This window comes from Gymnoscopelus braueri (genome assembly GCF_963280865.1).
Source record: "Gymnoscopelus braueri genome assembly, chromosome: 15".
In the NCBI taxonomy this organism is placed as follows: Eukaryota; Metazoa; Chordata; class Actinopteri; order Myctophiformes; family Myctophidae; genus Gymnoscopelus; species Gymnoscopelus braueri.
Genome location: NC_137620.1, coordinates 24,964,091 through 25,036,179, shown reverse-complemented (window position 1 = coordinate 25,036,179; position 72,089 = coordinate 24,964,091). Strand labels below are relative to the sequence as shown.

The following is a 72,089-nucleotide window of genomic DNA, read 5'->3' as shown; positions in this document are numbered from 1 at the left end:
TTGACATTGTACAATACTTTCTCAGGCTTATTGCATTCATTGGATTGATCGTCTTGTGAGTTCATTGTTACATCCTCTGGAGCATGTGGGCTAGTAGGCAATGTAAACTGTTCTGATCTCTCTCTGGATGTCTTCTTCCAGAACGATTCCTCTTCCAATGGCATATATTGAATGTCCTTGTCTTCTTTTTCTGCTATTGGAATGCCCTGAACATTCGAATCCGGCAAAGTGGGGCATGTTGGTTTTAAGGCCGTGCCACTCCTATCAATACTACTGCTATCCACTGATGTAGCAAAAAGTGTGATTCTCTCTTTTGATGACATCACCATATCACTTGACCAGTCCTGTTCTGAATGGTGTGTAAGTATCGATGGATTCCCAAGAATTGGGGATTTCTTTGGACAAGATGGCACAATACTTGCCATACTTGGAAGTATTTCTACTTTACGCTGTGGAAGTGATGGAAAGCCAGGGCTGAGAGCAATGGCTGGGCAAGACGGTACCAGAGAAACCATTTCCTTAATTACATCCTTTTCTATAGAATCATAATAGACCTGAATTGTGCTGCATTCTCTAAACAGTTCTATCCTGTCCATTGGCTTCTCCCAGAGCACAGTATCAGTCTCTACAGTTGACCAGCCCTTTGCACTAGTATCAACAATAACTGAACATCTTGAGGGGAAACCAATAATAACAGACTTTCTTGGGCAAGTTGGCAGCAGATGTGCCATGTCTGGCTCTTTCTCTAGCATGACATCCACAGCTTGTGGTTGTGGAGCAGAAGGAAAGCCAGGAATGGCGGCTTGTCGAGGGCATGATGGCTGCATACTGAGCATTGTTTTTCTGTCTCTCAAAGACATTTCCGGGACAGTGTAATCTCGGTAAGCATGTCCCTGTCTTCTACTCAATAGGTTCTCCTTAAATGACTCCCAGGCAACATTCCAGTCTTTGTGTCCAGACATGAGATGTCTTGCAGGCAGACCTGGAACTTTAGTGTGCTCTGGGAGAGTAGGTAATATTTTTTGCATGCTTGGGGTAACTTCTACTGTAACTGTTTTTGGCTGCCAGTGCCAAAGTGACTTAGAGGGAATTCCGTGAATACAAGATTTCTTGGGACATGGCGGCAACATTGATACCATAATTTTAGACATTGCTTTGTTATTATTGTGTGACATTTGGCCATGTATAATGGTATGCATTTTTGCTTTACCTGATGTCCTCTCCCAGAATGGCCTTTTATTCATATGCCAAATGTCTGACTCGATGGGACATCTGGAAGGTACACCAGGAACTTTAGAATGCTTCGGACAAGTAGGCAGAAGACTGACCATACTTGGTGTATCAGCCACCACTACCTGATGTGGTGCAGATGGAAAACCTGGTAAACGTGACTTGTTTGGGCAGGATGGCAATATGGATACCATATTTCTGACCTTTTCACTATCAAAGTAGAGGGAGTCAACATCTTCTATATGTAACATAGCTTCAGTTCTCTGTCTAGTGAATAACAGTGACTTTCTATCCAATGGCCATTCGGCTGCTTTGGTATGTTCTATAAGTGGCATTCCCGGCACTGTAGATATCCTTGTACAAGTAGGCAGTAAATTCACCATACTGGGGACATTAGCCAATAACTGCCTTGGAGCAGAAGGAAAGCCTGGTATAATGGCCGTCTCTGGGCAAATGGGTGACATTGCAACCATACTTTCAGCAATGTTCTTATCAAGAATGAAAGGAACATTAATAATGTGTACTTCCTTTTTCTTCAATGGTCTATGCCACAATGAACCTTTTCCTACAACCCATTCATCGTCAGTCGTCACACAGACTCTTTTGCAGGGCAAACCAGGCATGCTACTATGTCTCGGGCATGAGGGCATAAAATTGACCATAGAAGGTTCTTGTCTGGGAGCAGAAGGAAAGCCAGGACTTATGGCTTTTGGGGGGCAAGATGGCAACATATCTACCATGCCTTTCAGGAATTGTTGGTCTTTTGAAACCCACTGCACTATACAAGCTTGTCTTTTCATCAACGGTCTTTCCTTAACTGATGTGTTCAGAGCCTGCCAATATTTGTCCTCAAAATTAACTAGATGTATAGATGGTATGCCAGAAACCTGTGCTTGTTTAGGGCATGTTGGCACAAGCCTTGTCATACTTGGTGCAAGTTTCCGGGGTGCTGAGGGGAAACCTGGAATAACAGTCTTTTCAGGACATGAAGGTAACATAGCTACTGAATTTAACATTTCTCCTTTGTTGTAGCCCTGAGAAATGACTGGAAAAATATTTTTAAACAAGTTGTAACTTTTTCTCAAGGGTTTCTCCTTCAATAAAATCTGCCTTGTCACATCCAGATCTCTACCTTGAGAATTAACTGGCTCTCTCGAAGGCAGACCTGAAACTCTGCTTTGTATTGGGCAAGTAGGAAGAATGTTAACAATGCTAGGATCATGTCTTGGTGCAGATGGAAAACCGGCCATACTGGCCTTTCTGGGGCAAGATGGCATCATGGTTGCCATGACTTTCAGCATTAGAGGGTCCTTGAGGGCAATTTCCTGATAATGACCAATGTGTAAATAAAGCCCTTCTCTATTCTTCAATGGTCTGTGCCAGAGGGGTCTTCTGCCTACATTCCAGTCCTCTTCTCTATGTGTAAAATACATTTGAGAAGGTAAACCTAAAGCTCTGGCTACTCTGGGGCATGTAGGCATAATGTTAACCATGCTAGGATCTTTCCTTGGTGCAGAGGGGAAACCTGGCATACGAGCTTGTCTTGGGCAAGATGGCATCATTGTTACCATGACTTTCAGCATTTCAGGATCCTTATAAGTGATTTCCTGAGAATTAGCAATCCATGTACCAAGTCCTTCTCTCTCCCTCAATGGCTTCTGCCACAGAAGACTTCTATCCACACTCCAGCCTTCTTCTCCAAGTAAAACAGACAATTTAGAAGGTAACCCTGAAATACTGGCTACTCTGGGGCATGTAGGCAGAATCTTGTCCATTTTGGGTTCTTTTTTAGGTGCAGAGGGGAAACCAGGGATTGTTGCATTATTTGGGCAAGATGGGCTCATGGCTGCCATGTTCAGCAATTCTTTTTCGCTACCCTGGCTGAAAGGAACTGTGTGAATCAACACAAACATTTTCCTTAGTGGCTTCTCCCATAATGGTTGTTCATTAACAATCCATAGTTCATCTCTTAATGGTTCTTTAGAAGGTAACCCAGAGACTCTGGTTTGTCCAGGGAATGTAGGCATAATGTTAACCATGCTAGGATCTTTCCTTGGTGCGGAGGGGAAACCTGGCATACTAGCTTGTCTTGGGCAAGATGGCATCATTTTTACCATAGCTTTCAACATTGCAGGATCCTTATAAGTGGTTTCCTGAGAATTAGCAATCCATGTACCAAGTCCTTCTCTCTCCCTCAATGGCTTCTGCCACAGAAGACTTCTATCCACACTCCAGCCTTCTTCTCCAAGTAAAACAGACAATTTAGAAGGTAACCCTGAAATGCTGGCTACTCTGGGGCATGTAGGCAGTAGGTTAGCCATAATGGGCTCTTTTCTAGGTGCAGAGGGAAAGCCAGGGATGGTGGCCTTCCTTGGACAAGATGGTAGCATATCTACCATATCCTTTTGATGTTGTTTATCCTCATGTGACCTTTCCTGAACCAGACAAGTATGTGTTCTCAATGGTCTGTCAACAGGTAATCTGCTCAATGTGTGCCAGTTGTCATGGTTTGTGTTCAATATTTGTCTAGATGGCATGCCCGTAATAATAGTCTGTTTGGGGCATGTAGGGAGAAGGCTGAACATACTTGGTGTACGTGCAACCTTCTGTGACAATGCAGAAGGAAACCCCCACATGCTGGAGCTTCTAGGACATGTTGGCAACATGGTCACCATGACATTCCTCATTTCAGCGCCACTCACAGTATGCTCCTGAACAAAAGACATTTGTGAAATGCATCCCTCTCTTATCTGCAATGGTTTCCTCCAGAGAGAACGTCTGTCCACAGCCCAGGTCTGAGATCTAATCACTGCTCCCCCAGAGGGTAAACCTGGAATCCTGGCAACTCTGGGACAGGTTGGTAGAAGGTTAGCCATATTTGGTACTTTCCTTGGGGCAGAAGGGAATCCAGGAATACTGGCAGATCTGGGGCAGGATGGTGTCATGTCCACCATCTTTGCAATCACTGCACTGTCTTCATAATGTGCACTAGTATAATCCAGAAGCCAGACCAATGCCAGTCTATTACCGACAGATTTCTCCAACAGTACTCTCTTGTCAACAGACAAAGCTACAATCTGTGACTGCTCTAGAGATGGCAAACGACAAACCACAAATGATGGCAAACCACAAATGATGGAACGCAATGGGCATGTTGGTACTAGTTTAGTCATACATGGGGCTCTCTCTTTTGCGTCAAGTTTAGGCTCTAAGGTAGATGTTATGCCAGACACAGAGCTTTCCTGCATACAAAATGGGACAACTTCCAGAGCAGTTTTATGTTCATACTTTTCTTCTATACTAACAACAGAGCTTGGCGTTAAAACCGGCTGCTTTTCTCTCTGCCCAGCTCTTGCCCAGAGTGCTTTGTCATCTTCACGTGAAACCACAGCTTCAGTTTCCTCTATCGCCACAAAATCTTTAGAAGCCAAATCAGGTACACTGGAAGTAACTGCTGTGCATGAGAGTGTATTCACAGTAGATTGTATCACATGTGTCTCCAGTCTGTCCATGTTAGACTCTGAGGATGCTGAGGGGAGCCTGAGATCAGCGGTTACTCTTGGAATACTTGGCACAGAGGCAGCCAGACTTTCCATCTGTGTTTTGCTGACAACTGCTTTTTTAACAGTAGGGATGATTTCTTGGCCTTCTTGTTTTGGCTTCTCGCACAGTGGGCTTTTATCATCCACAAACCGTTCTCCAGATTGACCTTCAGAGGTCTTGCTCATCGATGCAGAACTGACCCCTCTGGAATGAGCCGGTGTCAAGCTAGCCAACCTCTCATTTCTGAAGGGACAAGGGACACCAAAGAATGGATTTCAGACCAAAAAGGCTCAGTTTCTCCAAAATCATGAGTTTTGTGAGCAAGACTACAGACAATTCATTTTGCTTTTAATATTAAAAATAACTTATTTACTTAATATAACTCATGTGATCACACCAATAGGAACCTCTCTTTCTATAATCTGATCAAAACTAATCAGTGGTGTGTGCAATGACCAATCACCACACTTACCCCACATCCATAGGTGCAGCTTCATACCCTCCTTTGACTGGGGAAACATCTTTCTTATCCACTCCAATTCTCTGCAGTTGTTTTGTGCCCTTTTCAAGGATTTGAGCAATTTTGGGCGAGTGTGCCAAGATGGGTTTAACTGGTCTGGAAGTTGGCGTGGTGTTGGTGGGAGAGACAACCATTGTACTTTGTTGTGTAGTGACAACAATCATACCGTGAACAGGCTCTGATTGGGCTATAGGAGTCCCTAACTTAATGGACATCTTGGTCAAGTGACTCTTCGATTTGACCAAAGGCTGATGGGCTGAAGTAGACACGGTCTCAGGAAAACCAGGCCTTTGCTCGGGTGCAGGGGGCAGTGGACGGGATGTTGGTGGGACTTTAGGGAGAGCCCTTGTCGGCTTTGTCTCTGCCGGATGCCTCTTGGATTTTGGCATCTCAAAATACTGGGGCCCCGGGGCTGAAGGTGCTCTGGGACTAAAGGACAGAAGAGAGGTCATGCTCTCAGGGCTGACGGTCAAACAAATGAAGGTCACAATTACGAGATCAATGGAGGAAATCGAATCTATGCAACACTAAGCAGTCAAATCCAGGTCATGACCCCCAACTCTCAGCCAAAATGTATCATAGAGCTCCATACAGTGACTCCCATGCATATGAGTAGTGTGGAAAGGAGCTTACGTCATTTCAAGGGCCAAATAACACTACTTGTAGCTAAGCTCACGCCAGACAAAACTGTCAATCAAACAAGCATGTAGTCAAGTGCCACATAATGGGGAAAATTCACTGTTCTTGGCCAAGCAGCAGCAATCTTCCAACATTGCAACAGCATAACAATTTCACACATGTCACCACTTAACCACAGGAAACAAGTCATGGCTATTTTTCAAGCAGCCATGCAAGCGAACCTTTAAGTGAGTCCAAGTCACATACCGCCAATATAACCTATAGAGTCTGTGAGCAAAACTTCAGAGATGTGTCTAACCTCCAATTAAATAAATGTAAAGGAGATTCAGTGATATTCACCTTAAAACGCCATAAAAATAGGAGTTCTGATATCACTCAATGAACCTCATATAATCTACAGTATCTTGTATAGAATTAAATTATACTACTTACACCAATATCAAATATGTTGAAAATAACAAGAAATAACAGACACATTTTTACAGAGGTCTTTAATCATCATGTGGCATGTTTGTATTATGAATTTAAAGTCAGTCTACTACAGTATGATTACATGGTTACAATAGTGGTTTAGCGGTGGTTTAACAACACTGTGTTAATGTTCAATGGAGATGATGCAGTTAAGGTCACATAACCACTCCAAGCATGAAAGACATCCGCCATCAACAATAGCATTCCCTTTTTTCTTTTGTATTCACTTACCTTGCAGATGATCTTATGCTCCTCTTCTCATAAGGCCTCTGACTGCTGACCATTCCAGTGGGTCCGGGTTCAGTGGCTGGACAGTGCAATATTTAGAGATCAAATATAATAATTATAATATTTGAAACATCATTGATATAATACCTTAGTTACAAAATAAATGACATGAATCAACACAAAGTACAACATTATAGCAAATACAATCAAATGTGACCATAAATACAAAGGGAAAGGATGAAACACAAATATGCTTACTTGTCGTTGATGGGTAATCCTCCTCTGTCAGTGTGCTTAGCAGCCTCTGATATTCTGGGGAAAGAGAAAAAATAATATTTGTTTAAATCCATTGTACACAGAAGAGTGGAACATTTTGACCTGCAACAGTCTGTCACGGTTCAACTGCTTTAATGAAAGCTACCAGCTGGGGGTGCCATGTGCTAGGGTCATTGTCAGTACAAAGCATCAGTCATTTCCATTCCCTGAATCTAATCAAGAAGGAACAGACGGGACGTTGTTCCTTTTTGATGTTGTACCTGCATCTTGGTCAGAGAGGGAAGATATGGCCGATGCTCTGGGAGGAACTGGAGGGAGAACAGGGGGAATTTGAGCCTGGGCAGGGGCCACAGAACAGGGGCTGAGAGGAGCAGGTGATGTGGTCTCTGGAGAGGTGACCCGGGGTCTCCAAGAGGGGACATGTCCGAGGGACCTCTTGTGTGTCTGGTCCAAAGACATGCCCATAGGAGGACCGACTGAGGCAGGCAGGGGAAAACATGGAAGGGCGATGGTAAGGATAGGATAGGAAGGCGGGAAAGAAGAAACAAAGGTAAGACCGTGAGGGAACGGAGAGGGGATAATTCAAAGAGTGAAAACTTTAAAGTATAACTTTAAAACAAATTCAGCAGACATTGTTTTCCATGCTTTTGGCAGACGCCAAGCTCAGTTTGTACCTGACTGCATGGCAGGTGGCAGAGAGGGAAGTTCAACGCAGGGAGCAGGGCCAGCATCAGCGATAGACAGAGACGAAGAGACAGAACAAGAGGCCCCCTGCCTCTTGTTCTGTCTCTTCTGTCTCTTCGTCTCTCTGGTGCTGGATGAAGCGGGGAGGGGAGGACACGGGATGGTGGCTGAAGAAGCAGGGCAACGGGAGGGGGAGGAGGAGCGATGGGCATTGAGGGGGGGCATACATTCAGCGTCTGGGGCAGAATCAGAGCTAGACCAAGATATTACGGAGTCAGACAAGAGGGCGATACAAGGGGTCTCGGAGGATTTAGATACAAGGGAGGGAGGGTGCTCAGCGGATTCAGCGGGCGATGAGGCCATGCTTGGGTCGGACTCAGACAAAGCAGCATTACATGGCGTCTCTATGCCCGGCTCTGTCCGCAGGGCCACAGGCTGCCCAGGGTCAGGGGGACAGGGACGCAAAAACTTGGGGGAGAGTTCTGGCTGGGCTAGAGGGGCCTGACATTTAGGAGGCCTCCATTCGCTTTGCCAGGGAGCTAGGAAAGAGAGAGTAGACAGAACAGAATGGAGGGATACAGGGAAATAAAGAGAGTGAAGCATAAGAACATACAGTAGTAGCCATGGAAGCAGACAGGTCAGAAAATAAAGGTATGGAGAGCATTGGAGGGAAGGGACACATGCACACAGATTATCCAGTGGTTTCATAGGTTATTAAGTTAAGGGAAAGTAGTCAAGTTAAAGGGAAGAAAGAGAGAGAACAACCCAAAAAAACAAAGCTAGATTAAATTATTATTGAAATTAATTTTAGAAACTGAAATATATGAGCAGATATTTAATTTGTATCATTATTTTGTGCACAAATTAACATAATGCAAATGTTATGTAATGGCAATGTCATGATCTGACAGCTGAAAAAACTGAAAAATGCCCTGCTACACAGTAAAATCCGGAGTGTTCATTTAAAGCTGGAAGTGTACAAAGTGATTTCTAGGGGTCCATTTCTTATATACTGTATATATTTTAGGCATTTAGCGGGTGTGAAAAAGTCAAAAGTCAAGTAAATCAATCAAAGTTAATAGGAAATAAGGAATGCTAGGGGATGAGGTGAAGTCTGAAGAGGTGTTTTGACTGCAGCTTTAAATGAGGGGTGCGTTTTTACATTTTCAGAGATAAATCAACGCCATGCACCCTAGCATCCCTATTCTGGGCATGTCATATAGGGAATAGCATCTTCCACCACTGTGGCTCTGCACGGGTACCTGTGTCCGGGGCAGACGGCAGGCTAGTGGGCCTGGTGAGGCCCTGGGAAGTGGGGTGAGCTGTGGGTCGGCTGGGAATGGGGGGAGGCTGAGAGGTGGGAGGTGGGGCGGTCAGAAGGGACTTTGAGGAGGAGGCTGAGGTGGAGGTGGAGGTGGAGGTGGAGGTGGAGGTGGAGGAAGAGGAGGAGGCGTGAGAACTCCAGGCGCTCGATCGAGCTGCAGCGTAAGTGGCTTGGAGAGAGGAGGATGGACAAAGAGGAAGGAAATAATCAAATGAAAAATGAATAAAATTAATTTAAAAAGGAGGAGAGGAGAGAGGGGAGAAAGGTGAAGACAGCGTGCATCTTTAAAGGAGTAGCTCACCCCAAATATTACTTATTTTCTATCAATTACACACCCCAGCCTTGAATTCATGGAGATTTCTTTTGTTTTTGTCTCATTCCTAAGCCAATAATTTGATGACCGGCGGCGGAGTCTCCAGTAGGAGACTCAAATGCATGTCAATTGAGTCTCCGCCGGTCATTTAATCATTGGCTTAGGAATGCGACAAAAACAAAAAAATCTTGAATCATGAATTGAAGGCTTCATGGGGTGTGTAATTGATAGAAAATAAGTACTTTTTGGGGTGAACTATACTTTTAACCAGGGGATTAGCCAATAGGAAACCAACAACAATTAACAGCCATTTTTTAATATACTGAAGCAAGGCAGTTCTGCTTCGGTATACCCGTAAATAATCGGAATAGTTGAAGCTCTGAGCGTCAGCTATTCATATGTTTTGTTTTGTTTTCCCCCTGGAGACATGCACAGACTGTCTAACAAATAAAAAAAGATCTAGTACCTGATTCTGGGATGTCAGAGATAGGGGGAGGGTGGAGAGGTGGGACAGGAGGAGCAGCAGCAGGGGGAGAGCATAAGGCAAAGGTGGTGAGCTCAGGGAAGGAGCCAGAGAGGGCCGTGGGAGCGAGAGCGGTGAAGGAGGGAGGAGCAGGGGGTCCCTGGCCCTCGATGGGAGAGGAGTCGCCGCTGTGGAAGCTATGCGGTCTCCGAGGGAGAGCGGCGGCCACTAAGGAGACCATACGGGACAGAAAAGGGACACACAGTGGTCGGAGAAGGTGACGTATATAAAGCACAAGAGCAATGCTCAGGGACAGCAAGTCAGCATCACAGCTTTGAGCTTACCATCCCAATTTAACCCATTTAGACCTGAGGCAGATTTTACAAATGTCTTCTAAATCAGAACAGTTTTCTGAAAAAACGTATGTTGCTATATCGGTGGTGCTCAAACTTTTTCATGTCAAGGACCCCCACAATTATATGTATTTGACCACGGACCCCCATCTCAAAATATTTTGTTCCAGGAATCCCCAGAAGCAAAGATTTTAGTTAAAAATGTTCCCTATAAAAAATAGAATATCTGTCCTGTTTTAATTGTTCTTTCTTTCTATCTCTATTTTTCTTCCCTTTCATGAAAACATGCAAATGCTGGGAACTTTCAAAATTTCTTTCACACTTTTTTTTTACACCTGTAAACCTGTGATGTGACAATAAAGTAGTTATTGAAGTTGAAATAGTATATTCCACTGTTTCTCAATAACGGGTCCGGGGACCACCAGGGGTCCAAATGGACCCTTACAGGTCAGTTTCGTTCCATTTGTACACTCTCTCAGAGTTAAACTAACACTGAGGATTTTACAGTGTAGATTGGGGTCCACTCCCAGAGGTTAAAATAATTATAATAATGGAATAAAATGGGAGTTTGTTGCCTATAGTGCATATCAAACTGGGGGTCATTGAAATCAAAAAGATTGAGAACGACTGTTAACCTGACCTCACTTCCCCTACACGGGTACATTCTTTACACTTTCAGAGTTAAATAATTTTACTGTGTAGGCAAGTTAACAACAGCCCTGACAGGATGTAGATGGAGCGGAGCCAAGTGCCATAAATATGCCACTGCACACTGTGCACAGAATGAGCACATTCACTGGCAGGCTGGACCTGTGCTATGGAAACGAGGCGATTGCTCTCCAAAACTTGGTAATAAATGTCGAACAGATAGGAGCGGAGAATGTGATTATGCTGGGCCATTCCGTTCATTCCTCTGCACTCTGCCATGGGCTTACTTATTAAAACAGCAGAGGGTGGTCTAGGACCTATGAAAGATGCATGCAGTATTACATAACTCCAAATCATCTGCCTTCGGAGCCGAGCCTGTCCAACAACCTCTTTGGAGAGGAGAACCCACCACTATTCTTAGCGTTTTTCAGCTGTTTAATGTTTTCCACTACCAACAGAGGCATATACCATTGATTCCAGAGGCACAAGAACATTTCTGACAAGCACACTTTTTCAATTCCTCCTGGTATTTGTCTGAAAGTGACGTTATCCAGTAGCCTGGTAAAACCTGGTCGCGGAATTCGATTTCATTTTCATTTCAGCAGACATCGGTTTCTGCGATCGGGGTGGTTTACGAGGCTAGTTATCCAGATCCCATCGTCCGGAAGGGAAGCTCAAACTGAGTCCGGCCAGCTGGTTATCAATACTGTAGGCTCTACTGGTTTGGATTTAACTTGATGTTATAGGTGAAGGTGGCGGGCAGTAATCTTTCATCTCAAAACTACATTGATCAGGTGCTCATTTTTAACTTTCAAATTAAATTGCCTTTCACGAGAATCAACCGAGTACGCAGTATGCAGTTGGTACGGAAGAAAATTGGGGAAAAGCAGTAAGTAAAGTTGTCTGGATGCCGGGGGCTTTAAGAGTTATGTATGTGTAGTGCCTGAACACATCACATACTATTTCAATTAAGACTATAAAGCCATCTGGATCATTCACAGCAATTTCCTGCATGTTATTTTAACACTGACAATGTGTAAAGCCATTTTCACACTGTAAGTGTTAAATTAACACTCAGGATTTTGCTGTTCCCAATTCCTGATAATGACTGGGCTATATACAAATCTATGCATAGTACAAAGGATTGTGTACAAATACAGACATAACCACATCAAATCCCATGAGACCGAAACGGAACAGCAATTGTCTCTCAGCCAATACCTGAGCCTGCACCAGGCTGGAAGATTTTAGGCAAGGCGGGTGGGTGAGCGCGGGTAAAGGCTGGCAATGAGTAGGCATAGACAGAGGGCCGTGCCTGTTGGCTGCCATCGGTGAGCCTGGTACGGGGGAGAGATGGGACCGGGGCAGAGGGGTTTAGGGGTAATGGGGGTACGGGTAGTGGTGGGCGGGACAGCACAGGGATGACGGTGCCACCAGAGCTACTCCTATCCATCTCTGATTGACAGGTTGAGAGGAGGGGATGGAGTGATATGGAAGAGAAGAGAAGAGGAAGGAAGGCGTAGAGAAAAGCCATCAAAGAAATGACATAATGAGTTACAGAGACAAATGGAGAAAGACAAAGCAGAGGAAGGGTAAGTGGGAAATAATGAAGATATGTAAATGTGCAGGGATAGTACTCAGATACTCATCCAGAACTATTAAAACTAGGAATCTTATTCAGTAGCTTCATACCAGGACTGAAAGTGAGTGAAAGACAACTAATCTCTTTCATTCCGTATTAACCGCATGAATCCTCGAGTCCCTATTCTGGGCATGTTATAATAGGTGGAAATAGACAAACATCTGGCAAAAATAGATTTGGCTAAAATATGCAAACATTCACATGAAAATAGCTCACAATGCATCGCAAATGCGAAGCATTGATGTTACCTACTGTATAGCATTAAATAAAGTTTGATAATTTTTGAAAATGAGACAAATAAAAAAGGTCACATTGACGCCACTTATTAACTTTTCATATTTCATATACCTGCCACCCTTCAAATAGTGATTAGACTAACACCAATGCTGATTGTTTTGCTTCATTTAGCTGTAAGGAGAGTATCTGATGTACAACATGAGGATGTATGGAGGTTTAAACAACTGGTTTGAAACCTTGAGGATCAATATTCATCAGGACTGACCTAATATCTCTCATCAAACTATAATTATTTTCAGTGTTATAAAGAACTGAAAAGCTTTCACTGACAAGAATGACAGTAGTAAGGCAATGTATAGTTTGACAGAAAACATTTTAGGCACGTGAATATCATGCCATGATTTAATGCTAAAGATGGAATGCTAGTAGGGGTGTGCCGATATATCGTCCCGCGATATATCGCGATACGTTTTCGTGACGATATGTATCGTTTTAAGAAAAAAAAATATCGTTTTAAAAAAAAAAAAAAAAATTGCAAACAGCCCCGAGGTGAAAAGGGTGACAACATGTTTTTTTTTTTTCGGGTCAGGTGTCACACTAATGCCCTATTTGGATTCAAAACGGCTATTGTAGCTGGAAAGCTACAAGTTCGCATATCTGAATAATGCAAAAACAGAATTATTTGTTTGCATTTGATTTTTTTCTCCCCCATATATTTTTCATAATAAAAAAAAGTGCGTATCGTATCGTATCGAAATCGTATCGAAGTTGTGAGCCAAATATCGTATCGTATCGTTTGGTGAAATTAGTGTATCGGCACACCCCTAAATGCTACAGTATGTGATTTGGACCAATCAGGACTCAGATTAGGGGAGAGTAACAGGAAACAGGAAGTTACCTGTGGCGCCAGAGTCAAACACAGGCCGCCAAGCCAGGTCCTGTACTCTCGTGGTATGAGGGCCAGGGCCTTCCAGAGGACAGGCAGCAAGGGGGCAAGAGACAGGAAGAAGAAATCAGAGAAAACATATTTAAAATAGCAGAAAAGGAAAGAGGAGCCGGCAGTTTAGATAGCACAGTTCAAAGCAACATAAGGCTAAGGAGGTGAAAGGTGACTCCCATGCCTGGCTGGCACCCCAGCTGAGACTGGAGAAGGGCTGCAAAACCCCTCACCATGTGGCTGCGTTGTGCAATCATTACCAGAATCAAACCCTCGATTTAGACCGTCACATGTGCAGTATGACGCCAGACACATCCAATGGCGGCTTTGTATACAAGTGTTTTTGTGTGTTACCATCACTTTCTCTGCATGTGTTCTTGCACTTAATCCATAGGCAGGCTAAGTGATAATACCTCAGCGTCTGGGCCACGTGCCCTTAGCTGACCAGGAATCAAATCTCACTACTGTCACTAGAGCCTATACAGTGATCTATACTTAGTTGGGTGCCAGTGTAGCACCCCAGAAATAGTAGATTTACAGCCTCACGTGTCACATATGTCACTGTCTCTCTTCCAGCTTATGTAAATATGAAGATTACTTTATTGTCAATGTACACAAGGCAATGTTTTCGTATATCCCTCCTAGTTAGACATACACACAGCTCCCCCATAAATATGTAATTCATCAGAGAGGTCAGAGTGCAGGGATGCATGCAGTGCAGTGCCCCCTCGAGCAGTTTGGGGGTTCAGTGGGTTTGTTTTTGTGTTTGTGGTAATAATTACTAAGGACGCTGAGTGTCTGTGTGAAACATGAGGTGCTGGCATGAGCAGTTAAGATCTTCACCGGTAACAGGAATAGCGTGTCCAACTCCGACGTGGGCCTTCCTGTCCTCGCCACCTTCCTCGTCGCTGTCGTTGAAATCGTCCAGGTTTCCGATGTCACTTTGCTTCAAGCTCATAAGACTGGCTAAGCTCTGCATGTCCTCATCTCTATGGCAGACAAAGAAAGGAGCAGATATTGTAAACACGCCCCTTAAATGTGGTCAGAGATACCAAGTTTTTTAGTTAGAAAAGCTTCAACAGATATCATTTCACACATTTTTGGGCGGTGAAACCGCCCCTATAAGTGAGGTTTGGATATTTGTACAACAAATCCTGCGCTGTGATTGGCCAAAAAGTACCCCGCCTAACCCTGCACCGTGATTGGCCAATCACAGTCTATTCAGGACTGTGATTGGCCAGTGTCACATGACACATGTGCATAGCCCTATATAAGAAACCATAACTTACTTAACTTTTTTTTTTGTTATGGTTTCTTCCATCATAAAGAGTGTTTCAATAAATGTATTTATTATTTGTACATGATTGGTTGACTCCATTCAGTATTGTGATTAGCTAGCAAGACACCGCCCACTTCACACAGGGTGTGATTTTTATTATCTTCAGGCATTTCTGCTTTATCATTTTGCGTGGAAGTGGAAGGAGACAGTAAAGAGAAGAAATGACACAGGTCCTGAGCTAGATTCGAACCCCTGATTGTGTAGTTCACGGGCTAACTGGTACAACCAATCCAGAAATGACCCATTAAGATCAATACAAATTTCAGAACACAATCACAGTAGCCTAACAATTACAAATTTTTGCTGCGTTATATTTTGAGTTGTTTGAATGTGGTGGAGTGGTGACTTACGTGGCTTTGCCTTCTTTCAGGAACACACAGGACAGGGTCAGTTTCAACGTGGCCTCTACTACTTTCACTGACAGGGGTTTGAGCTTCAGTGTAAGGTCATATTGGGCTGGTGTGGCGTTGGCAAACTTCTTCATATTAACGTCAACGGACGCCAACACCTTCCTACGGCCCTTACACTCCTGGTGAACAGAGAACAGTGGTTATCACATATCTACTGATTAAACAGCCTTGATGACCAAAGAGGTCAATGTTTTTTTGGGGGGTTGCTGAGGACTCACATTTTCAATGACAAAAGTCCAATCTTTGTCTTCAAACTCTTCTGCAGTAGGGTCCTGTTGAAAAGAAAACAAAGGAAAAAGAAAAAGTAAGTGTTTGAGTATACGTATATATGTATAAGTATGATCCATACTTCCGGTTCAGATTAAACCAAATTTATCCGAGCCACAGTTGGGTCGGGGGTGGAGATTGTACCTTGAAAAGTGTGACGGTGATGTCCACGCTCTCTGGCACCGACCACACCACCATGCCTCTGTAGGGGTTCTTGATACCTGGCTGCCAGCCATGGAGCTGGACAAAATGAGAAAATAATGAGGGGATTAATACAGAGAAAAAAAGAGAAAAAAATATTGTGGGTTTGAACTATGGTTTAAACTCTGAGTTAGATTAACACATTGAATGCCAAAAACGGTCCGGACCGTTTTTGAGGGTCCAAACGAGAAGTGCCGAAAACGGTCCGGACCGTTTTTGACCCAATTCTATTTTTATACATGTGGGCCACGTGGGGCGCTAAAACGAAACTTTGACATCACCCAAGGAGTTTCTGAGAAGAAGAGGCTGGATCTGGCTCCATGTCAAAAATCCTTCCGGTCGGCGTTTTCAATGTTATCTCCTTGACTAAAAGCTTAATATCTCCATTTCTTTTTAATGTGGTGGAAACGAGCCGTTTTCGATCGGCGATCACGCTGCAATGGAGGGTCGCGTTGGAAATATTATTGTTCCAGGCGTTAGTCGGGACCCTCCGCCGTCTCGCACGCACGCTTTGTTTACATGCACTTCCGCGTCTGGGCTTCTCACAGCACGAAACGTATAACGCAAGTGGATGGAAGAAATGCAGGCACTCAACGTATAATATTTTAATAAACCTCTGGCACCCAATGTGTTAAAGGAGAAGTTCACCCAAAAAATGACTTATTTCCTATCAATTGCACACCCCATGAAGCCTTGAATTCATGGATTTATTTTTGTTTTTGTGGCATTCCTAAGCCAATAATTTGCTGACCGGGTGTGTATCCGGTAGGAGACACAAATGATCTACTTTGCGTCTCCTACCGGATACATTAGCCGGTAGGAGACGGGAATCAAATTATTGGCTTAGGAATGCCACAAAAACAAAAATAAATCCATGGATTCAAGGCTTCATGGGGTGTGCAATTGATAGAAAATAAGTAATTTTTGGGTGAACTACTCCTTTAACACTTGTTTCTGTGTAGCTGTGAGGGGCAAATTTAGACATATGTACTGTAGGTCACTTTGTGTAATTAACTACCTGGTCCAATAGAAAACTAGCAATGGATCAATTGAATCACCGGCTTAAGAGTCCCTGGGCTTTCCCCACTGCAAAGCTTTCGTATGAATCTACAGTTTGCAAACAATCAGTGAAATAAATCTACTGCAATTTCCTACAGTATCTGTCTTCTTAAACTCTATTTTAAGGATTATCGTCTTTCATCTTGAGCTTTTAATGCAATATTCCTCTCTGTTGCAGTCTTCTCATCCCTGCAGCAGTACCTTGGTGCAGTGTCGTCTGTTCCTCCTGATCCAAACCACTCTCAGTTTGTCTGGTTGCCTGGAATTAGAAGAGAGCACATATTGTAAGGAGTGAGCAGTTAACAGGAAACCACAAATGCTTGTGAATTCATCTTGTCATGTCATATGTAGTTTGCAATCACCTGCAGCATCAGATTGCTTTTTTCACACTTTAAAAGTGTGATAGAGTGGGTTGCCTGGTGGCCAGTTAATGAACAGACCATATTGTCGCTGTCGAGCAGAAACCTTGTATTTCAATATTTCATCGTTTCAGCTTTTTTCATAAATTAATACCTTATTTTATTCTTCGTCATCTGACATTGACGTGGAACAATAGCCAAATAAGCTCACAACCAGTTGCAACTGTGACCTTGTAGATCTGATATTTTCACTATTTTGGAAATGTCATTTTCTTTTGAAGATTTTCACCAAGAATGAACAGCTTTTTAAGTATGTAGGTTTATAAATATTGAACCAATGAAAAGTATAAACAAGAGCTTGTGACTAAATAATAACCTTTTCCATTTCCTGACAAGTAACGGTTTTGGATCTACAGTACAATACACGGTTTCCACCCGACAATATGCTCTTTGTGAGTCGGGAGAACCCAAGTTTGAATCCAACTCCTGTCATGTCTCGCATTTCTCTCCTCTTTCTGCCCTTGGTGTCCTGTCTACCGTCTCCTGTCTTAACAGACCAAATTATCATGACATTACTACAATAAAAAGAAATGCATCAGCATCGCATCGCATTGGAGCAGTATTATTCATTAACCTAATTTCTGGAAGAACAGGACACTTTATTGTTACCAACAATTAGTAATATATTATTTTGTTATAAATATCCACAGGTTGAAAAACTAGACATAGCTAATGTTCTGGACATGTTATTTTATATTGTGAAAACATCTAACCGGAAAAACCTGTTTGTTTACAAGCATTCAAACAGCATGGTCTATAGAAAGCATAAAACTAAAATAGAAGTGTGATACATAGAGACGATCACACCCGGGCATTCATCGTTGCTTGAGGTTGGTTACTGAGGGCAACGATTAATGCCTGGCTGACAATTTGTTTATTACATACGTCATAGTCTAAAGTCAAGTCCAGAGTTGAGTCTCAAGTCAATACACAAGACTTTAATGTAAAAGAAACTAGTAAATCATGTGGATGTCAGGATCCAAATAGAAACTGCATGGCTCCAAATCAGTGGCGTACCCACTGTAGAGGCAGGGCAGGCGGTCGCCTGCCCAGCTAAGATCTCGCCTCCCCTAGAAAACCCAAATAACCCGAAAATGTGTCATTGCGTGCTTAATGTCCTCAAAGTCAGGAAAAAAACTGAGCAGATTGGACCTTCCGTTCCAGAGATAATGGCCAAAACATCTTGAAAACTGCCACTTTCGCCGGTTTTCGAGCGCCGATTTTCGAGGGAAAAAAAAAATCTCGCCTGCCCTAAATGTAATTCCTGGGGACGCTACTGGCTCCAATGTGGCTCTCGGACTTCATGTGACCAGCCTGTGACATCAGCCATCTACTGACGTCAGTCGTCTATGACGTATCTGTGACATATGACTTAAAATGTAAAACTAGTGAAAAGTGTGGAAGTAATTCTGCGACAACGGCAATGATCCGTTCAAATGATTTGTTCACGTTCACCGTTCAGTAGCAAAATTGTCTAGTGAAAGACAACTCAACCGCACCGCTGTCTGTCTGTCGCGGGAACAGCCCGCCCTCCCGTCCTGTGTACGGGGGGCATGAACAAAAGCGTGAACGTAACACTTTCAGGAAGTGAACTTGTTCATTCCTGTTCACGGCAATGAACTAGTTATTTTGAACAAATTGATCATGAACGACCCATCACTACTTGTGACTTCCAATTCATTCATGTGTCTTGAGCAGTGGCGTAACTGAGGGGCAGCAAGTGATGCGGTGCGGGGGAGCCACCAGCAGGGGGGGCCCCGCCTGCGCTGATACAAATATTTTTACAGCAAAAAAAAAGAAAAAAGTTGATTAATATTGTGCGCGCATGTACGTGGGCCTCACGTGAAACTCCCGCGGGGAGGCCCCGCGATTCTGCGTTACGCCACTGGTCTTGAGAGTCCCCACCTCTGATGCTACAAGATCCTGCTTTGAATATTAGGGGATTCTAGGTAACTTTAAGCCTAAATTTAAAAATATTTATATATTTTTTAAAATATTTTTTTCCCCTCTATCAGCCACTATATAATGATGCTGGGGTGTTTTCCTGCATTGAAACACAGACTCTTTCTGAAATCTGTATTTTCCCTACTATTTATGTTTTGACATCCGGGTATCCGGCTCTGTCTGGGACGTAAATGAACATCCAATCTGCACGCATGTTCGTGTCTGTGCGCGTCCGTGTCCGTGTGAACTGTCCTATCAGCGTCCTCACTCAATGTTTTGTGATTGACAGCGAAGGTTGGCCAATCAGGGGGCGAGTTCGAGTGAAACCGAATGGAACCGAGTCCAGCCTGAGTGCACCCGACCAAAAACGAGCGGCAGCCATCTTTTCTGTGCGCTATTTTCTTTTAAAACTTAAAAAAGCTCTCAAACTTCTATTTTGAGGCACGGAATTTACTTATAAGATATCGTTCGAATAGAATTTAGTTGTTTAACTTCATATATGTGGTCAATTAATCATGACAGAGCCTATTTTTGCGTGTCACGACGAGGGAGTTGCTGATACAAGCTGCAGAATAAACAAGGCCCAAAAAACATCTGCTTGCTCTCAAAACAGCAGAGGGGCTGTGAGCAGGATGTTAGTCCTCAGCCAGGAGAAAATGAACATCTTATGACTCCGTAGCGACAAGGACATGCCTGAAGAAGATAAACATCTCTGTGTGTGTGTGTGTGTGTGTGTGTGTGTGTGTGTGTGTGTGTGCGTGCGTGCGTGCGTGCGTGCGTGCGTGCGTGCGTGCGTGCGTGCGTGCGTGCGTGCGTGCGTGCGTGCGTGCGTGCGTGCGTGCGTGCGTGCGTGCGTGCGTGCGTGCGTGCGTAGGTGAGAGATCGAGAAAAAATAAAACTTGATAGACAGGAATGCCAACAAATCTGATTTGTTCCCGGTAAGGTTTGAATATAACAGAGGTAAACATTCTGTCCACTCCTGTCCACTTCAGTTGGAAGTGGACTGGGAGTTTCGGACATAAATTGAGATTAAATCAGTGTCAGGAAATGTCTGACCAAAATACGTGTGCAGACTGTGGATGTCGGTCATCTAAAAAATCTTGTGTGTACAGAAACATGTTGGTGGAGATCTTGTATGTCCAAAACTGTTACTTTTCAAGTTAAAGTTACCTGTGTTCCAATGGATCCAATGTAGTTCTTTAGTCACAAGCTCTTGTTAAGACTTGGTTAGTATTTATAAAACCCACAGACAGGCTCCATGTTCAACCTAGAGTCCTTATTATGGGCATATACCGTAGGTGAATATTCGCGATACAGCGCGTTGTGAGCTTGTAGATCGCCTATTTTTGCTACTTTTAACACATATGACAAAGTATGAAATATATTATATACATAATATGAAATATGGAGTTGTTTCTTCTTTCGGTTAGAGTGACAAATATAGACTGAGAGAGAGAGAGGTAAGTGAGAGAGAGAACTGACAGACAATGAAGTTGAGAGAGAGTCGTATGTGTGTCACTGTTAACCCATTAAAACCAGGAAAGCACCTGTAATTTTAGATTTTTACGTTGGCTATTCAAAAATAGCAGATATACAAGCTCACTTTGTGCCGCGCTGCAAGCTTGTAGATCTGCTATTTTTGAAAAATCTTGAAATTTCGTGCAAATCTTTGAATATATATATATTTTAAAGCGAACCTTTTGAACTCAAATCTTTGCTTCTGGGGGTCCCTGGTACAAAATATTTTGAGATGCAGGTCCGCGGCCAAATACATAATATAATTTTGGGGGTGACACGAAAAGTTTGAGAACCACTGATATAGCAACATAGGTTTTTCAGAAAACTCTAGGATTTAGAAGACATTTGTATAATCGGCCACAGGTCTTAATGGGTTAACACATAATGAGCAGGTTTGTTTTCTTTTCTACTGGTGTGTTCACTTCACTCCCCTCAGGGTAGAGTCAATGGAGGGCGTGGTCTAGGCACCCACAGCGACACTCATACTTTCATAAAACACGTCTGTCTGTACCTGTACGTCACACTGGACATGGGACTTCCTGTCCCATATCTCACTTTCTATCTCAATTTAACTCTCTCAGAGTTGTTGAACTAACACCGATGATTTTGCTGTGTGTTTTACTGATCACATAAAAGCCAACAACATCATACTCATGAAATAAAATCCGACATAAAACAAGGCAATACAAAGAGAAATAGAAATGGAATAGATGGGAAGACTAAACAATGGCAGAAATAATAGGCTACTGTACATCACAAAAAAGCAAGTCTATTACAGTTCAACAAGCGATTTAAAAGGTGATATTGACCTTGCTGGCCTAAGCTCTTCTTGAGACAGCTCTTTCCGCAGACTTAATCTTTTCTATTCACTTCATTCATCACTGCCACTATTTGAGTCACTTTTTTTAGTTGCAAGATTGAGATCACCATGCCCTTCAGATGAGTCCATGACAGCAATGCATGCAGTGACTTTCAACAAGAGTACATTAGATGTGAACTCAAACACAAGCTGCAAAACCAAAACCAAAATACAACTAGAAAAAGTGCTCCTCGGAGCCAGGTCAGGTAGGATATTGTGGGCCAGCAATTTTCGGAATTCGCCAATCAGGATGGAATATGAAAAATCGGACGGATCCGTCTTGATCACTTGACAATAGATAAAATGTATGCCGATTTCAGTGATGTTTGGACAAAATTTGTTGAAGTAATATAAAAAAATTGTTTTGCATTAAATAGGCCTCCTGGTGGCGCTATAATAGGGCAATGTTAAAAGGGTGGCATTTGTTCTTCAACGTAGTGCAAATGTGCCTGCAAAGTTTCACCGCAATAGGACGCTGCATTCATGATTTGCGTCATTTTGTTCAAAACGGGCCACTCCTGCAAACTTTAGATGTCAATCTTAGCCAATCAGGATGGAATATAAAAAGCAAACAGATCACAGACATGACTATAGAGATCATGTGTACCGATTTGCGTGAAATTTGGATCATATCTGAAGGAGTAATACCCAAAATGTGTTTTACAGAAGTCGGCCTCCTCGTAGCGCTATAAAAGGCAGATGTGAAAAATGCAGGGCAATGCTTTTTCCTTGGTCTCTAGGGAGCGCGCATACAAAGTTTTACACAGATAGGTGCAGTTATAGGTAAAACGAATCGGTCTGTTATAGCACCACCATGATGACTATGATGTGTGTGTGTGTGTGTGTGTGTGTGTGTGTGTGTGTGTGTGTGTGTGTGTGCGTGTGCGTGTGCGTGTGCGTGTGCGTGTGCGTGTGCGTGTGCGTGTGTGTGTGTGTGTGTGTGTGTGTGTGTGTGTGTGTCTGATCTCACAAACCATTGGACCAATCAGCGCGAAATGTATTGTGCTCACTGCCAGTAGACCAAATCCCTGAATATTTTTCACATAATTATCTCCGCCAGGGGTGGTGTGTTTTAGCCCCTGTGATTCTGTCTGTCTGTGAGTCTGTCTGTCTGTGAGTCTGTCTGTCTGTGAGTCTGTCTGTCTGTGAGCAGCTAATCTCGGCCACCAATGGATTGATCTGCGTGAAACTTTACATGCACACTCCAATAGGCCAAGAAATAACCCCCACACCAAACATTTTCAATTAAGGAAATTAAATCAGCCTCATGGTGGTGCTATAACAGGCCACTACACAGTGTTTTTATTTTTATCTTTTATTTTTTATTTAATTGTATTGATAGTTCACAAACTGAACTTGGGACTCGCTGTCAGGCATCAGCGCCTATGGTATGCACCTTCTCAGCTATCAGCTGAGCCCTGGATAGGCAACCTGGCCTGGCAGAGATATGTGCACAGAGGAGCACACTTTTTTAGTGTATTATACTTTTTGTTTTAAGCTTTTTAAACTTTGAATTCAATGGAGAAGTCAACGGAGAGGAAAACACCTCCATATTTGGAAGTCAATATGACGTCACAGTATGACAAATGTTACCAAATGGACCAACGGGTCTGGGTTATTCTCAGGATTTTACAGACAGTGCATACTGAGGGTAGGGTGTAGACACTCACTCGGGGACTTCTCATGTTGCATTCATGACACTTATAGCAACTGTGGGGATTGTGGAGAAAGGCCAGCGTGAGAGAGAGGGACAACACAGAAATAGAGAATGGCAGAGTCACTGAACTATCAGCCAACCAGTCACTAGAAGCTTAACGGCAACCCTACACCTGTTGCTCTACTTGTCATGAAGAGGTTACCGTGTTGTTATGAAGTCAGAAGTCAATTAAGGGTGGCCAAGGTTATCTACAGTCGTACTCCATTAGGCGGCCTGTGAGTTGACCATAAATGATTATAGGTCACATACTGTATTGATATTATCTGCTACTGTAGTAGGACTTAAGGCCCGTTCATAGTCCCTAGATGGGTCTAAAACGTGCGTCAGGGGGTGAGGGATTCCGTCCGTTCTTTACAGACGCATGCATAGTCGCTGACGTTAAATCCGTAGGAATTATAACGTTGGGCGTCGTACACCTATTAATCCACTAGATGGCAGCTGCGAGGTTTTAAATGTTGTGAAAAGTGTTGCCATGTCCGCTTATTATAAGCGACTTTGGGCTTATTTTTCTGTAAAGTTGCTTGTAAACAAACATTGGTGGTTGCGGTTTTATTTGGGCTTGTTTCTAAAGTGGTTGCTTATTTGGGCCAATTATTATTTAAACCAGTGATTCTCAAATAGATATTGTAGATCTGCTATTTTCATGTGATGTGGCCTAGTCGATTATTTTGGGCTTGTTTTCATAGACCTGGTTGCTTATTTCTCTCACAAAACCTGGCAACAGCGCTAAAATGGACGCCAAAACAACGCAATAAAAGACACAAACTAGTCCACAAACTAGACAAAAAACAATGGTTGTCTACAAAACGTGAGTTTCGACCCATACTGCACTGTGCTATATTATTTGTGTGTGTGTGTGTTTAGGGAATGGCTGGCTGGGTTCATTTTGTCACAGTAATTAAGTACATTTACTCAAGTACTTCCACCACCAACGTGGGTCTTTTTGTGGAGAAAGAGTGCCCAAGGAAAACTTTTTTTCCCTGATATACTGCCAACGGTTTCCACTGGTACTACAGCCAACGTACAAACGAACGTACGTCGGCCTGACGGTGAATGTTGATCGCACGGACGGAAATCCTGGAGCCGTAAGTGACGGAGGGGGAGACAAAAACGACAACGCAAGGAGCGCTGGCGCTGGTTACGTATCCTTACGTCCGACTATGAATGATACTTTAGTCTTTACTGTGAATTAAGTAATAACAGATGGCATATATACAGTATATGGTGCCAATGCCAATAAGCTGGTCAAATACATGGAGACTCATGAAGGTCACATGACCCAAAACAATTATAAACCAGGACTACACTGGTTTGAATTAACATGCATTAGCTTCAGGAAATTGTGCATGGAATACACCACACCCACACACGCGCACATGCACGCACGCACGCACGCACGCAAGCACACACGCACACACGCACACACGCACACACACACACACACACACTCTCTCTCTCTCTCTCTCTCTGTCTCTCTATTAGGCTTAATCAGTTATCTTTTGACAAGGGGTAACAGTCAAGATGATCCACATTTCACACATTCCTCTACAGAGGAAACATAAACAACAAGCGTTTATCCCCTCTATTAGCAGATCCGACATGCAGTCTGCACTGAAGGGAGAACTAGGCCATAAGCTAGCTCTGACATAACTGACATGACAATGTGGGCCTCAGCTCTGCAACCCCGGAAATTAAAGGTGTCAGGTTTGATGGGGTAGAATTGAGATATTATGGAGACTGACCCGTAACTGTATGTAAACAGGTCTAAATCCCGCAACAGCTGAGGCAAGTCCATCCACAGCCAACACACACCCTGTCAAAGTGTTCTCGAGGCACTGAACTTGCTGCTCTCTTGCATCAGCATAAGAGCATAGCTAATTCGCTCAAATAGATGTTAAAAATGGATTTGCATCCGGCCAACGTGTTCAGACATCAGTGTGTGACTACGTATAGGACAGAAATGTACTGTCATTATGAGAGCTACACAATGCATATAGCCCATACTTCCTTCACACAGGTTGGGTTCTGCCCCTGATGTGGTTTGTGGTTTTTGTTGCATCACATGATCATCCTGTAAAGAGATTTCAACATGTAGAGGCCTAGCTCTTCTGACACACGTTGATCCAGATCAAGACAATGTTTGTTACTCTGCGAGAAACACAACCTGTTACTGGTAGATATTTAAGCCATCAACAAGCAAATATTTCACCTATCATGTAATTTAAGGTGTGGCAGTTACGTAATTCGAACCCAATTTCAATCCAATTTAACCTACTTCTGCACTACACTGAACCCAAACAACTGCGTAGTGCGTACATTGTCTAGATCAGTGATTCTCAGCCAGTGGGATCACATACCAAAGAACCGGTCACCAGATGTTCTGGAAGAGTCACAGATAAAGGACTATTTAATATGCTGGATCTTGATTTGACTGGCCCAAAACACAATAAATACATAATTATAATTATGTTTTGTCAAGTAAACTGTGATTCCAAGGGCGTTAATATCAACACACAGAACGAAAACCTGTTGCTACTGGCCTGTGTGTAATGCAGCTAAAGGCTACATAAACACACTGACAGCTAGGCAGGCCAGCTCTACAAGCCAGGTCTGGGAGATTGGAGGCACATGCTGAATGCGCTGTGAGCAACTCTAATGGAATTAATGGAACTCCTCTAGTGCCAAGACTGACCGAGTACAGCCAGACTGAGCCAGTAGTGAAAAGGGCCTACCTAGCTACGCTGGCACTTAGGGCAAGGCAAGGCATGTTTATTTGCATAACACATTTCAACAACAAGGCAATGTGTTTTACACAAAACATTAAAAGCATTATAAGACAAAGTGCTAAAGAAACACATTATACACAGTAAACATCTAAATACAGTTTTAAAAAAAGTATTACAGACTTAGGAGAATAGAAAATAAGTTACAGGGCAGTTCAAGAAATGAATTTAAACAAACTTTAGGCTCTATGCAGAGCAGCCATATTGGCAAGAAATTGAACTCCTTCCCTACTTCCTTAACAGGTGTTACCAATGATACTAATGAAGGCTCTGTTCCATTTTAGTGTAGCACAGCACTTGGTTCTCAAACTTTTTGATTTCAAGGACCCCCATAATAGGGCATAGCAGTGGGGGCCATTTTCTGGTTCCACTTCAAAATACTCAATGCATTTTTCCCATTGACATTTCCAAAAATATTTATATCAATTTATTTAAGCCTAGAATCAAGCCATCCAGGGTCCTGGTGAATCATGACCATAAAACGTTTGATTCTGTGAAAAAAACTTTTTTGAAAACGGCAAAACAAAGGGTATTTATTAAATATAGTATATCATATAATCAAATATAAAAAATTTAAAAATCACAGAAAAAAAAGTTTTATGGTCATGATTCACCAGGACCCTGGATGGCTTGATTCTAGGCTTAAATGAATTGATATAAATATTTTTGGAAATGTCAATGGGAAAAATGCATTGAGTATTTTGAAGTGGAACCAGAAAATGGCCGCCACTGCTTTGCCCTATAGCTCTGAGAGTGTACAAATGTCCATTTGGTTCCATTTGTACACTCTCAGAGTTACACATCCGTAAGGGGCCATTTGGAACCCCCTCAAGGAACCATGAGGGTCCCTGGACCACACTTTGAGACCCACTGGCGTAGCAGAGTGTTTCCAGTGAGCCAACATGCACAATATCAGCACCCTGACTCTGTTTGACCAGAATGGAACAGAGCCTTCATTAGCATCATTGGTAACACCTGTGAAGGAAGTGGCCCAATTTCTCTCCATTATGGCTGTGCATAGAGCCTAAAAACAGAACTCTGCTTCTCTCCACATTTGGTTTTCACTCTGTGCGTCTGTGGATAGCAGAAGCAGAAGCTTTGGCCCTAAACCATTCAATGCTTTATACACCAACAGCAGTATTTTGAAATCAATTAATTGACATACAGGGGGCCGGTGTAAATAGTTAAGAGCTGGAGTGATATGATCGGACTTTCTTGTTATTAGTGAGGACACAAGTAGCAGTATTCTGAATCAACTGCAGCAGTCTGATTGATTTTTTAGGGAGACCTGCAAAGACACCTTTACTGTGCTGAATGAAGATAAATGCACGGACACGTTTTTTTTCCAAATCCTGCTACATTCTTAAATCCTTGATGTATTTTTAAGATGATAGTACTTTGTAAATTGTCTAATGTGGCAGGTCTGTTTCAGGTCTGAGTGTATGACTACACCAAGATCTCTGGCTTGGGTTGTGGTTTTTAACATTACCGATTGAGCAACGACTTTTAATCGTTCTTCGTTGGCTCCTACTTCAGTTTTGTCTTTGTTTATTTGAAGAATATTCTGGCACATTCAGTGATAGATTTTTTTTCAATGCATTTACTCAGTGCTTGTATTGGACCATAGTCCCAAAGCAGGGGAATGACACACTGCAAACAGTCTGGCCGGCCGGGAGTCAAACCGGGGACACGCTGAAAAGGGCATTTTGCTCCCATGCGGTATATACATGCACCTTAACATGTGGTATGCACCTTAACCATTCGGTTATACTGTAGGGTCGCCCTAGTCCCCTGGTGATATTATAGTTATGTACATCTGGGGTATCCTCTGCATAATTATGGTAACCTACTGTAAACATATTTCGTTGTTTTCCTTAATCTGAGCCAGCCTGAAGCTGATCTTGATGTAACACTGTACTGTATGTATATAGTTGCTGTAGGGTGAAAACCTTCATGTACAAAACTGACTTTTCAGAAATGGAAAAAATAACCTGTGTTCCAATGGATCCAATGTTATTATTTAGTCACAAGCTCTTGTTAATACATTTCATTGGTTAAATATTTATAAAACCCACCTTTGAGCTTGTAGATCGGCACTTTTTGTATTTAATTAAAAAAACAAAACATAATATTTTGTAATTTTACAGATAAAAGGTTTGCCTGACAAAACGATATGAATATATCTAATGCACGAAAATTCTGAGCCAAGATCCAGTCACCAATGTTATTATGGCCAATATGGAGGAGATCCAGGAGAAAAATAAGAGTCTTGAATAGTAAATAATATGCGTCAGCAGAGTCACATGGAGTTGAAGTTGGTGCTTCACTGAATCCCAGTGCAACAAGGCAGCGGTGGAATTCAGCCTGACACCATACTTACTTCCACACAGACAATCAATTACTTTATCAAATTAACTCAGAGGTCAGCCGGAAAAGAAACACTTGGGAAAAAGAAATGGCTGAAAGCTCAAGAAGACCAAAGGACAGGCACCACCTTACTTAACTGACCTTATGCCACACCATGTGTGCCAAGATTCATAGGGCTCTGACAGGGGGCCCTGTAAATATAGCTAGCCTAGTCAATATGGCTTGTTGTGGTCACAGAGCCCAAATTCCAAGGAACCCCTGTATACAAAGCGTGGAGAATGGACCGAAGAAAGCACAAGGGTTCTTTCAATAAGCAAGCAGCCATGCCAGAGTGGGATAACATTCCTGGAGAGATGGTCTGGCTAGAATATACTACAGTAGCCTCCGTCTCAACCGATTTTGCACTGGGAGTGGGACCCCAACTTGTTCACCTAATCAGGATGCAAAATAATCCGAAACACAATATTCCCCCAATTAAAGTTGTTCTTTGTCCACGACCCTGTCGTAACATGCCGAAGCCTGCTTTTGGGTGTCAACAGCTGTCTCAGCACTGCAGCAGCTGATTGAAAACATGACAGATGATGGATGACATCTAGATGAGATTATGTGGTAGAAGCAGGCCTATATCAAACTACAACCTTCACCCATAAACTTTGGATTGGTGCCACAATTATGTGATGCTCATCAATGAACATGTTTAATAAGGACACTGATGAATAGCTGAATTTGTGCCACGCTATGAGCTTGCGGATCTGATATTTTCGAAAAATCGTGAACATTTGTGCAAATCTTTGAGTATTCATTTTTTAAAGAGAACATTTTTAACTCCAATCTTTGCTTCTGGGGGTTCCTGGAACAAAAATATTTTCAGATTGGGATCCGCAGCCAAATACATATAATTTTGGGGGTCCTTGACATGAAAAAGTTTGAGCATCACTGATATAGGCATTTTCAAAAAACTGTTACCTTACTTGTTACTTTATGATAGTGTGTGACCCAACTGAGCAACCATGCAGCCAAGTCAAAATGTTGTCTGAAACATACAGGGAATGTCTCCCTTGTGTCAGCAAAACTGACATCATCACTGTGTGTGTGTACACCTGTTCATGTAGACTAGAGCCCCTCCTCCCTCCCCCCCAATCCTCTCCTCAGACACTGCGATCATTTCACTTTGACACCTTCTTTAACTGCGCCCAGCGGCCCAGTGTTATGCTAACTGTCAGTCTACTGCACACTTAATAACATATCATGATGATAAGAACACAGCATTGCAGACGCGGAAGTAATATTAGTTTTTTTGGGGCGTGAGCTCCCTCTATGTAACGAGTCCATAGCCTATTTAACAGTGTAACCTGGTGTGGCAAGGAATTTCGGCAACAAAATGTAAGATAGCTGACTTCAGACACATTGTAAAGACAACTATGACGCTACAGCGCCAGAATGATAAGATAAAACTGCCGAATAGGAACGTGGGTAAAGTAAACCATGTGTTCACGTGTTCCCTTCAATTTAATCATGTGCAGAGATTGGCGCTTAGTGCGTCAATGTGAATGTGAAAGTGGTTATTCTTATTTAACACTTTATCAGACCACTTCCCAAAAGAGAACAGCAGCAGAATAGCGTTGCCACACATGAAAACACACTTCTTAAATAGCAGCACAATGTATGTAGTGTTATTGTACATTCATGTGTTAATAAGGACTCGCCATTTCTTATGTATGTATGTGTATTGATCTATCACCAGTTCTTGGTAGGATGTAAGTGTTATTGTACATTAATGTGTTAATAAGGACTCGCCATTTCTTATGTATGTATGTGTATTGATCTATCACCAGTTCTTGGTAGGATGTAAGTGTTATTGTACATTAATGTGTTATAAACTACATTATTATAAGGACTCACCATTTCTTAGAGCATTCTATCATCAGTTCTTGGTAGGATGCGGCGAACTGGAACTTGGAGGCTCTCTTCCCGACCCGCTGGAGTCTCTTCCAAACCGAAGTCATGATGTTCCAGTGTGTCAAATAATATCGAATAAAAAGACATTGATAAACCGGTTAAAATAAAGTTTAAAATATATATATGTCTCCAAAATTGTGTACCCTCTGCCCCTCTCTCTCCTGGGCTTGCAGGTTAGTTAGTTGGTTGGTTGGTTGGTTGGTTGTGCACACAGAGATCCTAGTGGCTCGTCTCAGTTCCTCGGTTCACATGTTCTCACACACAGCACGGCAGCAGTGTTGCCAGATTCTGCGAGAGAAAGAAGCAACCAGGTCAATTTCAATTCATAGGAGCTTGAGAAAGCAAAGCATACGTTTACATTGCCAAAGCAAGTGTCAAAATATAATAGAATACAGTTTAAGAAAATGGGGGAAGTATGTAAAGTTGGAGGGGGTACAATAGGCTACAGCATTGTGTTAATGTTAAACAGCTCACATTGTGTCATTATAGAGGTATGAAGCTTCTTTTTTTTAACAAATAGCAGCAATCTTTTCCAGTCACTTTGACATAATTGGCATCATTTTTTCTAAAAAAAAACATTTAAAATAGTATACCAAAAAAGCCTCAGATTTAAAATGCGTTTAAAGGTAGCCTATAGTATAGAACCAATGAAAAAATTTCAAAAGAAGCGACTATATGGGCCAGAGCACACACGCAGCTATTTTCAAATAAATCTTGAAAAAACGTGACAAATTTGTAATATTTTTGAAACATTTTAAATAGGTACACACATCACTAAAACATTTTTTTTTAAATCTCTACCAACAGTCCTAAAGGAGTGTAAATCCTTCAAAACCGCTCAAACTGTGGACAAATACATATTAATTTAGGGGCTCCTTGACATGAAAATGTTTGAGAACCACTGGTTTAAAAACATTAGGAAACAAGCCCAAGACAAGGAACTACACTTACTACCAAAGCATGCCCCAAAAAACCGCAACCCGCAACTAACCAATATTTACAAGCAACTTTACAGAAAAATAAACCCATAGTCGCTTATAATAAGCGGACATGGCAACACTGCAGAGCAGGCGACAGAAAGATCACAAATAAACGCACGCTGCTGAGGTCCTATTATTCCCATTGCCCGGAGGGACGACGATGTTGAGGGTCTGTCCCTCAGGGCTATGGGATCTAGACTACTGAAAGTCTGTAAATAAATATATATTCATGAGCGCCTAAAAACAACAACAACAATACTGAAAATAATAATGATAAATTTTTATTATTATTATTATTATTACTATTTATATCATTATCATTATCATTATCATTATCATTATCATTATCATTATCATTATCGTTATCGTTATCGTTATCATTATCATTATCATTAATATTATTAGTGTTGTGTGATGCTTCACTGAACTGGCTCTGGAAGTAGCTAATATAATTAGTAGACAAGATAGCTTGTACAGCAATCTGCTGTAGTAGTTGTCGTTTGTGTTTTTCACCATGCCTGCATTTGACTGCTGCAGATGGCTGTTGGCTACTGCTATGCAGTGGTGAAAAGTAACTAAGTACATTTACTCAATTACAGTAACATTTTGAGGTATTTCTTTTTACTTTTCTGGACTATTTCAAATTTTCAGTACTTTTTCTTCTACTCCACTACATCTCAGAGGCAAATATTAAACTTTTACTCCACTACTAGTTATTTTGTAGACTTTGATTATTATAACAAAACATACATTAATATACATTTTGGCCTTTTGAAACTAGCCAATCTACAAGCTTTTGTGAGCGATTGTCATTTTGTGTGCATGGGGATCTCATTTTAAACAAGCTTAGCGCTTTATGAGTATTCCAGTTTAGTAGTAGACCTTTGTGTAGCCTACTGTTGTTCTCATGTCTTACTAAATAAAGTACATCAATCAATCAATTGTGAGCTTAGCCGATCTACAAGCTCACAATGCCTCGCGATATGAGGCATTGTGAGCTTGTAGATCTGCTATTTTCAAAAGATTTTTATACATTTGAAAACCTGTGAAATGGGACATTCTGCATGAATACTTTCTACTTTTGGTACTTTAAGTACATTTTGATGCCAATACTTTTGTACTTTAAGTACATTTTTGAATTCAGGACTTTTACTATTTCTACATTGCAGTATTGAATATAAAAAAATACTTTCTACATTGCAGTATTGAATATAAAAAAATACTTTTACATAAGCAATAAATGTGAGTACTTTTTCCACCACTCTGCTATGGAGAGGATGTGGGCCTAGCAATTAGCAACGCCCATACAAATACTCTTTAAATGGAGGCCAAACAGTTATTATGAACATTGCCATTAAATTATTATGAGACACCTTCAACAGGTGAATACAAAATAAAAATTACCGGCGAGTTACTGAGAGAGTTTTACCCGAGTAATGTTTATCTTTGAACAACTTGCACAAACCCCTTCATTTCAAGCCAGCTAAATGTGTGTCCCTCAGTCACAGGGATTTTTTCCAGTTTAGCCCCCCCTGTCTATTTATAATCAGTGGCCAACATGCAGCAGCTGGGAATACAACCACTGAGCTCTAACAACGGAAATAAACTGTTATTCACCACTACATGTGAGGCTAATAATGTGACTGAATTTGATATTATTAGGCCACCACTTAGGCCTATACTGCATTCATTTTGTTCAAGTAGCAGAGCAAAACTGGGCCAATGCACTTTGGTTTCTAATTATGTTGTACTGTTGTGGGTACTGTGCTGTGGTGGAAGAAGTACTCACATTTTGTACTTACTGTAAGTAAAAGTACCAATACCACAAAGTAGAAATACTCTGTTATGTGTAAAAGTCCAGGATTCAAAATTTACGTGAGTAAAAGTACAAAAGTATTCGCATTAAAATACACTTAAGTACTGAAAGTATTATTTCAAGTATTAAGTATTATGCAGAGTTTCCCATTTCACAGGTTTCCAAATGTATGAAAATAGCAGATCTCCAAGCTTACAACGTGTCGCTTTGCGATGCGTTGTGAGCTTGTAGATCGTCTATTTTCAAATAGCCTATGCATTGGGCTGAAGTGGTTAATGCATGTTTTGTAATAATAATCAAAAGTACAATATTTGCCTCTGAGATGTTGTTGTGGAGTAGAAGTAAAAGTATTGAAAATTGGAAGTAAAAATTCCTCAAAAGTGCACTTAAGTACAATACTTGAGTAAATGTACTTAGTTACTTTACACCACTACTGTGTTGCCTCAGGTCAAAGTAGAGCAATGGGCAAGTCTCCAGGCATAATGTCCTCATTCACAACATTCATCCCAGGAAATCAATCAGTCAATCTAATTTTATACAGAGCAGATTTCATACCACAAAGAAATCCAGTGTTTCACGAACAAATGTGTTCTGTGGTATAACAAATGTGGCCAAGTTCACCATATGGACACAAAGTGACAGAACATTGTAAATGTAAGTGCAGCTAAAAGATGCAAACCTCTGAAAAAGTGTGTTTTTATTTTCTCATTGTTAAATCTGAACATGCATCAGTGTTTTGTGAGATCAGCTGGGAGGTTGTTCCAGATAGACAGGGCGTATAGAATCTAAACACTGCCTCCTTATCGGGGAAAATACCAACTTGAGATGACCTATAAGACCTCACATTGGCTCATATGGAACAAATACATTAGATAAATGAGTAGGCACCAGGTCGTTACAAGATTTAAAACCCAGGAAGGAAAGAGGCCCGTTTCCATAGGTGAACATTTACTCGGCATGTGGATCTTGTTAAAACAAAAAGGCAAAGCACAAATGAATGATTTATATTGGTTTATGATTTGCTGTAAGGTTTGTATGTTCTTTAGGACTTGCTTGGCCATAACTTAATAAGTTGGTCGATAAACAGTCCACTCCTAATTCATAAATCTGTCAGGGAGTGTATTGTACTATACTGTATGTACTCCAGTCGAGTTCCCCAAACGTTGCTGAGTGATGTGTCCAGCTCCCAGCCCATTACTTAGGGTCCTCCAGTTTTCTGATATTATTTGCTCAGCCATATACGCTGGGAAACAGCTGGATTTGGGTGGGTAAAAATAAAGGAAGACATAAGAAAGAATGGAGCGATGTCAGTACACAGGAGAATGGCAGCCTTTTTTTAGCTGGTCTTTTGCCAAAGCTCCATTATGGTGAGGTTATGTTTATCTGAGAAACTATTCTGGGAATTGTATTTCCTGGTCCCACTGTAACCACTGGCATAACTTAAATTGGAAATGGATGTCTGTTGTATCAAGATCACTTTATAGAACAGTAATACTGTAGCCCTTCTCAATGTCTATATGTGGCCTTTTCTTTTTTTTTACGCTTGTGGAAGAACAACCTTATTAAATAAGACATTTTACATGAATTTCTATAAACAAGGGGAAACTAGAATGATACTGAGTTTGAATTAGAGTTTATCATCATAGAAGCAGGTCATCAGTAAGTAGATTGAAAACCATGCCTGACAAACACCAACTAAGATTTTGATGTAAAAAATAGAATCATGTGGATCTTGGGATCCATGGGATGGCAAGGCAACAATGTGGATCTGACTTCATGTGGCCAGCCTGTGATGTCAGTCATCTATCATGTCGTCTATGACGTATTTATGCCGTTTATGACTCCAAAATTGGGCAAGATTTCAGAACCCCATTAAAAATGTAAAGTTAAATATTTCAAAAAGTATAAAACATTATTTGACATGCTGGTCCAGCATGTATCACAGCGGTCCAGCGGTTTGAAAGATTAGATCTGGACATACGCACGCGCGCACACACACACACACACACACACACACACACACACACACACACACACACACACACACACACACACACACACACACAGACACACACACACACAGACACACAGACACACACACACACACACACACACACACACACACACACACACACACACACACACACACACACACACACACACACACACACACTCACGGCTAGCATCTAACAGAGCCACGGCATAACAAGATGGGGCCTAACAACGGTGGTGGATCTCTGACATCATGTTGATGATATCGTATTGATGACATCAGTTTTGCCCAAATATGGAGGGACGGTGTATCTGAAATGTAAGAATTTAAAAAAATTGAAAATGATTCCAGTATTGATTTCCTTGGTCTACTGTACACAAGAAATTTGGCGCTGATCCAGAGGTTTGCGAGATTAGCGATGGACACGCACATACTGTAACACACAGACAGCTTTGTTCTTACGACATAATTGGGGGGATCGACACTCTTATCCCAATGAAGTCAGCGATATGCACTAGAAAAGTAATGGATGTTCTTGCCATTTGATGTAGCTGCTGCTCCATCCTCTCCTCTTTGACTAACCTATTACAACTAATTTAAAACGTATCCTAAAATATGTATTGAAACAATATATTTCAGCCCATTTGGGTTTCATTTGCGTCAAACTATATTTTTGTCCAGCATGAGAGGGCAAAAAAATAAGGCCCTTTGTCCTTATCAGAAAAGGTCAATTACAGTAAGATGGAAGAAGGAAGATTCAAGCAGAGTGACCTGTCCATGGTACAAAGAACATACTCTAGCCATGGCATTCATTCCATGTGATGTACTCAACAAACACATTGTTTCTCCTGACACGAGAGTAACTAAATGATTTACTACTCAGAGGGAGGTGACTCTGAGGTTGACAATTTCCTAAATAATCTACTTCCTGTCTGCAGGCAGCCCACCAGTTGGTGAGCATCCTGTTATGATGTACGATGATGTACCACCTGACTCACAGGATAGACAGGAGGAAATGGCACACGGGACAATTGTGTCCCTTCAGCTAACTAGCCTACTATAGAAGACTGAGACAAAATGCCAGCCAAGAAAAGCAGCCTTACATAACAAGGCAGACATCTAAAAGGTTTGTTTGTGCTGAGGTAGGGAGAGAATGAATAGGTTTTAGTCATAAGGGTGCCCAAAGGATCTGTACTACCCAGACTCATAATGGTGAAGACAAAGGAAAGCCAATCAATGCTTAAAGGGACAATGCCACTGTTTTTGGCATGTGGCTGCTCTCGTGTCGTATTCCAGTACAGAGGCAATCGGTCTACAGTAAATGCAGAGTCATCACCGTTAGCCAACCAGGCTTCCAGTGGATTTCCACACATGCATTAAATACCTTTAATGCTGCTTTATAACTTTAAAATCTTCAGTTAAAAATTTGATTTTAAACTTTTTAATCACAGCATTCATTTATTTTTTATTATCAAGTACATTTGAAAGGTTACAGGGGAGAATGAATCAGCATTAAATTATTACCAAGTGTTACAGTAGCTCAAATGCTTGTCACATTATAAATCATATGTACATGATTACAAGGTATGATTTGTTTACCGCTTCTTAATCACAGAGAATATTCAACGTTGAGATGAACCGGTTACCAACAATGTTTACGGGAGATTTATAAGTGGATAAATCAAAGGCATTGCAGTGTTCTGACCACAGTTTCCAAAGTCCCCAGCCATGACCTTGATAAATATAGCCAACACCTGTCACCTGTCCCTCAGGAGCAAATGCAGGCTGACAGTCAGTGAGTGAGCGCAAAGAGGCACACTGTAGAGAAGTAACAAGGCCACTGAGTAAATAACACTATGCCAGGATCTAAACACAATGCAATGGCTTTCGCAAACCTTACTTGAAAGGCAGTGTAGATCATTACAGTGGAAATGTGTCCACCTTCGTATAGACTATGCATTGGCTTCATGATACTGCATACTTTTTCTATTATAATTTGTTTTAACATTTATATTACAAGGGAAAATGAACAAGTTTTATTCCACCTGGAGGTAATTTATGACTTATTTACAGTAGCAGGCCTAAATTCTCATAATTGAGCTATGCATTTCTGTGTGTATCTTTTGTTTGACTAAATGTTTGTACATTGCAATATAAAGTTATACATGTTTTTCGGAATAACTGAACAATGTTACTGTATGTGAACCTGAATTGTATGGAGTCGGGTATTAGCCCGTCTGAACCAACGACTATTATTATGTTTTCTTTTACACGCTGTATCTGAATGCATGGGTTTCTCATGACTGCTGTGTGGAAACAAAATTGATTGTACAAATTAATACAAATTAACAAACCTTGCTGCCATCACGAGTGCACAAGGTCTACAATCACATGAGAATGGAGTGCATATGATACACAACACATGTGGATGATCATGTTCTGCATACTAAGCCCATGGTGCAGCATCTAAAATTATCCTTGTGTCTACCTATGGCCTTTGGAATGGTATTAAGACACTCCAGGCATGCTTCAGGTTGCTTCCATGCCTACATTGAATTACTGTATACATTTCTAAAAGAAATATATAAATAAAATAAAGAAATGGTAAACGATAAAATAAGACCCATTAGGCCTACTTAAATATTTGAATACTGAAATTGATCATATTCACACAGTTGCCATTTTGCTCTACATGATAACCCTCCACCCTTTAAGTATGACTACTGGGAAATGTTGGGAACAATTCTTTCCCCACAGGGTTATGCAATACCTGCTGTACCTGCATTTATAGTAGGATTTAAGAGCAAAATATTTCTTATAGAGTAAAATGAAACATTTCTGGTAGAGTAAAAGCAAATGTAAGAAACCCTTATCATTTGAAAGCCCAATTTAAGCTAAATACAAACATACTGCTCATCTGTAGCTATGCTACACATCCCGATAACATAGCAATTCATATCCCACAACACGTGGCGGCAATAATCATGTGACCTGGGAAACCCCTATTCTGTCAGTGTGACATATTGTGCAGCTGGCTCTGTGGGTGGCAGATCGACATGCCAAACAGGCCCATGCCGACAAGAGATCACAAGGCTTTAGTGGTCATCTGCCACCACCTGACAGCCTGACAGGGTCACACTCACACTGCACAAGCAGCCCACAAAACAGTGACTCAGCTTAGGACAAAACTATATTGTCAATGGACACATCAGAAAGATTTGTCATTTTCTGGGGCGCATATATGTTTTTAAAAGGACAGGTGGGCCATCCATTGTAATTTTACATTAGTTTATAAACCTGGGATGCAGCTAAGGTATTCGTCCAGAAGGAGAACTCAGCAAATGTATTATTAAAACTTAATCTTAAATTATTGATGAGAATAAACATAGAAGAAAGACCATTTTAAAACTCAAGTTCAACCAAATACAATAACCCAGAAGCATGTAGTACTAGTCACACACTCTCATTATGAATAAATGACATTCATAAATTATGTGTGACCAAAGTATGGATCCAACCAAAACTACACCAGAGTGACCTAAGAATATGACTGATCTAAAACACAGACAAGGCTCAGAGTATGCGTGAGTGTGTCTTCAGGGAGCGACCAGGGCTGCCAGTACTGGGCACAATCTCTGAGTCATGAGAGGCCTGCTCTGTCTCTCCCGCTTTACAAACACAGCCATAGCTGGAGATCACAGAATTACAGAGAATAGGCCTCTGTCCACGCGCTGTTGCAGTCTTATTAAGGCTTACGGCTATTTATATGACACAAAACGTCTGACAACTTGAGGGTTTTTGGAGGCCTTGGCTGTTGGATGAACGAGCAGAACTCAATGGGATTCAGTCCTAATCCGACTCAATGATGGAGTGTTAATCTATATGATCTCTGAATGTTTTACATAATTTAAATCCCTTCCTGAAACCCCTCTTATATTTTAAATGCCTTCCTGAAACCCATGTTTAAAGTTATGTGTTGTCATTTAGCTTAGTATGTTGACTGTCACGTATTTTAAGAGCATGCCTACCTGACTAATCAGAATCCTGTCACTCCCATCATCTACAGCCTTCCAAAAATCCACAAACATCCCACAGAACCCCCTCTCAGACCAATTGTCTCAGGAAGAGGCTCCCTCACTGAACCATTATCAAAATATGTTGATTTCTTTTTGAAAGACTTTGTGAAGGATCTGCCCGCCTACCTTGGAGACACAAAAGATGTGCTTAACTGTCTGAGTAATTGCACTTTGAATCAGAACACAATATTGGTCTCTCTTGATGTTGAAAATTTATATGGTTGCATTCCTCATGAAGATGCCTTGAATGCGGCTGCCTATTACTTGTCTAAGAGAGAAATAACACAAAACCCCCCAAATAAGTTTCTATTAGAACTGTTGCACCTTGTTCTGAGTCGCAATTACATGCAATATGGATCCAACTGGTACCTCCAACAATCTGGGACTGCAATGGGGACAGCAACAGCGCCTTCTGTGGCTGGATTGGTTGTGGGACAATGGGAAGAAAAAGTTGTACATGACTCCAATAATAACCCCTATCATTCAAAGATAAGATTATATAAACGGTACATTGATGATATCCTGTTATTTTGGGAGGGAACACAGACTGAACTAATGGACTTTGTGATATATCTCAACAACTCAAGTTTCCTGAAATTCACTTGTGAGCAGAGCATTGACAAGATTAATTATTTGGATTTAACTATATCCAAGGATGAAACTGGAATGATTCACACATCTATTTTCAGAAAAGACATGGAACGCAATACGATTTTGCATGCTACCAGTAACCATCCTGGACACCTAAAGGACAACATCCCAGTAGGTCAATTTTTGAGGCTTAAACGTAACTGTTCAGATCTTGATGACTTTCACTCCAAACAAACCATTATGAGTACTCGGTTTAAGGACAGGGGCTATTCTTCCAATTCTATTCAGAAAGCCATACAATATGCCAATAACACCTCCCGCTCTGATCTCTTATCTAATGCACCAAAAACAAAAAATCCAAGTCGGGCGTGTTTTTGTACTGAATATAACCACTGTGCTTCACAAATCAAACAGATACTCAACAGACACTGGCATGTGCTCCAAACAGAGCCATCTGTGAAAGACCTCTGCAAATCCCCACCCCTTGTTGCATTTAGGAGAGCACCCACAATCAAAGGTACAGTCATGTACAAAAATATGGTTCAAAAGAAGACCACATGGCTGACAACAACTGGAATGTATAGATGTGGTAACTGTGCCTGTTGCAACAACACAACAGACAAGAAATCATTCAATCATCCCCACACTGGAAGGAAGATTCCTATTCATGAATTTATCAACTGCAAATCGACACATGTGATTTACATGCTGTTATGTCCCTGGGGTCTAGCATACGTAGGACAAACTAAACGACCCCTCAAACAAAGAATATCAGAGCACAAAACTGCAATCCGTACAGGAAATATGGATTATGCAATTGCAAAACATTATGCTGAAGCAAATCATGGTTCACCCTCTTCATTAAAATTCTGTGGGATTGAGAGAATTGTGATGCCTATCAGAGGAGGTGATATTCTAAAGAGACTGGCCCAGAGAGAAATGCAGTGGATATACACACTCAACACTATGACACCCAATGGACTTAATGACGATTATAGCTTAAAATGCTTTTTGGGTTAAGACTATCTTTGATACCCCTTCACTGTGTATTGGATGTGTTAATTTGTTACTTTATGATATATGCCTCAAATTACCTGTAATTGTCTGTGTTCTTGCATACTAGTGATTGGACCTTGGTGATTGACTTGAGATTTCAGCTGTTGGTGAACTCTGACCCTTTGTATAAAGTGAGTTGAATTGATGTGATATGAATGCTCTGAGGAAGGCTCATAGCCGAAACGCGTAAGCGTTCAATTTATTGGTGTGCCAATAAAAAAAGTGGAAATGTGAGTAATTTGTCCTCCATTTAATTGAATTTTTTTGGATGTGCTACCTTTTTGGAATTTTTTTAATTCCTTTTTTTTTATATGTATTTTATGCTATGTTGGCTTTTATTTGATTGTTGAAGCACCACTACACAAGTATTAAGATTTAGCCTATTCTTAAGAAACGGGAGAATGTGTCAAGTAACCTTCAACAAATTAAAGGATAAAACCACTCCTTGCCTTGTGAGCAGGCAGAAGGGCCTGGTTTGCAACGTACCACAGGCTATGATAAGACTCAAAAATCACAGTTCTTTATCTTCACAAACTTTGCCATGGCAGACATAGTAATGCATTGTACAATTACAGCTCTTATCTGATGTTCACAAATGTTATACTGAAAATTCAAGTACACACCTTTTGCCCACAGTGATCATATAATTGCTGCGAATGAACAGGACAGTGTCCTGAACAGTAGTTTGCTGTGACCCCTAGTGGTCATTTGTAGCCATTACAGATCATAAACATAACCTTTCTATCATATGAGAGGTAATATAATATTACAGTAGCCCATGTAAGGATAGGATAATGAAACCCAGTCTGTCTCAGTCCAACAAGTATTTACTATTCAAGAGTTGGAAGTTAAGGCTGGGAGTGAAGGAACAGGGGTTTGTGTTTCGGGGTCTGAGGTACTGTCTGGGGTTGTGGTGATGATGGTGGTGGGAGTGGACCCGGAGGTCAGGATCGTTTGGAGCACTGGGGGAGTCGGCTCGTCAGGAGAGGGGAGTTCGGGGTCCCGGGGAAAGGAGAAGATTGTGGAGATGGGGAGAGAGTATCGTGGTTCCTCCTCAGGGATCCATCCTCCCACCATTTCGTCTATTCGAGTGCCTTTCAGCTCAAACTCGTGGGGGCCAGCGAACAGACGGAAAACAGCCTGGACCACAGGGAGCTCCATGGCCGTCTCCCTGAACAGCATGACCACTACCAGACCTATCATCAGGTAGCCTGTGGAGAGAGGAAAAACCCAACATTTTCTAATAGCAGGATTTCAATTTCCATCGATAATAACAATCATAATCGTAGCAAAATAATTTGAGCAATATTTTAAAATGCATTCATCTATGAGTGTGTGCTTAGGTGGGCGTATATTATTCGTGTCTTACAGGTGGTGAGGAGTTTGAGTGTCTCCCTGGCGCCTTGGTCCCACGTCCTCCCCAGGGAGTAGCCTCCCTGGCCGATAGTGCTCAGCGTGACGAAGCAGAAGAAGAGAGCGTCCAGGAAGCTCCACTCTGGCTCCGTGAAGTAGAACACGAGGGCCGGGAGCATGAGGAGCAGGGTGACATCCACCGCCCAGAGGAGGCCGGCGTGTAGCAGGGCCGCGCGGGCATAGGGCACGCCCCAGTGGGTGTGGAGGTGGTGGACAGGGGCGTGGGTGACAATGGGCAGGAGGAGGTCACACAGCAGGGAGAGGAGGAACAATGTGAGGGGGATGCCCAGCGTGCAGTAGAAAATACAGAACAGCTTGGCCCCCTCAGATATGGGGGTGAAGAAGTCGTAACCTGGTGAAGATACGAGAAAACATACAGCGTGTGGAGGAAATATGCTGTGGATATACACAGGCTACAGTACATATCCTTTAGGATTTTTATCCCGCGAATTTGTAACCCTTATTTTTCACCCGGTGCCAATTTTCTAAGTGATCATGGGCGCTACACTCCCCTCACCAGTCTAGGGAGGCCAGGGCCGAGCTCATGCCTCCTTCAATCAATGCATGAGAGCCAACTGACCTTCTTGTCACCTGACAGGGGGGAGTTTCCCTGGTTGGACGTAGCGCGTGGAAGGAACACGTTATTCATATTGAAGGTATTAACTACCCTGAGTAGGCCCTTTCGCCAACCCCACCTAGGGTATGGGCGCTGATGACGCGGAGGAGATCATTTAGAAGTTTAATAGAGGCGTGTTTCATTTAAGTGTTTGTGTGTCAGCATGAAGTTAACGGCATAGGAGCTGTCAAGGTAGGCACACAGTAATATCTAAATGAAATTCACCCAGTGAATGTTACAACTTGTTCAAAATGCGGCAGCCTGAGTTTTAACAAAAACTAAGATGAGAGAACATATTACTCCAGTTCCAGCTTCACTACATTGATTTTAAAATTATTTTACTAGATTATAAAACTCTAAATGGTCTGGCACCTTCCTACGTCTATGACTGCCTGCCTAGATATGTTCCAAACCGCCCCCTCAGGTCTTCTAGTGCTGACCTGCTCGAGGTGCCTACAATGACAAAAAACACGGTGAAGCAGCATTCTGCGGGCCGACAGCGTGGAATAAACTCCCATTACACCTAAGACAGGCAGCCTTTGTGGATAGCTTTAAGCTCAGGACCCATTTCTTCACTCTTGCTTTTAGTTGATTTTTATGTTATTCATGTCCTCACTGTTTTGCCTGATTCACTGCCTTTTTGCTATTATTTTAATGTTGTTTTATGCTTTTGCTTTTCTTTTTTTGCTTTGTTACTTTTTCTGTAATTGTATTTGAGCTGCATTTCATGTCATGAAAGGTGCTATACAAATAAAGTTTATTACCACCATCAGCTGCATTTACCCATCAAATTGTCTGCTTTGAAAAGGGCCTATTGTGCAAATCTGTTTTCATTGGGAGTTGAAAGGATGTTAAAATTGTATCACATCCCAAAGCACGAACAAAGCTCATTTGCCTTGAACTGAAATTAGCATAGAAGTTGTCAGCAAAAAGTAGTATTTCTCAGGTTTCTGTGTTTGCAAATTATGTCAGTGAGCAGAAATAAACACAGAAAACAAGCTAGCAATCCTTGCGATCAAAAGTTTCTACGCACCAAGATGTTTGATAGAAAAAGAGTATCTAAGCAATATTAAAGCAATGCAGCACTATGGAACAGTACTATTATTGTGCTGTATTTTCACCCCAAGTGATACATTTTCCTCATCACACATCTCACCTGTGGTGGTCAGAGTGACGATGACAAAGTACAGGGACGAGGTGAAATCGTAGTGGCGTTCATCGCTGTTGGCTTTCAGTACGGCCACGTCCCTCTCGTCAGTGTCCAGGGCTTTCCTGAGGAGCTCGTCCAGCCTGCTCTCCTCTACGCAGGGACACTCACGCAAGAAGGCCTCGCGGAGCTCCATGACCTGAACTCTGAGGGTCCTCTCTACTGGCATCTCTATGGTTGTGAATACCAGGCCTCCCAGGATATTGAAGAGGATGTAGCCCACGACCAGAAAAGCAAACGCGTTGGCACGGCAGAAGCCCCGCAAGGCTGCCAGACCCTGGCCCATTGTTGTTTTGGCCGCTCTGCTCTGTGCAGGGCAGGCATCCACAGGCTGTAACCGAATGCTCAAGGCTCACGTGAGCAAGTCAAATTGTAAATATTTAAACAAGGTAAAGGCAGGTAACAGACACACACACACACACATCAATTGCAGATAAACAATTAGTAAAACTGCTGTCAGTCAAATAATGGATTTAGTTTTAATAGGCAAAAGGAATCCAACGGTTTTGTATTCTATGAAATAGACAGCTATTTGTATCAAATATCAAAATATTCAGAAATGGTGTCCTTAGCTGCAGTACAGTCCCTCTTTAAGAAAAAAACTATCCCTCCAAAAAGACGGTGTCCATTCCACCACATAGTCCAACTGCATATTTACAATATGGAGGCAAGACTGCTTCATTTGCGCTCCAACAGGTGACAGGTGTCTCCTGTAGAGTTCTGGGAGGGGGGGCTCCACCAAGTCGGGGTCCATTGTACTTAGATAACATAGTGGCTATGTTTACATGTGCACAGTATCCAGACTCATATGCCAGTTACAGTCCTAGTTGAGGTATGTTATGCATGTTTACTAATGCACTTTCTAATATCACTCAATGAAAAAGGTAGTTACAAGATGTTGGTTCAAGTGGTAACTTTCTTGATCCTTTTGACCATAGAATATAAAAGTATTCATATAGGATAGTTGACCCAGTGATGATTATTGCTATGGATATCATACATCTTCATAGGGAACACAAATGTCACAGAGGCTCCCATGGTCTGATTACTTTCTCTTCCATGTTTGACATGGAAGCACAGCATCCATCCTATACATTTATTTTATGCTTTTGACAATCTAATACAATTGTTCCCGCTGTCATTGAAAAGGCAGGGCAATAGGATGGCGCAATACATTGTGTCTACAGCATCACAGACGTAATATTCTACAAACATGATTCTGTCTTCTCATTGTTGGGACAATGGTTATGCGAGAAATTGTGTTCATGAGCACAAGCACATAAACTAGAAAGTTCCACCTATTAAGGGGATATTGGTGTGCATGTAAACGTAGCCATTATTCTATTCTCCTCTCTGTTGTTCCTAATCCATGATCCTGTGACCCACCACTGCCACTGCTGTGGAAAAAACACTGGTTAAAAGTCTGTCCTGTCTCTCCAGATGTCTATTCTTTCAGAGGGGTAAGTGAAGGGAATAGTGGGAACACGCCCAGCGTCTTACAGGCTTGCCCACCCTGCCAATGACTGGCAGTTTGTGGGCGTAGGCACGGGGCGGGACAGAAGACAGGGGCGGAGTCGGGGCAAAATTGGTCTGGAAAGGACGTCGCCCTTGGCAACGCCGGCCCATCTGCCTCCCGCCGATAAGGAAGGTGAATACGGGCGAGCCGGTCTGTGGGGAGGCGAAGCTTCGGGCTTTGGGGAAGACATCACGGGATGGACCTGCCGGCCGTTGGCCTGAGCGAGAGGACGATGATCTTGAACGTTGGGCAGAGGAAGAAGAGGAGGTAGAGCGAGCCATAGACCTAAAAGAAAGAGACAAAGCATAAGTATGTAGAAAGCTAGCTCTTCCCTCTGGGAAGAGACTCCAGACAGACCATCAGGCGCACAAACAGCTCAAATTGCTGAACCACCTACTAGCACTGGATTATAGAACACTCAAGGCTCAAAATGGTGTTTTGGTTGCTTATGCTCCCGATATTTAATCGGTGACCTCAAAATATAATAATTACATTTTTCTTGTGCGACCAAATTGCAGAATCAGTTGTTACATGGTGATTCATTTCTCATTTGAATAAAGTTGACCTGAACCCAACTTTTTTAGGCTCCCAGCACTCTGCGCTACTGACAATCCCATGACCCTTCGCAATGGAATTCTCAGGAATCAAACTGATTCTGATTATAAACATAAACATGCACTCCAAGCATATCATCAACATGATTGCACAAGAAAAGACATAGATATTAGAGATGCGCGGATCGCGGTTTTAGCCGCGGTTGCCGCAGTTAACCGCGGTTTGGGTGGATTCGGGTCAATCAAATATAATTATTAATTAATATCGGATAAACCGCGGGTGAAATATTGTGGTAAATAAATTAATGACATCTAATATATCTATCCATAAAATAGCTAAATCTCTGTGTGCTTGTGTCTGTGTGTGTGTGTTGAGCAGCCTCTGTGCGATGCGATCACAAAATGCATTGATTTAGCCTATGGAATGTCGGTGCGTCTTTTTTTTTTTTTTAAATCGGTGCTGCTTTGCTGCGCTGAACATACAGCGCAGCAGAGCAGTGCGCTCTGTATGTTGGATGCCGCATGTATGTTGGATGCCTGTATGTTGGATGCCGCACAGAGTCTGTCAGCGCAGCACCGGTTTGAAAAAAAGAAAAAAGACGCACCGACATTCCATAGGCTAAATCAATGCATTTTGTGATCGCATCGCACAACTAAAACTAACGGGAATACCAGAAAATAATAATATTTTGACATACGGGAAAAACGGATGAAAAACTGATATTTAAATTGGATAAAATAATTATTGCGGTTGGATAACGGGTGGATAATGAATTTGTACATGCGGATTCGGATGACCATGAGAGGCCATCCGCGCATCTCTAATAGATATCAAGATATGCCATCTATGAGGAAACCATGACAACATTGCTAACAACAAGGGATTAAAAAAACAGGTTGCTTTACTGTACCTCCCCGGGGCTGTAGCAGCCAGGCTGGGTGGAGCAGGCTCTGTGCGAGGACTTCCATCCTGCCTGGGGCTGATGTTGAGGTTAGCCGTCAGCTGGGGCATCTTCCGGGTGGTGTCCGAGTTGGTAGCAGGGCCGGGGGGTTCCTTCCTCGTGTCATTGGCCTGGGACGGGATGCAGGGGAGACAGCCTCCAATCTCTGGTCCTGTGCTGAAGCGGACAGCCAGGCTGTCTCCGAAGAAGGAGTAGAGCTCACAGTACATGGCCGGCAGGGGGACCGGCGTCCACTCCTCCCAGGGACAGCCGGCACCGCCTGCCTGGAGGTGGCTGGCGATTCCCAGGGCAGCCTCTGACAGGGGTTCTGCGGGTGGGCTGAGGCCAGGGGAGCTCACCCTGTAGCCCATTGCACCGAGTGCAGAGCCTGGCTGACCACTGAATGCTCCCTCCGCTGGCTGGGACAGAGACAACGCTTTCATCTTCAGCAGACGCTCCACTGCCACCTGCCATGATTGGAAACAGTTACTTACATTGCAATGTTTATTCGTTTTCTCAAGACATTCCTTGCTTTACTGAACAGAAGACAAGAAAGACTGGGCTAGTAAAGGATGACGTACAATACAGGCTATGAGCCGGATTAGACCCCATGATGTTGTGATTAGGCCTGTGTCTACAGTATGTGATGCCATTTTCAATAGCTGCTATAGAGGAGCAGACTGCAGTATAGCCTTGGGCGGTATTACGGTATGCCAGGGTGTTTCTTTAAATCCCAAAGGTGTGATCTTCAATAACACCGCTCCACTTTCTATAAAACTTAAGACAGTGTAATGAGGTGATTTATTGTTATTGTAGTACACAGTAGGCGCCACCAGAGGACAGTTTCAGAGCTGAGCTGAGAAAGAGGTCAACTGAGAATGGTGGGGATACAGCATTTGATACCGGACTAATAAATACGAAAAAGGTTTCTGCCCTTGTGTGGTAGTACTTTGAGTTTAAGTTTAATACAACAGTGTCTTCAAATACCGTTGTATTAGACTGTAAAATGTGTATATGACTGTTTGAAAAAATTAAAAACATACCACTCAAGCCTACAGTAGTACTCACCAGGATGGCTCCATAAACCTTGTGTCCATCTGCTTTGACCTGAGCATTGGACACAGAGTAGTCATCTAGCACGGCCTGTAGGTTAGCCCAGTACGCTGGTAGATGTGGATACAACACTCTTTCAACAGCCTGCAAACAAACACACACAAAGTAAACTATTACTGAATGTACTGTAGGTCTGCATGATGTAGAAAAACAATTAGCTGTAATACAGCTTGAACAAAGGTAACGATATAATATACTATTACAAATATTAATGCTTTTTATTCGAACCATAAATTAACATACATAATCACGTAATATCTTGTGTAACTTAACATACCACTGGTGTAAAACCACTTTTCAGTAGCAAATACCGTTCCCTTAATTCTTTTGAGCAGTCTTTGTTAGCAGTATGTACACAGTTCATGAAAACTCAAAATAATTAAGGGATCAAAGTGTTCCCTACATTTCTTTGAGCAGCATATTTTTCAGCCTTCACATTTTGCATTTGTATTCCATTAATCGTTGGTTATTTTGCTCCATTTACGTCCGATTGGTCTCATTCATTGCAGAGTATATTGATAACATCCTCAATACCCACAGTACGTATTGCAGGCCCTCTGCAATGTGTCAATATTGCAATGACACTTTAAAAACTAAACAATATACAACAAATTATTACTTTTATTTTATACATATTTGCCTGTCTTCATGGCCAATGCAAAATTGCCAGTATGGAAACCAGGGGAGAACCAGTCAAATATGGGTGAAGAAGAGAGTCAGTGTACTACCTTCCATCCCAGAGCGTGTAGGCCCACCACAGCACCGTAGTGGGAGCAGAGCGGGCGAACCGGGTCAGACAGAACCTTCTGGAGAGACAGGAGGATCTGGTGGTACAGACCGCTCACCAGGTCCCCGTGAGTCCTGGCAAGGTGAAAACAAATACGGCTTTGGTATGCTCTCTTGTGCCAAAAAGAACAATATTAAAACACATGAATAGCTGTCAGTCACCTTGGGCTTGACAAATATGTAAGGATCGAAAACATTATTTTCAACAGTGTGAAATCAAATAATTCACTCTTATGTATTTGTATTTTAATCTTAGTGTCGTTTCCCCTGTAACATGTTTTATTGAGACGTCTGATTTCATGTCATAGAAAATATTACTGAATTGTATCAATATGTCATTCAGTGGAAAAATTACAAGATGGTCAATATGGAAACTTCAGCAAAACAAAAACAATAGGTCCGCTTAACAAATCATTTTGGGCTCAATACTACTTTTTTGCACGAATCAGCACAGTACAAGCAAATCAAAATGTGGTGGGATACGAGAGGAGCTTACCAGAAGATGTGGCTGAGCAGGAGGGCCGCGTAGTCCCTCAGGGTCCAGTGGTCATTGAGGGGGTTGATGGAGGCGGCCAGCGGCTCCAAGATGCAGTACATGACGCTGGAGACCAGGCTGCGCACGTAGGAGCCCAGATACAGGTAGGGGTTCTGCACCAGACTCTTCACCATATGAAGAAGCCTGTTCAGCTGCTCTAGATCGTGACTCACAGACTTCACCTGCAGATCAGAGTAGTGTATAGAAATACATCCTTATTCTGGGCATGTACAGTGGCTGAACATTTGGCAAACGTGGATTGATAAAATGAACCCTGACTCAGCCAGTTAGTGCATGGACCACATGTTCCTTGGGAGTAATGAGTACCCAAGTTTGAATCTGATTCCCATCATGTCTTGCATGTCTCCCTTCTCTCTGACCTAAGTTTCCTGTCTCGCTACACTCTACCATCTAATAAAGCAAAAATTGCAACAACAAAAAAAAGGAGAGAAAAAAAGAACTTACTCCACTGATGACATAAACAAAGTATGGCAGGAGAGCAGCGATCTTTGGGTTGGACTGGAGATCCAACAAGGCAACCTGAAACACACATGATAACTATTGAAAACTTCCCAATAGCCCAAGGCCACATTTCTCCCCATACAGCCTCCTAAATCGACTGTGACATTATTTTGAGTTAATTACCTGAAACACGAGTTCAGAGGGCTGCAACTAACAATTACTTTCCTAATTGATTCTCTGTCCATTATTTCTTGAATTAGTTTTGATTAATCTACGTGATTAATTCTTTTTTAGATAAAATAGTAAAAAAAAAAAAAAAAAGCTGTTCTCCACAGCTAAAGCCTGATTTGTACTTCGCAGCCAACCTATGTACACACGTTTTTATGCGACAGTCGTACAATGGAGCAGAAATTAGGCTTAAGACCTACCTTCATGAGATGTGGGTCCTCTCCTAGAATAGCACGTGTTATCTGCTGGTAATACTTGAGCAGGTCATCTGAGAGGGACTGCACTGCACTAGGAACTGTGGCATGCAGAGAACAATCGTTTAAAAGATTCAATGACAAGCACTGAAATGACACGGAACAAGCTACAATCACTTGTCAACCCCAGTATGGTTCTTACCTGTTCCCTCAGGCTCTAGGTTGCCTTTACCATCCAGGTAGGACACATTTACTAACATGGAAAGAAAACCAAGTTACCATTGATACACAATTATACATTATCATCTATACATTAGCTGCCAGATGCACTCCATGAGTAACTTTCTTTTGAATGTCCCCTCAAAATACATAAGGGGGGCTTTTCACACGGGAAGCGACTGATGCGCCTAGTAATTAATTTTCAAGGCGAGCGGGCATGTAGGGAGATGCGGGCAATGTGACAGGCGCATCGACAAACGGGCACACTCCAGCATAACTGTCGCGTTCATGCTCGTTTCACGCACATGCCTGCCCGCAACAAGAGCTGAATGGTGGTCAACTTTACCTACGTACCCTGCAGGACAAGGATTTGACCCAGCTGAAGCAGGCGTAGATTACCCGTCTGTGTATTCACATGAGAAGCACAGTGCGGCCGCGTTTATCCAAGCAAGAAAGCAGACATTGTGTCGCTCCTCGTCTGAAAAGCCCTTTACGCTATCGTAGATGCAAGTTTTCACATTTCTCAGCATGCAATGCATGGTGTGGTGGGACGTACCTCGCACCATCGTCTCTGCACAGCCCTTGGGAATGTTGGTAGCCAGGGCTAGCTCAACGAGGTTGATGTCACGATCCTCTACAAAGAACAGCTCACCTTCCTTTATAGAGCGAAATGGAAGGGCATCTTGGGCCCCATAGCCAGCAATTGCCTGGTAACGAAAAATTTATAAAAAGGATTTACAAATATGGAGAAGCTAGTTATCGTCAAGTTGGTTGCAAGATATTTGACCAGGTGGCCGATTGTTGAAAACATGTTTAATAGAGCAGTATGCTCTATGAGCAATGAATGTGTTATTATATATTGGTGTTTTCTTAATGGTCATGTTCAGGTTCCATTGCCAAATCAGATGTGAACTACTGCTCTATCTATCCTGTACTTCATGAAGCAAGCAGTGTTTAGGGTTGTACTGTGTCTAGTGTACTATTACATTGGTTCTCAATCTTTTCAGGCTGTGACCCCCCAAAATAATCATATTTGAACTGGGGACCACCCACCCTGACAAGCACTTGGAATTGTAGGAGTTGAGGCATTCAATTTAGTTTAACTCGGTTCCCCAGATAAATGTTGTTGCGAGGCATTGTGAGCTTGTAGATCGGCTATTTTCAAAGTTTTTGCCAATTTTTTTATATTATTTGAACATTTGGCCCCCCCTAAATCCCCCCCTAAATCCCCCCCCCCCAACCTGTGGGTCCCGACCCACAGGTTGAGAACCACTGTAGTACTACACCGGTCTGTGTCTCACCTCCACATTGCTCCACCGCAGCGCTCTGTTGAAGTCCTCCACCATCAGCTTCCTCCTCTTTGCATGTCTCATGAACTGAGAGCTGCTCTGTGAACGTTCAACACAGACACAGTTCAATTACAGAACACTATTAAGTATATGTCTCATTTATTACTAAGGAGAAAATACAGTTTGATCGATTTGAAACTAAATATCTCAGACATTCATTGATGCACCTGTCCAAGTAAACCAGCCTGCATGCCCACCCTTTGTTCAACACCTAAATCAGGGTCCAGTGATTGATTGATTGAATACTTTTTACAGTTTGCAATTAGTACAGAGGTACGATTTACAATGATGGTTAAAAGGATAACACAAAAAAGCCCTATAGGGGCTTGTTTCCATTGTGGTCCTGTGTATTCAATTCATTATGAAGTAGCAGTACCATATAGCAGATAGCTGCTCAGACTACTATTTATCATTTACAAACCTTTTGTGTATTCTCAACATTAAAACTGTTTTGGAGCTACATTCTAAACTATATTCTGTGTGTCAAATTATTATAATAACTACTTTATTAGGCTACCTGTATTGCTTCCCTGAGTCGATAGCAGACATCTTCAGCGAGCAGAGCAGCCACCTCGTCGCCCAGCTCCACGCCAGCACTCTCGGCCATCAGCTTGACAGACTCCCGGGGAACCTCGGCGAAGCGTCGCTCCTCTCTGTCCGCCATCTCAACTGTACACAATAGATTAATTAACACACCATAAAAAGGAACAAACGGGGTTTACTATGAGCCAACATAAACAAAAATGACAGAAATCACCATACAACGGTTCATTGAGCACAATGCGAAACGTTGACTCTGACTCTCTATAATCTGGAATAGCCTTAGATCAAGACTATCATATATGTTTTTGATCGATTTTGAAATTTGCACATCTATGATCGTCTTGGGCTTTACCCGCCAATTGTCACTGGACATCTGCCCGTAACGTCCGTATTTCTCCGAAAATGTACAAATACAGAATATAAGATGTTTACACGGTAGCCCCAGATGTTAACTCGGTATTCGGAATCTTTGTGCACGGCATTAGCCGTATTTTTCAATAGATATTTGTTTTAATCCCGTCTGTGCCTGAACGCCATTCCCCCCCCTCGTTTACTTCCTGTTTACATTGAGTGTAATACCGGCTTTTACCAGATGCGCCCCGTCACTGAATGTCCGACAGAATCCGACACAGACGGGATTAAAACACATATCTATTGAAGAATACGGGCTAATACAGAGCACACGGGTTCCTAATGTCGAGTTAACATCCGGGGCTACAGGGTCAGCACTTTATATATTGTTGTTGTACATGTACGGAGAAGTACGGGCTTTCAGCGCGGATGTCCAGTGATAATTAGGGGATGCAGCCCAAGACTATCATTGATACGAAAGTAAAAGTCAGGACTCGATAAAATGCATCTATGAAAGTCTTGATCGAAGGCTAAATCTGGAACTTAAAACTATGAAAAAATAAAGGCATTGTCTGTTAATACATTTAAATACATAAATAAGTGGTTTAGTTTAATCCAAAACCTTACAAACGTCCAGAATGTAGCCTGAACTAACTTCACTTTGCATTGCATTCCAGACACTAGTCTGATCCACAGAGCTGGACTGCCACTATTTACTATATGATAAAATACCTAAACCGTACATACGATAATCATGTAAGTGTGTGTGCATAAATAGTAGGAGGTTAAACATGTTACCTCCTCAGTGGACCAGAGACGATATGTGTGCGTTTTGTAGTTTATTTATTTACACATCAACCTTTACAGCAGTGTTCAGTCAGCAAATATAACGGAGCAAATATAAGACTTCCGGTGGACGATCTCTTCAGAATAAGAGTACCCTCTAGAGTAAAAAGAAACCATTGAAAACCATTGAAAAACGGTTCATTTGCACATTAAAACTATAAATTAAGCATTTAAACGAAGCTATATATCACATATTATGTTTCTGTGTAACAAAAACGGATTTAAAACATTAATTATTTATCTAAATTGATAGATGCTGTTCAAAGGAGTGCATAGCCTATACAAATTGGACACTGGACAGGAGACGGTGCTTAGTGCCGGAACTTCTGAGGTACGCACGCGTTCGGGGAGACCCCCTCTACACAGCCACACTCTCCGCTAAGCGGCACTAAGGTGTAAAAAAAAGTGGCGGGCCGTCCAGTGAGGTCAAGGGTCAGAAAAGGGCCCTTTTCAGTGCATAGCCTATACAAATTGGACACTGGACAGGAGACGGTGCTTAGTGCCGGAACTTCTGAGGTACGCACGCGTTCGGGGAGACCCCCTCTACACAGCCACACTCTCCGCTAAGCGGCACTAAGGTGTAAAAAAAAGTGGCGGGCCGTCCAGTGAGGTCAAGGGTCAGAAAAGGGCCCTTTTCAGTGCATAGCCTATACAAATTGGACACTGGACAGGAGACGGTGCTTAGTGCCGGAACTTCTGAGGTACGCACGCGTTCGGGGAGACCCCCTCTACACAGCCACACTCTCCGCTAAGCGGCACTAAGGTGTAAAAAAAAGTGGCGGGCCGTCCAGTGAGGTCAAGGGTCAGAAAAGGGCCCTTTTCAGTGCATAGCCTATACAAATTGGACACTGGACAGGAGACGGTGCTTAGTGCCGGAACTTCTGAGGTACGCACGCGTTCGGGGAGACCCCCTCTACACAGCCACACTCTCCGCTAAGCGGCACTAAGGTGTAAAAAAAAGTGGCGGGCCGTCCAGTGAGGTCAAGGGTCAGAAAAGGGCCCTTTTCAGTGCATAGCCTATACAAATTGGACACTGGACAGGAGACGGTGCTTAGTGCCGGAACTTCTGAGGTACGCACGCGTTCGGGGAGACCCCCTCTACACAGCCACACTCTCCGCTAAGCGGCACTAAGGTGTAAAAAAAAGTGGCGGGCCGTCCAGTGAGGTCAAGGGTCAGAAAAGGGCCCTTTTCAGTGCATAGCCTATACAAATTGGACACTGGACAGGAGACGGTGCTTAGTGCCGGAACTTCTGAGGTACGCACGCGTTCGGGGAGACCCCCTCTACACAGCCACACTCTCCGCTAAGCGGCACTAAGGTGTAAAAAAAAGTGGCGGGCCGTCCAGTGAGGTCAAGGGTCAGAAAAGGGCCCTTTTCAGTGCATAGCCTATACAAATTGGACACTGGACAGGAGACGGTGCTTAGTGCCGGAACTTCTGAGGTACGCACGCGTTCGGGGAGACCCCCTCTACACAGCCACACTCTCCGCTAAGCGGCACTAAGGTGTAAAAAAAAGTGGCGGGCCGTCCAGTGAGGTCAAGGGTCAGAAAAGGGCCCTTTTCAGTGCATAGCCTATACAAATTGGACACTGGACAGGAGACGGTGCTTAGTGCCGGAACTTCTGAGGTACGCACGCGTTCGGGGAGACCCCCTCTACACAGCCACACTCTCCGCTAAGCGGCACTAAGGTGTAAAAAAAAGTGGCGGGCCGTCCAGTGAGGTCAAGGGTCAGAAAAGGGCCCTTTTCAGTGCATAGCCTATACAAATTGGACACTGGACAGGAGACGGTGCTTAGTGCCGGAACTTCTGAGGTACGCACGCGTTCGGGGAGACCCCCTCTACACAGCCACACTCTCCGCTAAGCGGCACTAAGGTGTAAAAAAAAGTGGCGGGCCGTCCAGTGAGGTCAAGGGTCAGAAAAGGGCCCTTTTCAGTGCATAGCCTATACAAATTGGACACTGGACAGGAGACGGTGCTTAGTGCCGGAACTTCTGAGGTACGCACGCGTTCGGGGAGACCCCCTCTACACAGCCACACTCTCCGCTAAGCGGCACTAAGGTGTAAAAAAAAGTGGCGGGCCGTCCAGTGAGGTCAAGGGTCAGAAAAGGGCCCTTTTCAGTGCATAGCCTATACAAATTGGACACTGGACAGGAGACGGTGCTTAGTGCCGGAACTTCTGAGGTACGCACGCGTTCGGGGAGACCCCCTCTACACAGCCACACTCTCCGCTAAGCGGCACTAAGGTGTAAAAAAAAGTGGCGGGCCGTCCAGTGAGGTCAAGGGTCAGAAAAGGGCCCTTTTCAGTGCATAGCCTATACAAATTGGACACTGGACAGGAGACGGTGCTTAGTGCCGGAACTTCTGAGGTACGCACGCGTTCGGGGAGACCCCCTCTACACAGCCACACTCTCCGCTAAGCGGCACTAAGGTGTAAAAAAAAGTGGCGGGCCGTCCAGTGAGGTCAAGGGTCAGAAAAGGGCCCTTTTCAGTGCATAGCCTATACAAATTGGACACTGGACAGGAGACGGTGCTTAGTGCCGGAACTTCTGAGGTACGCACGCGTTCGGGGAGACCCCCTCTACACAGCCACACTCTCCGCTAAGCGGCACTAAGGTGTAAAAAAAAGTGGCGGGCCGTCCAGTGAGGTCAAGGGTCAGAAAAGGGCCCTTTTCAGTGCATAGCCTATACAAATTGGACACTGGACAGGAGACGGTGCTTAGTGCCGGAACTTCTGAGGTACGCACGCGTTCGGGGAGACCCCCTCTACACAGCCACACTCTCCGCTAAGCGGCACTAAGGTGTAAAAAAAAGTGGCGGGCCGTCCAGTGAGGTCAAGGGTCAGAAAAGGGCCCTTTTCAGTGCATAGCCTATACAAATTGGACACTGGACAGGAGACGGTGCTTAGTGCCGGAACTTCTGAGGTACGCACGCGTTCGGGGAGACCCCCTCTACACAGCCACACTCTCCGCTAAGCGGCACTAAGGTGTAAAAAAAAGTGGCGGGCCGTCCAGTGAGGTCAAGGGTCAGAAAAGGGCCCTTTTCAGTGCATAGCCTATACAAATTGGACACTGGACAGGAGACGGTGCTTAGTGCCGGAACTTCTGAGGTACGCACGCGTTCGGGGAGACCCCCTCTACACAGCCACACTCTCCGCTAAGCGGCACTAAGGTGTAAAAAAAAGTGGCGGGCCGTCCAGTGAGGTCAAGGGTCAGAAAAGGGCCCTTTTCAGTGCATAGCCTATACAAATTGGACACTGGACAGGAGACGGTGCTTAGTGCCGGAACTTCTGAGGTACGCACGCGTTCGGGGAGACCCCCTCTACACAGCCACACTCTCCGCTAAGCGGCACTAAGGTGTAAAAAAAAGTGGCGGGCCGTCCAGTGAGGTCAAGGGTCAGAAAAGGGCCCTTTTCAGTGCATAGCCTATACAAATTGGACACTGGACAGGAGACGGTGCTTAGTGCCGGAACTTCTGAGGTACGCACGCGTTCGGGGAGACCCCCTCTACACAGCCACACTCTCCGCTAAGCGGCACTAAGGTGTAAAAAAAAGTGGCGGGCCGTCCAGTGAGGTCAAGGGTCAGAAAAGGGCCCTTTTCAGTGCATAGCCTATACAAATTGGACACTGGACAGGAGACGGTGCTTAGTGCCGGAACTTCTGAGGTACGCACGCGTTCGGGGAGACCCCCTCTACACAGCCACACTCTCCGCTAAGCGGCACTAAGGTGTAAAAAAAAGTGGCGGGCCGTCCAGTGAGGTCAAGGGTCAGAAAAGGGCCCTTTTCAGTGCATAGCCTATACAAATTGGACACTGGACAGGAGACGGTGCTTAGTGCCGGAACTTCTGAGGTACGCACGCGTTCGGGGAGACCCCCTCTACACAGCCACACTCTCCGCTAAGCGGCACTAAGGTGTAAAAAAAAGTGGCGGGCCGTCCAGTGAGGTCAAGGGTCAGAAAAGGGCCCTTTTCAGTGCATAGCCTATACAAATTGGACACTGGACAGGAGACGGTGCTTAGTGCCGGAACTTCTGAGGTACGCACGCGTTCGGGGAGACCCCCTCTACACAGCCACACTCTCCGTTAAGCGGCACTAAGGTGTAAAAAAAAGTGGCGGGCCGTCCAGTGAGGTCAAGGGTCAGAAAAGGGCCCTTTTCAGTGCATAGCCTATACAAATTGGACACTGGACAGGAGACGGTGCTTAGTGCCGGAACTTCTGAGGTACGCACGCGTTCGGGGAGACCCCCTCTACACAGCCACACTCTCCGCTAAGCGGCACTAAGGTGTAAAAAAAAGTGGCGGGCCGTCCAGTGAGGTCAAGGGTCAGAAAAGGGCCCTTTTCAGTGCATAGCCTATACAAATTGGACACTGGACAGGAGACGGTGCTTAGTGCCGGAACTTCTGAGGTACGCACGCGTTCGGGGAGACCCCCTCTACACAGCCACACTCTCCGCTAAGCGGCACTAAGGTGTAGAAAAAAGTGGCGGGCCGTCCAGTGAGGTCAGGGGTCAGAAAAGGGCCCTTTTCAGACAATAGTGTATACAAGTGGCCATACCCTAACCCAATAGTGTATACAAGTGGCCACACAACCCCACACCATAAAAGAATACAGACAGGCTTTGAAAGTTTAAAAAAAGACCTTTTAATTACTCTTTACTAATAAAACAGTGTACAATTTATCAAAAACAGAATATATATAAATACATTTTCCAATATTTGTTTTTAAACATTGCCAATTGTCTTAAGGTGGACTGAGAGGCTACTTTAGTAGTTTAGTAGTCACAGATTTGATCAATTTACTATATGTGTGTGTGTTAATAACAGCAAACATTATTCAAACACAATCATCATGCAAAACTGTAAAAATGTGGAAGTTCTAGGAAGTGCAAACCACACTCAAAAGTATAAAATGGTACTGCGTGCAACGTACCTAAGTGCAAAGATCACTCAAATGTATAATAAACGGGTACAACATGCAATGTACCAACGTGCAAACATCACTCAAATGTATAAAAAAGTATAACATGCAATATACTGAAGTGCAAACATCACTCAAAAGTGCAACACAGCAAACTTAAAGTGCAAACATTGTACACACACACACAAATTGATCAATAGATAGATGTACGTATATAAAGCAGAACCAGCTCAGTCCAAACATTGCATAGTCCTGTGCTCTAATGTTTGTTTTTAGATGATCACAGTAAGCACAAAGACAAAAGAAAAAAAGAAGAAAACATTTGATTAAATCAAAACCTAAAGGAAAAAAAGGAAGACCAAAATGATGTTCCCTCCTGGTGTCTTGGGAACATGTCAGTTCTGGTCCCTCGCATCCTCCATTTGTGACGTTCTCCTACAACAGACACAACAGAGCCTTTTAGGTAGTTTGTCCAAGATACAGTAAATCACAGTACATGCTTTAACTTTGTACTCAGATAAATATCTTTTTGCCTGACAACTCATGCATAACACAATCTCGCTTTTCACGGTGGCTTTTGAAAGTGTTGAGGCTCACATCAAACAGAACAGCTTTGGAAAACAAACAAGTGAAAATACCACAGCTGCTGCCGTCAGTTTGTTCTATGAAATTGGGACAACTGTGATAACACTCATATCTAAATGTAATACCCATACCTCTACCATACAATGCAAAGTACTGTAATGCTAAGTACCTTTGCAGTGGAAAAAATGCCTTAACCAGGTCTTGCTCATGCACACGTAGTGAATCCATTATCACAACATCTAATACTATAACATCACCATTCACTGTCTTTTTGGTGAAATCTACCGCGATGGCTCCCCAATGGGACTTATTTGCGTTGACGGGCAATATCACCAACTCGTAGTTCCACCAATTGCGTGATGCTCGTGGTACATCTGGGAGGACACTGATGTCATCACACCAAAAACTCTGTAACTGTTGGCTTACAAAAGTGCTGGGACAAATAAATGCATTTTTTTTTCTTTCAACACTCGAAAGCAAGAGCTTATGGTACTCATCGATCATCTTATCACTCAGCCACTCGTTATTCTCCACAGCTGCCGTTGGAATGGATCTCCCTTTTCTAGCCCTTGTCTGCTTGTGTAGTTTGCATCTGTCTGTGCATTTATGTTTTTGTTCGACCTGCTGAAAGTTGATTAGTTTCACACTATTAGTTTTCTCGTATGACACGACAAAGCAACTAGCTGTGGTCAGTATTTTTAGCATCAGCTCAAAGGTATAGCCTGCTGTGTCATTGGATGCTTTTGTCATGATATGCCATTGCTGGTCTTTACACGTGTACAATGACACATATGGTGACTTGTCAAAAAATGCACAAATGCTGGACACAGCATAATCATTTTGGTGGTACAGACAGGAGAGAGTGAACGTTTTGGGAATTTCTGCACCAGATCTTAGCAGGAGAAGTAAAGTCTGTGGGCTGTGAATTACTTGATAGGTTGATAAGCTTAAGTCCTGCTTACATGTTTCACATTGGTCAAGTTGAGCAGAACATATTTTGGCAACTGTGTCCAAGATGCCTTTTTGTGACACTTCAAGTGGCTGCACTATGAGTTCTGATATGTTCTTTCTAGATGGTACGGCCTGGTCACCACATTGAGTACAAATATAGCGACCAAGACTTTTAAGGCAAAGCAGGTCATTTCCAAGGAAAGGAGCCCCAAGTGTGTCATTCACAAAGCTGTTTAATATGTGGTACACGTCTGTCATAGAAAATTGCCGAGACACTAATGACACCACCTGAGTGTTGGCAAGTTTCTCAAGCGCTCTTTTAAACAATGCTGGGGACTGCGCTGCTGCTGCTGCTGCTGCAAGCCGTGTGTGACATTTTTGGAAAGCAGATGTCTGTTTTAGAAATGTTAGTATTGGTAATGGTATGGCTTCACACATATTGTGATTTGGTCTTTCATTGCAAAAAAACACATCCACACCATGGCCAATATCTTCCAAATTGTCCTCTATTGTGATAACAGCATTAAGTGATGCATCATTACATTTCACATAGAAATAAATGTACCCATGTGGTTTTGCCAATTGCAATGCATTTGCTGGTTGAAGGATGTCTATATTTGTATCATCTGCTCTAATTACAACATTGTCATAAAGCAAATGTGCCCAGAAGTGTCCGGCTTTGGCCACTGAGCCTACATGACAAATGATTGAGCCCAACTTATACTTAATTTTACTGCTGTCACGAATGGGAATTTCGATTATATCAGATGGGACTACAGGCGTGTGGAGCACCGTCCCACCATTATCAACACGGGACACAGAAAGAGTAATGACATCAGGAGCATCAATCCAACATATTTGTCTCTTCATTTCTGAACCACATGCTGTACATCTCTGTTGACCTTCACCTTCCATGATTGTGTGTTCGAAAAGAGAATTGAGGGACTCACATTTCTGTGTCAGCGGTAATGCAAAAACAGTAGGCGCGCATGAAATGCTTTCAACTTTCGATGCACATTTTTTACAGATGTCTGTATGTTTTGCCATAGCAGTTGTTTGGACACTACAATCATGCAACCAGATTAATAATTTGTGTATCAAATCTAGTGGGTCATTGTGCATTGACAAGGACAACGCTGGGATGCTCTTGACTAATTCTTGAGTGACACCATGGATTGTTTTAGCATCAAATGTGTGCCCTGGATTTTGAAAAAACGCTTGGATGAGAGCTGCTAAATTCCCTGGCATTGATGACATCGCAACCATATAAGTAGGTGTCAACTGTTTCAATTTATCTTGTACTACTTGCAGATGCAGTATCGATTGTAGGGTTGCATTTAGCCAACAATTACTCTCATTATTTGCAAACCTGCATATACTATTGCATATTTCCTCATTTGTGCCTCTGTTTTGTGCCTTTGTTTTGTCTGGCACACTTGCTGAGCTGTCATTTTGTAAGAAAATCTTTGAATTTGCTTGTGGCTTATTTTGATAAGAGCGTCTCAGCTGTGGCGGCAGAGTTCTCTTTTTGTTCCACTCTTCTACAGGTGGTGGGTGTGGACGCTGTGATGCCTGTGATATCCTGTAGCCTACTTTGGCAATGAAATCTATGGCTGACTGCTTGTATAGTGAGCGTATGCGCTGTATACATTCGTCAATTCTGTGTTTCTCATTTCGTAAAAGCAACACTTTTGTGTTTTTGAACATGGCCTCACTAATAGCTGTGCTTTTCTTACCATGGTTTATTTGTGCAGCATAGGCTCCAGAGAATCGCTGCAAATCACCTGAGAGTAGATCTGACCATATTGGAATAGTTGGGAGGAAGTTTGAGAACAGTTTGTTTAAAATAGTTTCTCCATGGTATTGATTTTCACCTGTGTCATTGCTGGTTTTAATTGTATTATTGGCTGTAGCCCTTAGTTGTTCAAAATAGTCTTTGAAGGGAGATGTACCTTCACAAACATCAGCAGTCAAGTCAAATATATCATCAACCGCAGTGTCATATGAATTGTCTTGTCGATCATGCTCTTTATCAATAATTCCTGCAATTCCTGGCAGCTTCTGTGTTTCATCCTCAATGCGGCCAAGACTAGCTGCCACCTCGCTGGAGTTCCTTTTGCTACCAAGTACAATACAAGCAGCAGATACTATATTACCTGCTTGTTTCAGTGTTTTGGCATTAACTAAAGCGCTGAAGATGAACATAGCCAACTTAAACCTACAATCTCTAGTATTGTACTGTTGTTTGCAAATGTGACTTGCCTGTTTCATCAGATGACTCTTACATGCTCTTATGGTACAACAATTCAAATCTTTGCTATCTGCCTTTCCATTCACTATTCTCCAGCAGCGTAACAAGTACATTTTCATGCTATCTCCATTGAAGATATGCATACTGGCTTTCAAAAGCACTATGGACCTATCACTATTAATCTGCATGGGTGTTGTGTTGGCACCAAATATCTCCTTCTCTTTGCACCTCAATTCCGTGAGGAGCTCCTCTACAGCAGTCTGGGTGTGTTGTTCACTGATCATAAATGCTACAGGAGTTGAAGCGGACGAAGTGGATGAACTTACTACAATCTCATAATACAAAATCCTTTTCTTTGTTAGTTTACTCTTAATGATTCCCCCAGTGGCATCCCATGATGCAGCGCTGTCCTTAATCACATCGTGCCACAGTCTCACTCCTGCTTCACTAAAACATATAACCTTAAGGGGACTAACTTTAATAAGTTGAATGAATCCTTTTACAACTACACTTTCTGTGTCTTCATCTTCCCAGTCAGCTTTCAGTAGGCGCAGAGCTGTAATCTCATCATCATTCATCCAGCTTAGTTTGCGATGTTCATGTTTGACCTTTCTAAACGGAGCGGAGTCTCTACCCACTCCACTTCGATTACCAGCTATTAAAGACCTAGGATCTGCCTTTCCTACTGCATCGACGTAAGCACAATATGGCGATTTGTCCTTCATTGATATCCCTAACTCCTTACGTTCTTGGCCCCTAATATATCTACTTCTCAATCTGTCCTTTGTGTGATATAGGTTGCCAGTGTAAACTATATGAAATATGCCCTCTTCGACTGAATGGAGAAGTATTTTGAAAGTCATCTCACATGAAGTATGCCGGCAGGAGCCATTGATCGTGAGACATGGCTTGTATGTTTTTCTGGTGGTAGCAATAGAAAAGTTGTGATTAGCAAAACGTATTATACAGTAAGGATTTGATTCCTTCAGCTTTCTGGCAAATAACTCTTGCCATTCAAACCTCGTAAAATGTTTACTTCCTTTGGGTCTGTAGGAGTGAAACATTTTCCAATCAGAAGCCTGCAAAGTAAAGCTAGCAGGTTCAAGGGCATCGTGTTTGAAGGGTCCTAATGTTGCACCAGGTCCCATGACACTCTGAACAGTACTAATATCTAGAGTCTGCATTTGTATGTCATCCTGTTCATCTAAAGGGCTCTCACTAAGTGCATAGGCGTGATCTACCGGTATTTCCACAACAAGAACTTCATCTACAGGGCTCTCATGAAGTGCAGGAGAGTTATTTATTTCCACAAAAGGCTCTTCGTCTTCGTCAAGAAGTGCAGGGGAATGGTGATCTATTTCTGTGATGTGATTGTGATTTGTATATATATATATATATGTGTACATACACACACTTGAAATATATTAGTCATCTTTTGTTTTAAGAAACATATATATGTGCCCTAATTACTAATACCACATCACTAAGTAATGTTTTTCTTTATAATTTAACATTTTTACTTTGAAATGTAGTGACATTTAGTGAAAATGACCATTTCCATTTTAATGTGCTTAATTTTTTACACACACACACACGCACGCACACACGCACACACACACACACACACACACACACACACACACACACACACACACACACACACACACACACACACACTCACATATATATATATTATTTACTCTTTACCCAATGCTGCAAAGTTTGCCTAAAAAAAACCCTTACTTTACAACCTTCTAATCAGCTGTGACCTGCTCAAATCCCCTGCTCATTATAATCACAGACACGATACCGGCAGCATAATTAGAAATAACAGATTTTTTGTATATACATTTCAACAAAACATTTTAACATACTGTACAACAAGATCATTGATGCACTAACCTAACAATCAAATATTCACAACCTCTGTAGAAAATATAGGTTTAGTGTGTGGACTACAGTGGCTGGATTCAGACAAAACTGTTTTTTAACAACTGTAGTTGTTGCATTGACACACACACACACACACACACACACACACACACACACACACACACACACACACACACACACACACACACACACACACACACACACACACACACACACAACTGTAGTTGTTGCATTGACACACACACACACACACACACACACACACACACACACACACACACACACACACACACACACACACACATATACATATACATATACATATACATATACATATACATATACGTATACGTATATATATATATATACATATATATTATATTCAATGGTATTTGGGCTTTGTGCTCTAAAGAAATTGAGGGGAAAAAACACCATGCCATGACAAACACACACACACACACACACACACACACACACACACACACACACACACACACACACACACACACACACACACACACACACACACACACACACACACACACACACACACTGTATTGTATTGTTAAATATGTTTATAAACCCCCCACATGTTACACCTGTACAAGCTACTATTATTATTTATAGAAAGGGGATTGCCATCTTTGGCATTCCAATTTAAATCTGAAACCTGTTTACAGTCTAATCACAGTGGTTAAACATGGGTGTATGGAAAATGTGCTAAGTGCCCATTGAATGTGGATCAAAGGCCAATTTCAATAACGACCTGTTAGGGCGTAGGCTAATTCTTATAAATACATCCATCAATGCAGTGGTGGAAAAAGTACTAAAATGTTTTACTTAAGTAAAAGTATCAATACTGCAATGTAGAAATACTCTGCAAAAGTAAAAGTCCTGAATTCTAAATGTAATTAAGTAAAAGTACTGGTATCAAAATGTAATTAAATATACAAATATTTGCTTGTAGATCGGCTATTTTCAAATTGCCAAAGTTTAAATAGGGCTGAAGTGGTCTTGTATAAATATAAAAATATTTTGCTTGTAGATCGGCTATTTTCAAATTTCCAAAGTTTAAATAGGGCTGAAGTGGTCTTGTAATTATAATCAAAAATATACAAAGTAACAAGTAACTAGTATAATATCTGCCTCTGAAATGTAGTGGAGTAGTACTTAGTTACTTTCCACCACTGTATACGTGTATTTTTCAAAATGCATAGTACAGTAATTGATTACATGTACTTAGTTACTTTCCACCACTGTATAAATGTCTTTTTCGAAATGCATGTATGTCTTTCATAAAACATTAAATGCGATGCTCTTACTTTGAAGGCAACCGGAAACCTTATATTTGCTAGCTCAGAAACCGGATGTGTTATATTTGCTACCGGAACGGAGCTAACCTTTACACAGCAGACATGTTTTTATTATCCACCATCCTTCTTCCGGTCCTGGCCTTCAAAATAAAATACGTGTGCGTGTGTGTGAACCTTTAACTCTATAGTCTATGGTGTGAACCCCATATACCCAGGTGTGATCCCTATGGTGTGAACATATATTGCAGTAGTGTAAAGTAACTAAGCACATTTACTCAAGTACTGTACTAAGCAATTTTGGGGGGGTATTTTGACTTTATTCAGCATTTACAATTTTCGATACTTTTACTACTCCACTATTAAAGGAAAATATTGTACTTTTACTCCACTACAATTATTTGAAAACTTTGAAAACTTTTTTTTATTTGATTGAATACTTTATTAACAGTTTGCAAAGACAAGCACAGGGAAGTACAGTTCAATTCAAGGTCTGCTAAGAGGATTTTAAACCCAAGAAATATTGGGGTCCTTTGTTTGTACTCAATTCATCAGACAAATATACAATACAATACAAAAACATCATATAAACGAGTAGAAATTTAAAATAAGTCCTCAATGTGTTCTTACTGACCAGAGAGGAGATCCTGTAAAAATCTTGTCAGTGGATTCAAAGAAAAATCAAAAGCACTCTTCTGACAATCAAGTTTAAAAAGCCTTCAGTCAATGGCTATTTCATAATGGAAATATATTCAAAACAGTGCATGGTGACAGGGTTACAACACATACGTAGCGGCCCGACTGCCCTCTTCAGGCTATAACCCTCTGCAAACTATTTTCTCCTTTTATACATACAGTACACATAGTGTCACAGAGATTAATGTGTACCCTCAATCATATCAATAATTCTCCATTTGAAGCCTGGCTCATATTTGAATTGTTATATGCGCTTTCCTTGTGTTGCAGTTATCGGAACAAGAGCAAATCAACAGTGGACCTTCCTTATCAAGAGAAGTACTTTATCCACGTCTCTGTTGAGACTAATGTTTTTGGGTGTAGGTTAGCATGTAATTACATGTACGCATTACAAGGAGAAAAAACAAACAGGTTCTCATGTTGTTCACACGTTGGCCTTCAAGCCCTTGATTCTTTTTGTCTTCGTAAGATAGTTTGAAAGCTGCCTCTTTGTCGCACGTTATCTGGCAGTCAGTCAAAGCTAAATTACTTCCCCATAAGTTCAACATACAGAGGGCCTTTCACATGGGGGTAACTGGTAGAAATAAAATATACTTCACCAAAAGGATACTGTATGCTTAATCTGTCTCAGCCTCCATGAATATATGACAAGATCTTGTGATCAGGAATTTACAAAGACAGCACACTTCAAGTGTGTAGTTATTGGGCTAATACAATGTGATCGACATATCAAATGAATGTGAAACTACAGAAAAAATATTGAACATTTTTAATACCAACTCCAACAAAATGTTGCATGTTTTACTTGTATCATATGCAAGATGGATTGTTGTGGAATACAAATCCAGTGGTGTCAGCATGGCAATGCTTTGGTCATTACGCATATCTGATTGCAGACCACCTTGTCCAGTCTTCAAACTGATAACATGTGACGAGATCTTTCATTCTGATGGTGTTTAACAGTTCAATAAATTCAGGTATGTCTTGCATTGATGCCCAATATTGCCTTTTGGTTCAAATTATGCAAGGAGTCATTCCAAAGATCTCACAACTTAAGCCTAGTTTTACATTTGAGATAATGTTGTGCCATCAACCTACCAAGGGGGCAATTGGAACTCTTCTTTTGTGGCAGTGCCATGGAATCAGGGAGACTAATCATGAATGACAACTAACCAATCATTCTCAACATACTACTGGGCTCAAGATGCAACAAGGCATACCACACAAGGTTTCAATTTTTAACCTCAGTGTCCCATTTTGGGCATGTCATAATAGGCAAAAAAAAATCATAATCCTGCATCACATGGTTTGTTTGTAGCCATAATTTTAAGATCCTTTTGTCCCAATATATTATGCAAGTCAAGGTTATATTACGAAGTCCATTTGTCCACACAGGACATGACAAAAGTTCAAACGTATTGTATCGTTATTCCCCAAGACCCTTTAGAAACCCACACAATTCCTAAATATGTTTAGACTTCATATCGTTCAAGGTGGCATTTTCTACCTATACCCAAATATACAAAAACCATGAGTGCATTGCCCAATTACTAGAATTAATGTTAAGGGAATATGTTGTATTGCTCCAATAAAAAACATCCACATTTTTCAAAGTATGACAAAACCAGGTTTAAAATTCTATAAGTTTATTTAGCATTCTGACTTTTTAGACAAGAATAACTCAAGCTTTGTTAGTTAAATATGTACAACAATTAAAAGTTATTAAACACGTCTTCCAGTCATAACAGTGCTGGCAACTTGTCCCAGACTCCTGTCCTCCCAGTAGATGTCAGACTGCCCAGCCCAACAGCACAATATACATGGGAGGAGGAAAAGTAATAAAAAAAATTCCAGGAGCTCTAGAGGACTCATGCAAAACCTTTAAAAATATATAAAGGGTGCCTATACACACACATAAAAAAAATAAAAGTGCTGAAATTGTGTTTGCCATCATTTGATGCCAGGAGCAACCCATGACTATTGCCCACCTACAATGATCTGTTGTCCCAGATATTGCGAGTGCTGACTGCCATGACCTGACTGCTCTCCAGTCGCTGGAGTTGGAGAGCCAAGGGCAGAAGCAGGTCATTAAGGTGCTGACTGGAGAAGGTGAAGGCATTGTGAGCCGTGGGTTCCACAGTGGGGGTATTGAGGGGCGAGGTCGTAGTGGAGGGTGGAGCAGAGGAGGTGGTGGAATGTGAGGTCGGGGAGGTGGCAGAGAACGGGGAGGAAGCAAGCATGTCGTTACCTGGCGACACTGCCCTGCTGCTCAAAGGAGAGGTGAAGTCTCCTGGACTATGGCTGACGTCAGTGCCGTTCATCTTGCCGGGGAGGCTGTGCTGGAAGAGGCAGCGGGTGCCATAGACGCAGAAACCAAAGGCAGAGAAGGTACGGCATAAGGCTCCGCGAGGCTTCCACCCTTTGGCCGGTGGTTCAGGCGTAGATTTAAACTTCTCGTCACCACCACTGTCAGGTGCCTCCAGGCTGCAGCCTTCTCCTCTATCCTCGATGTGCAGGAAGTTGCAGCCCGTGCCGTAAGGGCAAACCCCAAAGAACTTCAAGTTACGGCAGGGGATGTTTTTGTGATGGCGGCGAGAGGAAGGGCGCTGCTCCATGGTGCTGTGGACAAACAGGCAGCGGGTACCATAGGCACACTTGCCCACTGAGTGGTAGCTGTGACACAGGGCCGTCTTGTACTTGGGGTGGCGGGAGGGTACATGGAGCTCGTGCAGGCCATGCGCAAACTGGCAGCGCTTGGCATACATGCAGAAGCCTGTTGAAGCATAGTTGGTGCACAGCTCTGTCTTGTAGCGGGTGGAGCAGACCCAAGGCATGAGGGAAGGGCTGGAAGGCTCTCCCAGAGGCAGTAGGGCCTCGGCGAGAGAAAGACCACCGAGTCCGAGTCCAAAATCCTCATCTGGCGTCTCACTGGACAGCAGTTTATCCACCATCTCCTCTTGGTAGGGAGGCATGAACAGATCATCACTGCTGGTCTGCAGAGAGTGAACAGGAAAGCTCTGTTAACATGACTGACTAATATGCAAAATCTCACTTCACATTAAAAATCCACTTTAGATTTAGTCAGTCAAAAAAGGTTACCTGTACATACATTGCATCATCAGATATCATTGGAACAGCAATAATTGTTTCTGGCTGGGTCTACCTTTATGACATATTGCATCGTCTCAGAAGTTGCTAAAATGGTGTCACAGTGAACCCTAAATGTTCTTCAGTCATCAATGCATGTTCTACCTATGGCATAAGCAATCTAATGTTTAGTATGCAATAGTTTAAATTTAGCAGTTTGTTATATGAAGTCTAGGGTATAAAGTAAGTACATTTACTCAAGTACTGTACTTTTAATTTGAAGCATTTTTACTTTAGTTTATCAAGTTCATTTTTAATTCTGGACTTTTACTTGTAACAGTATTTCTACAGAAGTAAAACATTTGAGTGATTTTCCCACCACTAGATGTGGTAGTTCATTTAAGTTAAACCCAACCTTAAATGTAATAATATGGCAACTGTTACATTTAGTCGTGAGTGTTGCCTTGAAAAACAGCTCCAATCCAATAAACCCACAGATTATGTTATTAGTAGGCCTATCTATAACCTACATGCTTCAAATGGATCAGAAATAAAAGGTAACTTCCTACTTACCTCAAGCATGGCTGCAGTTGTATACATTAGTTGCAGAGAGGATGCAGTACGTTGAAATTAAGAAGCAACAAAATGTCTGTTAAAACTGTAAAATAAAAAATGTGTACTGTGTTGGCATGGACCTGAACACTTCTTTACAACTGTTTAAACTGTAAAATAAAAAATGTGTACTGTATTGGCATGGACCTGAACACAACCTCTTCACAACAGTCACAAGCTAACCTAAACCATTCTGGTCGTATTTTAAGCTGTAATCATGCCACCTGCCGCCTTGCATCTGATTTGAATTCATTGGAATCAGCCGTGCTCAATCGTCAGGCGGACGTTCCAATCAACCAATCACGTCCAAGTAAAGGCAGCACTTGTGTTCATTATGGTTTTCCAGTCTATAATGGTCTACAGTGGTTCTCAACCTGTGGGACGGTACCTCCAGGGTACCGTGATTTTGGGGGGGTTCCCAGATGACAGTTAAGTGACAATTAAAGGATATTTTTAATACCTCAAAACAAAAACAAGAAAAAACAGAGAAAAAAAAAGACAATTACTGTATCAAAAGTAATCAACAAATTAAACTATAAAAACTGGTCAAACATTGGCCAAATTGTCAAATAATATAAGGGCAACATTTTTGAAAATAACCGACAAGCTCACAACACTGAGGCATTGTGTGAGCTTGTAGATCAGCTATTTTCACAATATTTATCTGTGGAATCAAGTCAAACTAAAAGTTATGCCTCAACTCCCACATTCCAAGTGCTTATCAGGGTGAGCCGGTGAGGCGTCCCCAGTTCAAATATATTATTTTGGGGGTTCGCACCGTCACGGCATGAAAAGATTGAGAACCACTGGTCTAAGCAGCCTACTGTTTGGTCATCTTTCCCACGTAGTTCCTTGGTTTACCAGAAGAGGGAGTCAGTGTTTCTGTAGGCCAGCGTTGAGGCTCCTCTCAGGATCTACATGGACTACTGTGTGCAGATGTCACATTCAAGTCTGACCCAGTGACCCCGTCCCCAACCCTTACCAACTAGGCTCATCAACAAGCATGCATGGGTCAATCTATGTAAAGAGAGCCAAACTAATTTATATTTGACCGTCTGAAACGTAATAAGGTGAGTTATAAACAAGAAGAACAGTGGTTCTCAAACAGTTTAACTTCAAAGATTCCCATAACTCTGAGAGTGTAGCCTACACATGGAACGGTCCATTTGTTTCCATTTGTACACTCTTGAGAGAGTTACAGACCTGTAAGGGCCTTGATACCCGTCAAGGAAGAATGATGTAAATGAAACAACAACCACATGTCATGCTGTTTCCTGAGACATCCATGTTTCTTGCTTCTCTTCTCTGTAACAGGTGTCTTGCAGTGCAGTGCCAAAGTCATTATCTCCCCAGGGAACAGGATAATAGATTATACTTCAGTTTCCAGGCAGATTCTTCAGTCAGTCAGCAGTCTACAAAGCAGGTAACAAAGCAGGTAACAGCTGGAGCACCACTAACTCAGAATGTTTGTATATTGTAATGTGACTGATTGTGATGATGTACAAATTGTCTACTACAGTAAGGCCTACCTTTATTATTTGTTAAATACTTTGCAACTGTAGTTCAAAACTACAACATATTACAAACCTACCCGTTAATTTAACTCTAAAAGTGTAAAACCAATTGTTCCTCAACTCTGCTGTCCCGCAGATATTTATCAACTGCCACCACAGGACCACTGCAACAAAAGCCACCAGATCACTTTAACAATGTAATTTAAAGTGTCATTTATACTTTGCCGCATGGAGTTGCCAAAATCTGTTTATTTGCAGTGAGCGACAATGTCATGTGACAAAGTATAAATTAGATTTTAGTCAGTCAGCCACACCACTGACAATGCATACAGTATTTTGTAAAATCACGTAACATAATAGCTGGAGGACAGCATTTCCTAACAAGGCTTGTCTTTGTCATTCAGCTGGCATGCCATAGAGGGAGATATGGTCTATACCAGTGTTGTGTCTATGAATGAAGTATATGCCACAGGCAGACCAGCGGCCTCTCCAGACACTCATGTCGATTTATAATAATGATTATTGTAAATTATAAATGATGA

At 42.4% G+C, this 72,089-nt stretch overlaps 4 protein-coding genes across 15 annotated transcripts in view; all 4 read right to left on the bottom strand.

Annotated features, from left to right (window-relative positions):
• ehbp1l1a (EH domain binding protein 1-like 1a) overlaps positions 1-30,580 on the bottom strand; it is a 54,618-nt gene extending 24,038 nt beyond the window's left edge. For 5 of the 12 annotated variants that reach the window (XM_080452206.1, XM_080452210.1, XM_080452213.1 and 2 more), the window contains exons 1-16: positions 30,294-30,580; positions 16,986-17,043; positions 15,669-15,764; positions 15,476-15,529; positions 15,198-15,376; positions 14,352-14,497; positions 13,470-13,538; positions 11,914-12,147; positions 9,695-9,919; positions 8,854-9,084; positions 7,987-8,130; positions 7,168-7,383; positions 6,890-6,943; positions 6,635-6,710; positions 5,246-5,722; positions 1-5,016 (exon numbers count right to left, since the gene is read on the bottom strand). The exon at positions 1-5,016 is cut by the window's left edge and continues 129 nt beyond it. In XM_080452206.1, the coding sequence (XP_080308332.1) occupies positions 1-5,016; positions 5,246-5,722; positions 6,635-6,710; positions 6,890-6,943; positions 7,168-7,383; positions 7,987-8,130; positions 8,854-9,084; positions 9,695-9,919; positions 11,914-12,147; positions 13,470-13,538; positions 14,352-14,497; positions 15,198-15,376; positions 15,476-15,529; positions 15,669-15,764; positions 16,986-17,043; positions 30,294-30,397 (7,379 nt within the window). In that variant the 5' untranslated portion in view covers positions 30,398-30,580. The remainder of the gene's footprint in view (positions 5,017-5,245; positions 5,723-6,634; positions 6,711-6,889; positions 6,944-7,167; positions 7,384-7,986; positions 8,131-8,853; positions 9,085-9,694; positions 9,920-11,913; positions 12,148-13,469; positions 13,539-14,351; positions 14,498-15,197; positions 15,377-15,475; positions 15,530-15,668; positions 15,765-16,985; positions 17,044-30,293) is intronic. The other 7 variants (XM_080452217.1, XM_080452207.1, XM_080452208.1 and 4 more) reach the window with 4 other exon arrangements.
• Positions 30,581-41,496: 10,916 nt separating this feature from the next.
• Positions 41,497-44,481, bottom strand: kcnk7 (potassium channel, subfamily K, member 7). Its single transcript, XM_080451643.1, has 3 exons — positions 44,048-44,481; positions 42,232-42,627; positions 41,497-42,073 (listed from the first exon to the last, which is right to left on the bottom strand). The coding sequence occupies exons 1-3, from the start codon at positions 44,382-44,384 to the stop codon at positions 41,697-41,699; spliced, it is 1,110 nt and encodes a 369-aa protein (XP_080307769.1). The 5' UTR covers positions 44,385-44,481; the 3' UTR covers positions 41,497-41,696.
• A 71-nt stretch (positions 44,482-44,552) lies between these two features.
• Positions 44,553-65,793, bottom strand: taf6l (TAF6-like RNA polymerase II, p300/CBP-associated factor (PCAF)-associated factor). Its single transcript, XM_080451379.1, has 13 exons — positions 65,729-65,793; positions 53,688-53,748; positions 52,513-52,664; positions 51,948-52,034; positions 51,203-51,353; positions 50,630-50,680; positions 50,434-50,528; positions 50,009-50,083; positions 49,505-49,725; positions 48,951-49,083; positions 48,178-48,306; positions 47,080-47,576; positions 44,553-45,899 (listed from the first exon to the last, which is right to left on the bottom strand). Exons 3-13 carry the CDS (start codon positions 52,657-52,659, stop codon positions 45,551-45,553), a joined length of 1,935 nt encoding a protein of 644 aa, XP_080307505.1. The 5' UTR covers positions 52,660-52,664; positions 53,688-53,748; positions 65,729-65,793; the 3' UTR covers positions 44,553-45,550.
• A 2,529-nt stretch (positions 65,794-68,322) lies between these two features.
• LOC308101442 (uncharacterized protein) lies at positions 68,323-70,003 on the bottom strand (the record flags this gene model as incomplete). Its single annotated transcript, XM_080450862.1, has 2 exons — positions 68,323-69,327; positions 69,995-70,003. The coding sequence occupies 2 exons, from the start codon at positions 70,001-70,003 to the stop codon at positions 68,323-68,325; spliced, it is 1,014 nt and encodes a 337-aa protein (XP_080306988.1).
• Between the last annotated feature and the right edge of the window lie 2,086 nt (positions 70,004-72,089).

Excerpts from the sequence above, each read along its gene's own strand:
- taf6l (XM_080451379.1), bottom strand. The coding sequence starts at position 52,659 with ATGGCGGACAGAGAGGAGCGACGCTTCGCCGAGGTTCCCCGGGAGTCT. Across the intron at positions 50,529-50,629 it reads CCTAGAGCCTGAGGGAACAG|TTCCTAGTGCAGTGCAGTCC; the intron begins GTAAGAACCATA and ends TGCATGCCACAG. Across the intron at positions 49,084-49,504 it reads CTGCTCAGCCACATCTTCTG|GACTCACGGGGACCTGGTGA; the intron begins GTAAGCTCCTCT and ends TCACCTTGCCAG.
- kcnk7 (XM_080451643.1), bottom strand. The coding sequence starts at position 44,384 with ATGGGCCAGGGTCTGGCAGCCTTGCGGGGCTTCTGCCGTGCCAACGCG. Across the intron at positions 42,628-44,047 it reads CGTCACTCTGACCACCACAG|GTTACGACTTCTTCACCCCC; the intron begins GTGAGATGTGTG and ends TATCTTCACCAG. Across the intron at positions 42,074-42,231 it reads ACTCAAACTCCTCACCACCT|GCTACCTGATGATAGGTCTG; the intron begins GTAAGACACGAA and ends CTCTCTCCACAG.